General features: G+C 37.5%; 1 protein-coding gene and 1 pseudogene across 1 annotated transcript; one reads left to right on the top strand and one right to left on the bottom strand.

The window, feature by feature from the left end:
• Positions 1 to 16,926: 16,926 nt before the first annotated feature.
• LOC101541419 (S-phase kinase-associated protein 1-like) lies at positions 16,927 to 17,661 on the top strand. The gene has a single exon (XM_055142465.1). The coding sequence runs from the start codon at positions 17,016 to 17,018 to the stop codon at positions 17,505 to 17,507; it is 492 nt and encodes a 163-aa protein (XP_054998440.1). The 5' UTR covers positions 16,927 to 17,015; the 3' UTR covers positions 17,508 to 17,661.
• A 4,060-nt stretch (positions 17,662 to 21,721) lies between these two features.
• Positions 21,722 to 63,351, bottom strand: LOC129405888 (uncharacterized; annotated as a pseudogene).
• Between the last annotated feature and the right edge of the window lie 8,738 nt (positions 63,352 to 72,089).

Here is a 72,089-nt window from a genome sequence, read left to right as displayed (position 1 = left end):
TGGGCTTGTACAGCTTCTTATGTCTGTCAGAATTATGGTGCAATTGGAAAAGGTTACCGCACTATTGGCCTAATGGGTTTGAGATGACCAGTTTAGTCTCGACAGGATTAGGTGATGGAAATAAAGATGTGAGTCCAGAGTGCTAGGAAAGGGGAAAAGAACTGTGGCCAACCCCCCCAGGGGCCCCGCCCACTACTTGGAAGGCCATGCCCCCTGCCGCACTGTAGGTAGGGTGCCAAGTGGGGAGGGTACGAACCTGGACAGGGAGCACACCGGGCACAGTGCTGGAGCTGGAGGGTAGTGCAAGGGTGGACAGGATGGTGCTCGGGACCTTGGGTGGCTCAGGGTCCAAGAGGATGACTGGGGTGCAGGCACTGGGGGAATGGCACCCGGGTCTAGTTCACTGACCTGGGACAGGGAACAAACTGGGCGCAGCGCTGGAGAATGGTGCAGGGGTGGACAGGATCTTGTATTTCTTTTTTGAGGAAGCTTTTGTGCATTTCTTCTCCCCATTTTTTGATACAGCTGGAGAGATTTTTTCTTGTACAATTTCCCTAGTGTTTTGTATATCGTGGATATTAACCCCTTATCAGATGGGTATTGGGTATATTCTTTCCCATTCCGGGGGCTTCCTCTGTATTTTGGTCACTGTTTCTTTTGAAGTGCAGAAGCTTCTTAGTTTGATGTAGTCCCATTTGTTTATGTCTGAATCCACGTGCTTGGTCAGTGGTGTTTCATCCTTAAAGATGCTTTTAGCTTCACTGTCATAGAAGGTTCTGCCTACATTTTCCTCCATGTATCTTATGGATTCAGGTCTGATTATTGAGGTCTTTAATCCACTTTTATCTGACACTTGTGCCTGACCTTAGACAGAGGTCAGAGTTCATTTTCTTGCAGGTAGCTATCTAGTTTTCCCAGCACCACTTGTTGAAAAGGCTTTCCTTGCTCTTCTTCACATTTCTTGCTTCTTCGTCAAATATTAAGTGATCATATATTTGAGTCTGTGACAGAATATTCAACTCTATTCCATTGGTTGTGGGTCAGTTTCTATTCCAATACCATGCTGCTTTAATTACTATTGCTTTGTAGTTGAGTTTGAAGTTGGGTAAGATAATGCCAGCCATCTTATTTTCCCAAGGATTACTTTAGCTATTTGTAGGGATTTATTTTTCCATCTGAATTTCAGCATTGTTTTGTCTATTTCTTTGAATAATTTCATGGGTATCCTCATAGGGACCACATTAAATCTGTATAGTTGTTTGGGGAGTATTGCCATTTTGATAAAGTTAATCCTCCCTATGTATGAGCAGGGGATGTGTTTTTATTTCCTAGTGTCCTCTTCTATTTCTTGAAGTAGTGTTTTGTAATTTTCTTTGCATAGTTCCTTCACCTCTTTGCTTAAGCTGATTCCAAGATACTTGATTTTCTGAGGCACTATTATGAAGGGGAATTTTTTTTAATATCTTGTTCATCTCTTTCCTTATTTGTATATAGGAAAGCCATAGAGTTTTGGGTGTTGATTTTGTAGGATGGCAGGCTCCTATCTCTCTCTGTCTCTCTCTGCCCCCACTACTTCTCAGAATGGCAGCTCTTTGAGGCAAAATTATTCCTTAATCTTTGATCTTTTGAGACACTTTTCAACACTGATCTTGGAAATGCTCCTGTCTACCTTTTAATTGCTTAAGGGCTTACATTCTTACTGGTGAAATTGGTTCACCCCACACCCTTCCTTTCTAATTCAATTTTTACCTACCATTGGATGGTCTGTATTTTCACCATTTGATTTTTTCCCTCATCTCTTCATGACTGAAAACACATGCTAACAACAATTAATATTTATTATCTCTAACTATGTGCTTTGATTGTGTTAAGCACTTTCTCTCATTTAATCCTCACAAAAATACCCCTCTGAGGTAGGTAAATGTTTTCTGTAGAGAAACCACGGTGGGTCTGTGCCACTTCCATGGAAACAAAGGCTGTTTTCAAACAATGTTAAGAAACTGTTTCTATCTTAGGCTTTCAATGACCTGGATTGTCTATGTGAGAAGGGGGAGATAAGTGAGAGGGGAAAAAAAAGAAAGAAAAAATGCTAGGAAAAGCTTTTCTTTTAACGCACTAGTTAATTAATCAATTAATTTTGGGTTATGCGCAGGCACTTGCTTCTCAATAATTAGAAAAAAACAGGTCTTTGTGCTTCTGGAGAATGTTCTGATATTGGAAGGTGCAGCCTGAGCTGCTGGAGTTTCTCTTTTCTCCCCACACCCCTCTATAGGTATTTTTGTGTTGAATAAACAGGCCTGCATGTTGTGTGCCTGGCTCAGGACACCCTGCTGAGTGCATGTCCTTAATAACAACAATGCCACACATTTATTCTACACTGACCCCAATGACCCCCAAAAGTTTGTTCCTTCAACTGCATCTCCTTGGTCTTTCATTACCCTGAATTCGCTACACAAAGCCCTTGTCACATCTACAGTCCTCTTGAAACTAAACTACATGGGGGAGAAGCGGTGGTGGTGGAAGAAGTTGAAATAGCCAAACCTTGATCCTTCACCTAAAAGAAAATCATCAGTACATTTGCATGTTAAACCGGCTGCACACATCTCAGCTTCCTCTCATCCACCCGCCCCCCACCCCCACACACTTCGACAAATTCTTTTCTAAAATCGTGAGAATTGGGTCCAACCCCCCATTTGAAGTTGCTGATAGGTCACAGTAGATAAAAAATAACTAGTGAAGAAATTTCTTTTCTTTTTCTTTACATTCGTAACTATCAAAAGTTTTAAACACTTATATACTAAATGGAATATAAGTCCTAGCCTTCGGAGGGACTGGAAAATGATATTGCTGGTTTTAAGAGTGAATTTTATTTATTTTCTTTCTCCACTCCAGCCCCTTCCCTGATAATTTCTGATCTGCTGAAGCAGTCTTTAAAGGAAAAAATATCACTAGTGATAAAAATATTTTGTTTTATTCTTTTCCTTATATTTTTAATAAAATTCTGCTCTGCCACTCACTCAATAGAAATGGAAATTGTTTGAAATGAATTGACTTATTTCAAAAAAAGAATCTATCCTAGTCACTCTTATTTTTTTCTGTTATTAGTTTTATCTCTTCAAATGCGATATAATAATAAATTTCCCCTGAGGACAAGAAAAGCAGATAAAGAACTCTCAGGCAAAATTTATGGCTTTTCACATGTCTCCATGAGAAATAAAAAGTGGTTCAATAAATGCCTTACTTAGTTAGCATTCATATGTGACCCTTCCTGGATTCACTTATCCTGTCAAAAATCAGTCTCTTTAGGCCTTCAACTGAGGAATCACTTCTCAGAATCAGAACCACAATTGTGAGGGCTTATGATTTTGAAGAATTTGCAGGTGATATAAGCTATTGATTGAATACTGTTGGATTTGATTGACAGAGGAGTTGTGGTTAATGTTAGTTATTTGATTTAATTCTTGGAAAATTCAGACAAAAAAAACTTTGACCATTTTAAAGAGACCAATTTGGTGACAACATATTCAGAATATTGCATAATAATCACATCATTGCTGATCTAAAACATTTTCATCCTCCTAAAATAAAATCCAACCCCTCATGCAAGATCATGGCAATGACCAATCTTATTTCATACCACTGAAATAATAAATATTTTAATTTAAATAATATAGACTTAACAGTTTGTATGAAAGAGATAATATATCACGTGATCTTTTTTGTCTACCTTCTTAGCATTTTTAGATCATCCATATTATAAAATATATCATTTTATTTCTTTTTATGATCAAATGGTATTGTATAAATTTTATATATTTTCATCCATTGATGTAGTTTCTAGGATTGCTGATAAAAATAAGTTTAGTTATTTCTGTTTTTCACTATTTTTATTTTTAAATTTTATTATTATTTTAAGGACTGGAGCGATAGCACAGCGGGTAGGGCATTTGCCTTGCACGCGGCTGACCTGGGTTTGATTCCTCCATCCCTTATGGAGAGCCCAGCAAGCTACCGAGAGTATCCCACCAGCACGGCAAAGCCTGGCAAGCTACCCGTGGCGTATTCGATATGCCAAAAACAGAAACAAGAAGTTTCATAATGGAGACGTTACTGGTGCCCATTCGAGCAAATCAATGAACAATGGGACGAACAGTGCTACAGTGCTACATTATTATTTTAAATTATTTTATTAAATCATTTTGACATACATAGTTTCAAAACTTTCAGGTTTGTTTTTCATTATTTTAAATAGTGACTATGGAACTTTCTCTATGTAAGTGTTGTGCACTCGTTTTCAGTTCTTTGGGGTATATGTTTATAAGAATGATTGATACTTCATATGGTAATTTATGTTAACATTTTTTAAGAGCTGTTTTCACTCATTAGTGAACATAATTCACTGGTGCCCCTTGGAGGGGACTGGTTGCGTTTCCCTCCCCCTCTCCTCTCAGCAGAGCCTTGATAGTTGAGGACCTCCGGAACCAGCCACAGCCATACTCAGGGCCACTCTCCACATGTTTGGACGCACCTCATGCATGGGGGCGCCGGCGGAGGAACCCAGGTTGTGGGACCTGAGGCCAAGATCTCCAAGGCTGCTCGGATCAGGATTGGGCCTCTTCCACCCAGATCCCCCATTTTCCAGTAGCGAGGCAGTCACACTCAGTGACCGCTCCCGGCACCATGTAATGGCCAACATCCAGAGACTATAAAATCAAGCTCCCAGAAGTGAGCGATGCAGTCTTTTGCCCCCACACCTGCCTGTCTTTACTGGGGCCCCTCCAGAGAGGACAAGTTGTTTTTCCCTCCCACCACCCCCCAAGCAGAGCATTGCGGCCGCGAGATATCTAATAGACTAGTTCTCCTTCTTGGAGAATCTGACAAGCTACTGAGAGTCTATTACCATCTCAGAACTGGCAAGCTCCCCATGGCATATTCATATCCAAAATACAGTAACAGCTATATACATACCTTTAAGAGAGCCCAGCAAGCTACCGTGAGTATCCCACCCACATGGCAGAGCCTGGCAAGCTACCCGTGGCATATTTGATATGCCAAAAACAGTAATAATAGGTCTCATTCCCCTGACCTGAAAAAGCCTCCAATCATTGGGAAAGACAAGTAAGGAGAGACTGCTAAAATCTCAGGGCTGAGTGTAGTAGAGACATTACTGGTGGCCGCTCGAGTAAATCGACCAACAACGGGATGACATTGACAGTGACAGTGAACACAATACACATTCCCATCAGTATTAGTTGCCATTTTCCTATCTCATTGCCAACACTTGTTATTTTCATTTTAATTTCTTGTAAACATGCTAGTGAATGTCAGTGGTCTCTTGAAAGAGTTTTGGTTTGCATCTATCTTGTATGTAGTAATGTGGAGTAACTTTTCATGTGTTTGCTGTTCATTTTTATTCTTCAGAGAAAAAAACTAGGTAATTTGTTATTTTTAAATTTAGTTGTTTGTCCTTTTAGCTTTTATTTAAAAAAATTTGTTATGAATACTAAATACTGGACTCAATCAAATTTTACTCTATATGTTTTATTTTTTTTAATTTTTATTTTTCTGATAAATTTTCCAGGGGCACAAAAGCTCTCAACTTTTATAAAGTTAAATTTATTTTCTCTTTTGTTGATTTCTCTAGCACCCTTTACAAAACCAATTAACCATTGATTTGAGTTTATTTCTTGATTCTCAATTCTATTCTGTTCACCTGTAGACTCTCCTCATGATATCACATTTTCTAGTTATGGTAGTTCTATGTTGTCTTCAAATCAGCAAGTATGATTTTTCCAACTTTTTTTCAAAACGGTTTTGATTATTCAAAGACATTATGAATTTGAGAAATGCTTTTCAACTTATGCAAAATAACAATATGACTTTTAATAAAGAGTGCTATATCTAAAGATTGCTTCAGGTAATATTGGTATCTTACTACTACTAGCTCAATATGGACTTTCTTTATGTTTAGTATATAAGACTTTAACTCTTTGCATAAGTTTATTCATAGGAATTATGAGATTTTGTATATATTGAATGCAAATTTTAGTTTTTGCCCGTTGAACAATGACTATTTTATATATTCATTGATAACACATTAAAAAAGTTATGCATGCTAATGTTACATCCTTAAACTGATAAATTTGTTTATAATCTCCTATATTTTGTATATATGCATATGTAGGTATTGCTTCAGATTTTCTATGTAATAATTATCATGTCATCTGAGAACAGGGAGAGTTTCACTCCTTATTTTTAAATTTAGCTTACCATATTTCATTCTCTTGGTGAATTTCACTGTTTAAAGATCCTAGTGCTAGCTGAATAATTTGGAGGAAGTAAAAACTGTTTCCCATTTTTCTGTCTTGGACTGATTTTAGGAGGGAATTTCCAGACATTCAGTACTGAATAAACTATGTGTGAGATAGTTTAAATATATAAGCAATTTTAACTGGGTTGGAAAAGTTCCTTCTTAATGTCGGTTTTCTGAGTATTTTTTTATTACAAAAGGAATTGGATAATATTAAATGTTTTTGCAATGGCAATTATTTCTTTTCTTTTCCTCTGTTAATTTAGTTTGTATCATTGATTAATTTGTGTTTGTGAAAATCCACTAGTACACTTGTAAATCTCTCTTAGTCATTGCATGTAATTATTTTAAATATAAGCTAAAAATTTAATGGCAGTGATTTTTATATTTATCTCTGCATTTAGCTTATTTATATACCTGTAAGTTACTTTTTAAGATCCTTTTAGCTTCTGTATGAATAAAACTCTAGCATTTCTTGTAAGTGGATCTATTGCTGACTAACTTCCTCAACTTCTCTCTATTTGCTAATATCTTAGTTTTTCATTCAGTCTTACAAAAGTATCGCTGAATACAAAATTGTTGACTGACTATATCTTTTAGCACTTTGTACATGGCAGTCCACTGACTTCTGAGAGTGGAATCTGATTTGAATATTTTCCAAACCTGATATGAAATTATCATATCATCTCAGTAAGAGACACTTACTAAGTCTCCTTATGAATGACAAACCACCACTTGGTGATTTCAATATTCATTTTTTGTCTTTGTGTATCTTGACAATTTGGTTATAATATATTTTGGCATAGATATCTTTCAATTGTTTTATATTACAAGTTTATTACTATTTTGTATAATTTTATTCGCATATTTGATGGTTTGGAAATTACCTTTTCAATTTTTACTTCCATGTTTTAAACTCTGCAATTTTAGTAAGAATGGTGTCCTATGGGTTGTTTATTTTCTCTCATCTCCTATTGATGCATAAATTAAATTGTTGGTATTTTAAACTTTGCTAATATTTTTGGCATGATCATATCAGCCATAGAAACCTCTAAGTTTTAATCTTAAAATCATTGTACAAGTTGATATTTACTATTTATATTTTTTCATTTTTAACTCATTACTAATACACTCTAGCCTTTTTAACATGCTTTCTTCTGTGTTTTTGCTCAGTTTTAGTTCTGTACTCGTGATGTTCTGTAGCGATGTGACCATATCTTTTGTTGTTGATTTTGGGCCACTTCCGGCAGTACTCAGGGATTAAATCCTATCTCTGCACTCAGGGATACTACTGGCAGGAATCTAGAGTGTATATAAAATACTATGAATTGAACCTGGGTTAGCTAAGCACAAGATAAGTGCCAAACCTTCTGTACTATTTCTCTAGCTCTCTGTGTGAGCATAAATAACATAATTGATTAAAGTCTTTGTATAGAAAGGTGGTGCTTGAAGACCTTTGATTGCAGAAACAAAATCTTTTTTTTAATTTTTACCATTATGTATGTTTCTTTGCTTTTATAATTTTTTATTTGCATTTTCTTTTATTTTTTAATGAATCACCATGAGGTACAGTTACAGACTTACAAATGTTTCAGTAATACAATGATCAAGTTCCCATCCCTCGACCAATGCCCATTCTCCACCACCAATGTTCCCAGTATCCCTCCCTGTCTCCCCCCACCTCTGTGGCAGGCACATTTCCTTTTACTCTCTCTCTCCTTTTTGGTGTTATGGTTTGCGATACAGGCATTAGGTGGCCATCATGTCTGGTCTATAGTCTACTTTCAGCAAGGTATCTCCCACCCCAAGAGAGCCCTCCAAGCATCCTTTACTTTCTAGTCCCTTCTCTATCTCAATTACCTTTTCCCCCAACTTGTGGGGCCAGCTTCCTAACCGTGGAGCAATCTTCCTGGTCCTTATCTCTACTGTCCGTGGGTATTAGTCTCCTATTATATTACGTTATACTCCACAAATGAGTGCAGGCCTTCTATGTCTGTCCCTCTCTTTCTGACTCATTTCACTTAGCATGAGACTCTCCATGTTGATCCACTTATATGCAAATTTCATGACTTCGTCTTTTTTAACAGCTGCATAGTATTCCATTGTGTAGATGTACCAGAGTTTCCTTAACCAGTCATCTGTTCTCAGGCACTTGTTTTTTTTCCAGATTCTGGTTATTGTAAACAGTGCTGCAATGAACATACAAGTGCAGATGTCATTTCTACATTATTTTTTTGCATCTCTGCGATATATTCGCAGAAGTGGTATTGCTGGGTCAAATGGGACTCAATTTCTAACTTTTTGAGAAGTGTCCATACTGTTTTCCAAAAGGGCTCAATCAGTCGGTATTTCCACTATCAGTGAAGGATATTTCCCTTCTCCCCACATCCAAGCCAACACTAGCTGCTTATGTTTTTTTGGATGTGTGCCAGTTTCTGTGGTATAAGATGATATCTCATTGTTGTGATCTGCATCTCCCTGATGATTAGTGATTAGAGCATTTTTTCATGTGTCTTTTGGCTATTCGGATTTCTTCTTTGAGAAAGTTTCTGTTCATTTCATCGCCCCATTTTTTGATGGGATTGGATATTTTCTTATTGTAGAGTTCAACCAGTGCCTTTTATATCCTTGATATTAACCCCTTATTAGATAAGTATTGGGTGAATATTCTTTCCCATTCTGTAGACTGTATTTGTATTCTGTTAACTGTCAGAAACAAAATCTTAACTCAAGTAGAGGTAACAGTATGGAAAACTTACTTTAAAATGGGTCCAGTAGCTCCAAGATTATTTAATATATAACTAATCTATTAATGATGGAATCATGTTTTTTCCCTTTCTGCTTATACATTATTTGGTTTCTCTCCTTTTTCTTAGTATAGCTTTTTCATAGTTCCTAGGGTTCACATGCTGACATGGCAAGCCAAAAAAGAGAGATGTTAGTCCAAATCTTTCTCTATATCATTTTACCACTAAAACCTTCCTTTCACATCTCCAAAACTATTATTTTGAAATGGGAGAGGTACGACAGTGGCTGAGGAACTTATCTTAAATGCAGTCTAGCTGGGTTCATTTCCAAGCACAAATATGATTTTTGGGATTTAGAGAGATCACAGAGAACAGGACATTTGCTTCGTGTGAAGCCAACCTAGGTTCAACCTAGGTTGAATCCCTGGCACTCCAAATTGTCCCCTAGTACCACCAGGAGTGATCTCTGAGCAGAGCCAGGAGTAAATCCTGAGCACTACCAGGAAACATTAGTTTCAAAAGATTATATCATGTTTCAACTCTAAACTGTATCATATATTTGAATATTTTTTGTACAATAATTTGCATATCCACATTTAAAAAAATTTAAGATTTTATAAGAGAAGCCTTACATTCACAGAAAAATTGTGGTGAAAGTACAGAGATTTTGCAAGACACCTGTCTCCACACAAGCGGAGTTGCCTGTTCCAACATCCTTTGCAAGAGTGGCATGGTTGTTAAAACTAAGTCTTTACTGATATGTCATAAGTAACCAAAATCTATAGCCTACATTATTATTATTATTGTTGTTATTATTATTATTGCTGCAGTGTAGGGGTGGACAAATATATATATACAAATATATATATATATATATATATATATATATATATATATCCTACTTCTTCCTCTCAGAGAACCTGACAAACTACTGGGAGTTTCCTGCCCACATGGGAGAGCCTCCCAAGGTCCCCATGGTGTATTAATATGCCCAAACCAGTAACAAGCTGGGTCTCATTCCCCTGACCCTGAAAGAGCCTCCAGTACGGCATCGTTGGAAGGACGAGTAGGTAGAGGCTTCTAAAATCTCTGGGCTTGGACAAATGGAGATGTTACTGAGACTGCTTGAGAAATTCAACGATCAACGGAGTGATGATGATGATGATATGTGTGTGTGTGTGTGTGTGTGTGTGAATATTCCCCAACTATGACACCAAATGGCATTTTTACTATCCTCCACACCCCCAATCCTTTTTCATTACTTTTGCTGTTTTTGTTTTGGGGCCACCCAGTGGTACTCAGGGCTTATTTCTGACTCTGTGCTCAGGGATCACTCCTGATGGTGTTCAGGGGACTATATCAGATACCAGGGATCAAACCTGAATCAGCCTTGTGCAAGGCAAAGCCCTATCCACTGTACTATGGCCCAGCACCTTTCATCACTATTTTTTAAAATTCCTCCTTATTAATTCCTGGAAACCACCGATCTTTTTCTTGTCTCCCTTAGTTTGTCTTTTTTTAAAAAAACTTTTGAGGTTTTTTTTTTTCTGTTTGTCACACTCGATGATGCTCAGGACTTACTCCTGGATCTCAAAAATCACTCCCGGCAGAGCTTGGGAGAACGTTGGTGGTTGACTAGACCCACAGCAAGCATCTTAACTGTGCAATCTTTCTTGACTCCAGTTTTGTCTTTTTAAAAAGACAAAAACTATAAAAATACCTTATAGTTAGAATCATACAATATGTATCCCTTCCAGATTGGCTTCATTTATTAATATATTTTTGTGTACCATCTGATTCCTTTTTTCAGTTTATGTTTTCTTAACATCTTAGTAACTTTATTTTAAAACAGTTAATTTATTTTTAATCATAGCATGTTCTTTCTGTGAACAATATAGAATTCTTTTACCAATAATTTAATCAAAAATTTTTAAAGGCAAAGAAGAGAAACAATGTAGAAATTCATGGTTGCCTCAGCTGGGATGTGAATAGAGGATCACTGGAGTACACTTGAGGGTTCCTTGTGTTCTAAAAATTTTGTAACTGTGCTTGTATTAAAAGTCTTTGATGTTTTCGTGTATGTAAACTATACCTTGATAAAATGTGTTTTTTTCAATATAAACCTCAATTCATTTTCACCTGTTATCTATTTTAGGTATTTTATTTTGGATTTGATTTGAATTTGGATCTCTTTACCTATTCATCTCTTTTCTATTTATCCATTTGTTTTACCAATAGCATTCCTTATTTGCCAATGTATTTGGGGGACTCTGTGGGGTTTGTGCTAAGGGGCCACTCCCAGTGATGTTCATACCTTGAAGTTCTAGGATTGGACTCCGACACATAAATCATGTACTCAGTCTATTGAACTTTCTCTTTACCCTACATTATGTTTTTTATGGTCCTAGAGTGTTTAAATTTTATGTAACCTTCTTTATGTAAGACTTTTGAAAATAACTATATGTAGGAGAAATTTTAAATGTAAAACTCAAGTCCTGGGATTAATTCTGTAGTTCTGCTTCTATACATGTATTTAAATATGTATTTTATTACTAATATATATTAGTATTTTCATGTTAATTAATTTTTCTTCTTAACTAAATATATTATTTATTTTGAAATAATGGTATACCCTACTCCCTATCTTATTTTATTCATTTGATATATCTTATGCATTTTTGCATGGTACTGCCTTAGACTCATAACAATAATTTTTATGACAACTTACTATTGTTTTCTCTTTTCTACAAGATTCTAGAATGGGAAACAGTTAAATATATGTGCTAATTGTCCAGAAATATGTCCATTTTCACAGCAATCTTCCTATTTAATTATGAAAGAGATAGGTCACTTTCAGGTAGGTGATTATACAAATATATATTATACAAATCTCAGGTAGGTGATTTGTATAATGATATTTCAATTTTCTTTTCAATATGTGAAAATGTTGCTACTATGTAATACAGGGTATGTGCCTGACCCATATAAAGAAGTGTAATTGGAAGAGCTATAAGTATAAATCACAGTGAGTATTCATACATCATGTGATGCATGCATCATTTAATTTAAGAAATGCTTTTTTAAAATAGCAAGGTGCTCTTTTATTACATTACCTACTGCTTAATTTATGTTTTTAATAAAACAATTTTACATATAGTAATATAAAAATAGATACAGATTATGTAAGCAAATAAATACACCATCTATTATTGCAAATGTTTCTCACTGGTCTATATGTATAAAAATGTTGAAAACCACCAGGTTATAGTACTTGTGAGAATTATATTCTAATTAGAAGCCCTGAATCCTTCATGTTTCCTAAAATAGAATTTTTAGTAAGATTCTATTGTCACAAAAAATCCTGTTTTCCACATAGTCCTTTTCTACCACTGGTGACAGAAACCTCAGCAATCCACTCAGATAATGAACGTAGAGGACAATGCTGAAGATGTCCAGGTAACATAATTATACCCATCTCCTCAGAAAATCTCGACACATAAATTTGACCCAATCATCTTTAGAACACAGATTTATGTGATTCTTTGCTGAGCTTCAGAAACATGTAGTTCCCCACCTTGCTGAGGTTGGTTTATCTGGATGAGCTTATCCTGCTAGCTCTCTGATTTCACAAGAGAGGTCACCTCACACAAAAGGACTTCACTCATTTGTGGAATATTAAGTAACATTATGAGACCAACACCCAAGGACAGTAGAGACAAGGGCCAGCAAGATTGCTTCATGGTTGGAAGCCTGCCTCATGAGCTTGGGAGAAGGCAGCTGAATTAGAGAAGGGATCACTACGTCAATGATGGTTGGAGGGATCGCTTGGAATGAGAGATGGGTGCTGAAAGTAGAAAAGGGACCAAACATGATGGTCTCTTTATTCCAAATTACAATGCCCAAAAGTAGAGAGAAAGAAGGAAATTGTCTGCCATAGAGTCAGGGCGTGGGGTAAGGGTGATAGAAGGAATACCGGGGACATTGGTGGTAAGAAATGTACACTGATAGAGGGATGGGTGTTCAATCATTGTATGACTGAAATTCAGTCATGAAAGTTTTGTAACTGTATCCCACGGTGATTCAATTAAAAAAAAAACTTTGTGGGGAAAATCCAAATGGAACATCAAATTCTGCAACTGTTTGTTGGAGAGTCTACATTTCTTGCCCCAGTGCCTTCACTGTGTAATTTGTTTCTGGATACAAAATCTCAGATCTATGATAGCATGCACAGGTTGGCTTATACCAGCAATATCAATACATTGTCTGATTATTTTACAGAAACAGGTTGTTTTGTATAGGATTAATTTTGTAATATAACAGGATCAGTAGTGCCATATTTTATCCCCCCAAAATTAGATGCTTGTAATTGAAATATATTACTTGTTTTGAACTCTAAGTAACTGGCTTCAATAATTTAAATTTTCAAAAATAGGTTTAGAATATGAATCAAGTGTTAATTTTTAAAAAAAATGAAAGAAAAGAGAATAATGATCACCCCAGTATTTCTATCTAAAGCAAATCTTAAAGCAACAGGTATAGTGAAAATAAACACTTTTATTTAATGTCAAAGGTGAAATTCAGTTCACATTCAATTAAAGAGCTCATATAGAATAAGCATTCTGTTTGCTAAGGAACTGTTTTAGTGATTCTCATTTTACTTTCCTTTGGTTCTGTGTTTGGCAGCAATCAAAGTTTGTCTTTTAAAAAATGTGCCACTGATGAAAAACATTTGTCTTTACAAAATAACATTTGTCTTGACAAAATAAAATGTTCATATATATATATATATATAAATTTCACATAGTCCTTTAGACAGTGAATTTGGGAAACTTTCCTATGGAACCATCCTCTACTGAGCTCTGTGTCTTTATGTTACCCACATACCCTCAGCTTTCTGCTCAGTAGGAATCCACTGGGTTCCTTTTATTTAGATCATTTAGGCATCAAAATTTTTCATCATCATTCTTAACATATTTAAAAATGCTTTTCTAGAGTTTTCAAGTGAAAATTGGATTGACAAATCTGTTGACTAGCCTGTGTGTTATCATGTCCAAAGAAGAATTTTTAAAATTTAAAAAATGGTATAATTTTCACACTCTCAAAAATACATGTATTCATTTATTTCATTTTACTAAATATTTAGAGTCTGTAAATTTATAGCTATTTGGCCTCAATTGGGCTTAAATCTCATTTTCAGAAAGAAGAAAACTGTAGGTTCCATGATATTTTTCTCTCTTTAGCCAACTTAACATCGAGATTCCTTTTCCATCATTCCTGGATAGTCTTTTCTAGTTTTCTCTCTCAGCCCTTAGTTCTTTTTTTTAATAGTTTTATATTTTATTTTATTTTTTTAAATTTTTTTATTGAGTCACCATGTGGAAAGTTACAAAGTTTTCAGGTTTAAATCTCAGTTATACAATGCTCGAATACCCATTCCTTCACCAGTGCACATTTCCACCACCAAGAATCCCAGTATAGCTCCACCCTGCATCCCCACACCCCTAACCCCCCCACACCCCTAGCCCCCCCACCTTTAGCCCCCTGCCTGTGTAACTAAATTTCACTTCACTTTCACTTTGATTGCATTCAATATTTCAACAAAACTCACTATTATTGTTTGGAGAGTCTCTCCCCTAAAGTCAGACCTGGTCTCAGCCCTTAGTTCTTGAAGGAGAAGATTACAACAAAAATAGATAAGATTAATTTAAGGTCTGTTTCTCTAATATCATCTGAGTCTCCACAATAGTATATTATACTTTCAGGTTTTCTTAACTTGAATATCTTGAACATTTGTGGGTTGCTTGGTGTTCTAAAATACCATACAGATCATATAATTTATTACACTAAAATCCTTTCTCTTTCTGTTCTTTTCCCTCAATATCCAGATTTGCAAACTTCCTCCATCACTGGGAACTTCTCTTTCAAATTGGTGTTGTCTTTTCTGTTTCTTCTCCAACATACTCACATGCCCTTTCTCTCTGAATTTAGACCAGAAAATACTTTATTACTAAGAATCTTTCTTATTGGTCTAAAGAATGACCAAACAAATCTGATTTACAAAAATATTTTCTTTGTTGCCCATATTAATATCCAGGTAGCCCACATCTTTTTATATAAACGGCAGGTTAGTTTTCATTCTTTCCTGCCATTTTTGTTCTTTAATACTTCTCAGGAAGAGTTCCATGAAAGCAAATCTCATATGACATTTAAAGACAGAAAAATAATGGGAAAAAATAGAAGAATTCAGAAGAAGTACTTGAAAAGGACCCTTTCCAACTCTTGTGTGCTAGTTCAGTTTTGATTATGTATCTGGGGCATTACAGTAGATATTTTTTGCTCAGACCAAAATGTCTCTTGGTGTTTGGATTCTCTCCATAAGAAATGGTTAATAAATAGAATACTGATTCTTCATACTTCCATCAGGTAACTTCCAGTTACCCTGATTGAAATATTAAACATACCATTTTATATTATATGTGAAGCAACAAGCTAAGAAAATACAAAGACATAAAAAGTTAGGACATATCCACTCTCTCCCCTTGGCATAAATTCACTTAATATATTTATAGATAGGAGTAATTGATCTCTATTTCATGATTATGATTATACCAATATTGCTTATAATTTTATGCATGAAGAGGTAGGCCTGATTTATGATATAGCTCAAGTAGCTTGAGAAAAATCTAAATACTTAAATTTTATTGAAAAAATAAATATAGATAACTTGTGTACCCACTGGCTGAGAGGAGGGCAGAAGAAAGACTATCCTGAGCTCCAGAATGTAGCTAGTGTAAACAGATGAAATCAGTAGGTGAAGGATTAACTTTGCAAATGAAGACTCAATCTGGATACAGCAAAGAAAGTCCAGCATCAGATGCCTTCACAGTTCTTATGCATTTGCTCTTCAAGTTTCTAATAAATGGGGTGAGTGTTGCAAGATTTATTCCTGACCAGACTGTAAACAGAGCCCCCAAAATGAAGGGCCTCGAACTGAATGTGCTCAATAATGGCAATAATGACATCAGAGAAAGAAGGTTACAGAGATGAAAATGGATGGGGAGGGTACTATCAAAGCTCAGCCATATATATCTGGCTAATATTACAAAAATGCACAGCTAGCCTTAAGAAATGCTGGACTTTGAGGGAAGGTGTTAGTTAGGGGACCAGAGAATCTAAGAGCCAGACAACGCATTTGTGATACCCATAGAAAATCTCAGATGCGACAAACACAGACCAATTCTTGTTATCAATGAGCAAAAGGGACAGTTGATAGAATCAGTATAGCATGACAAATCCCAAAGAAGGCAGACAGTGAAACTGAGGTCCCTAAGTAATCACATAACAAATGCAAATTTCTCTTTAAGACAAAAGGGAAGCTCTTATTTTAGCTTTTATTTTGTTTTGTTGTGGTCTTATTTCTTTGATTTTTGCTTGGTTTTGGTTTTTTGAGCATACTTTCTCCTAGCTCTGTGCCCAGGGATTATTTCTGGTAACTCTCAGGGAGACCATATAGAGCGCCTGAGGTCAAACTTCGCTTCTCTGACTGTACTATCTCCCTAACCTTGGAAAAGTAAACTTGTAAAGTGTGTGAGAGGATAGTTTGTCAAATAAGTAAGGGAGAGTAGAGAGAAGGAAGCTTATGATAAATAACATAAAGGAGAATGAGGAGTTAGAAAAGATTCTCAACTGTGGAGAGATAGATAAAAGAGAGGAAGAGAATTGTTATGAGATTGGGAGGAGAGGGAATAATGGAAGAGGGAGAAGAGAGTTATCTGAATATTAGTTGGGAAATGTAAAATGTTTATGTCTCCTAAATTCTGTATTGAGATATCACAATTCTAAAAGATCTATAAAAGTATTTCTGAGGGTAGTGGCCTTGTTCTCTGCCTTTCTCTTCCTTGTGCTGAGGGGGCTTGGTTCTCGTCAACCTCCAGCCCACCGTCTCCTGACCGAACATCATGCCTTCTATTAAGTTGCAGAGTTCCGATGGAGAGATTTTTGAAGTTGATGTGGAAATTGCCAAACAGTCTGTAACTATCAAAACCATGTTGGAAGAGTTGGGAATGGATGATGAAGGAGTTGATGACCCAGTTCCTCTTCCAAATGTTAATGTAGCAATATTAAAAAAGGTTATTCAGTGGTGCACCCACCACAAGGATGACCCCCCTCCTCCTGAGGATGATGAGAACAAAGAAAAGCGAACAGATGATATCCCTGTTTGGGACCAAGAATTCCTGAAAGTGGACCAAGGAACACTTTTTGAACTTATCCTGCCTGCAAACTACTTAGACATCAAAGGTTTGCTTGATGTTACATGCAAGACTGTTGCCAATATGATTAAGGGCAAGACACCTGGGGAGATTCGGAAGACCTTAAACATCAAAAATGACTTTATGGAAGAAGAGGAAGCCCAGGTACGCAAAGAGAACCAGTGGTGTGAAGAGAAGTGAAATGCTCTGCCTGACACTGTAACACTGTAAGGATTGTTCCAAATACTAGTTGCACTGTTCTGTTTATAATTGTTAATATTAGACAAACTGTAGACAAACGCAGCAGCAAATCAATTGTATTAGCAGAATATTGTCCTCTGCATGTGCAGTTTGAGTACAGATTCCAGAACTAAAGTTTGAATTTCTTCTCTTATGATCAAAAGGGTTTTTTTCTTTTTTTGCCCTGAATAAAACTGAACTGTGGGTTCTCTCTAGAAAGTGGCATTTTGGGCTTTCCCTGTTTTGTAAAGCGATTTCTGCCTAGTTTATTGTCCAGTTGACTTTAGTGACCTATTAAAAGTTGGCGTTGTAAATAAAAACAACTTGCAGAAATTTTTCTGAAAAAAAAAGTAGTTCTGAGTAAGAAAACACAACCAATCATGTATTTTCTCCTAGGGACTTTTCTCATTAAAAAAAAAATCCAAAGACAATTTTTTTATCCACAAATCAATAGCATTAGATAACTGAAAAAAATAGGAAGTTGTCTTTTCCTATGTAATTTTAAGTGGGAAAAAGGTCAATCTTTCCCGCATTGTCAGTATACCTACCTTTACATCTTTACATCTGACAGTCACTTCTAATAATAGCCTGAGTTACATGCTTTACAAATTTTTGAAATATTAATTTAGTTACTAGAGTTTAATTAAAAAAGAACTTTTTTTCTCTTTGAAGACCTTTTGGATCCTATAGTCTAATGAAATCTTTTGTGTTTTTCTGTCCTTCAAACCATGATAAACTAAAAAAAATTCTCTTGTTACATTTTAGAACTAAATTTCTTTTGTGATTTGGTCATGCAAGCTTCTTGCTCCTACAATAAGGCTTTCTCTAGAGAAACAAAAAATAAAAATAACTTTTAAAGTGTTACATGGAAGACATTGAAAATGAGGTTTTTAGAAAGAGAAAGGATCTGGGAGACATGAAATGCAGTTCCTAGCAGTCCATTTGCATCATAAAATGTAATTCATCAGCCATTACATCTGCTTGGTTCTCTGACTGATGGACACTGATTGCAATAACTGGGGACTTTGCTATTCATGATGTGTAATGAGCAAATTTCTGAGACGGCACTGCTAGTCTTGGGTCAGGCAGTGATCGGGAATTCCCCAAAACTCAGACACCTCAACAACAACACCGTATTGCAAAGAAAAAAAAAACCTCGTTTTTATTCCCAGGTTTATCTGAAATTAAGAAATTGTGATAGTTCTTTAGTCCTCAGGAGAAAGACCTCCAACCTTTAAGTTCTTAAAAATTAAGGTAAAGTCTGATTGCTTGAATGAAATAAAATCCTCAGAACACTAAGTAAAGATACCTGTTTTTTTCTCAGCACTTTGTCAGAATCTACTACTTTTTTCGTCTTTCCTCACCAAATAGTTATACATATAGACTGTTTAAAGATATGCATAACAAATCATCATTGTTGGACTGAAGTTTTAGGAGAACTGAATTGTACAGGATCGTGTAGCTGCATGGATTTCATTTATGACCATTCATTGATTCTGAGGTTTGCTCGGAATTTTAATTTTAGCAATTTTTCCATAGCTGCAAACTAAAATTAAACTATACTTTTAATCATATTATGAAATGTTAACTTTATAATATAGGGCTGATGATTAAGAGGAAACAATTTTCTAATAAATGCATATAGATTTAATACTAAATCACAATATTTTATCCTGGTTCCAGTGAACTGCCAGAAAAAAAGGAGAAAACTTTTTTTAAAAATTTATTTCTTTTAGTAGAAAAATTGTCCAAATACATTTGCTAAAACAAATATCTGATGTGCATAAAGTGAAATGACTCTAAATGACTCTAATATTAAAGACATATTTACTTGAGTTTCACAGGGATTGTGTAAACCTTTCAAGGTTTTATGAACTGCCTTTATAGTAAGCCATACCAATACATGCACAGACACAAATACATACACACGTAAGTACACGCACAGTATGTATTTATTTGAATTAAAAGGTGAAGGGTAAAGGTAATTAATGAATGAGTCATTTAAAATAGTAATTTAACTGACTTTGCATGCTTACTAACAAAATGATAAAATGCATGATTTTGAAAAAATAAGACATTCATGCCTCTTGACTATATTTCCCCTCCAGAGTTTTTCTTTTGAGGGTTTACTTTTTTTACTTTTGTGGGTTTACATGCTTTTCTTTTTTGTTTTACCAGTTCAGTATCTGGTTCTTAAAATGAAAGTCATTTCCTCTTCTGGATATTTAAAACTTACCTATTTAAGACATTCATTGATAGGACCCCCCCAAAGGACTATTTCTGTGTAGACAACTGCTCCAAATGCTCCTGGTTTGTTTTTTTTCATTATGCAAAGGAAAACATCAAAGAGGTCAGTGTGTCCTGTCCTTTGGGACATTTACTGATCTCAGTAAGACTTGTGAGAGGATGAACCTTCAAATAAGAGATATCCTTGAAGGCACATACTCTGTCATGACCAGACGCTTTTGGACATGTGAATAAATCCTGCATTATTGCATGGATGATTGATGTTTTTATTCTGAAAGCACTGGGGCCTGGTGAAATACCTGAGGCCCAGTGATACTGGGACAATGATACTCTGGCACCACTGATTTCTTTGTCAGTTGGATTCATGTTGCAATATGTGCCTTGTCAAAATGGAACCTCCAGCAACATCTTGTGCAATTTTAGAAAAATCAGCGAGTCCCTATTCCCTTTAGGCAACAAATCTCAACAAGTTAAAACAGAAAATACTCCAGTGGTGAACTATATTCTTCTGTTGATACTACACATTTTCAACAAACAGAGTGCTAGATGTCCTACTGAGAGCTTATTTTATTAGTATTATCAGTATTAATTTTGGGCAGAAACCAAATTTTGTCTATGTGAATCCAGATTTTTAGGGATTGAAGAGAAAACCTAAGTCAACCTGATTTAAGCAAATTAGAAGATTTGGTAGATAAAATGGAAATGCAGAGAGGCATTAGGCGTTAGGCAGGGCTGTGACCAGTGCTCCAGTTGAGTTTGTACAATAACATCGCTGCCCTGTTCTGTGCCAGTCTTAGTCCCAGACAAACTCTCACAGTGAGATCACAGAGATGATGACAGGAAGCCTTGGCTTAGAAAATGTGCCACTTTGGCAAAATTCATGAAAGAGAAATGTACCTTCTCTATATTTTCAGCAAGAATTCCATAATTTGGGGCTGGAGTGATAGCACAGCGGGTAGGGCGTTTGCCTTGCACGCGGCCGACCTGGGTTCAAATCCCGGCATCCCATATGGTCCCCTGAGCACCGCCAGGGGTGATTCCTGAGTGCATAAGCCAGGAGTGACCCCTGTGCATTGCTGGGTGTGACTCAAAAAGCAAAAAAAAAAAAAAAAAAAGAATTCCATAATTTATCTCTTCAATCTAGGCCTCATCATTGCTAGGTGGAACTTGAAAATGGGGAGTCCCAAGGTATAAAGTGGAGTATACGTGTGAAGTATGGCCACTTTTAATCTCATGGAGAATATTTGTCCAAATGCAGACCTTACAGGAAAGAAAATAGAAGCTTATCATTCCAGTAAACTTTTTACTATATTCAGTTTACTCTTTTGCAGTCTTTAAAACCTGGGGATATATATTAATTCATAAATTTGTCAAGAATAAAACTTGTGTAGGTCGTGTTTTCTTACTGGCTAATGTAATTAAATTGACATACTTCTTTGACTTTTTCAGAAATTAAATATTTCGGAATATTTAATAATACAACTCACTACTTAGCCAGGAAAAAAATTCATTGCTTTACAGTGACTAAGTTGTCACAGCAGTTCTTGGGGAAGGAGGAGGAAATGAGGGACAGTCCTGGTGTGTCCTACTCTGAAGTATGGTTCTGACACATTTGTCTTTGGGCCAGCACTAGTGAGTTTCTATTGCTCAGAAGCAGTATTTTAGGAGACAACCAAGCCATACTTGAAGTTTCATAGACAATATATGATTCAGGTATTGAACTCAGGGATTCACACGTGCTAGGCATATATTATACCACTTGAGTCATATCTATTGACCTTTTTAATTTTATAAAATTAGGAAGAGCAAAAGAATCATAATTAAAAAATAAATCAATGAAGAAAATAAAAAATTAATGGCAATAATTATAAGACAATGTTAGAACTAATATGTTAAAGAAATATTTTGAGGAATTGCTAAAATGATGATCACTTGTCTTCCCGTTGATCTTTGATTTGCTTGAGCGGGCACCAGTAACGTCTCCATTTGTCCCTGTAGCGTGCTAATGTAGCCCAATGACATCTGCTCACTCCGGGTACAGGAAGTGCTTCAAACCATTCATTCAGGGTTTTTTTTTTTTAATTTTTATTGTATTAAATCACCATGTGGAAGATTACAATGCTTTCAGGCTTAGGTCTCAGTTATACAATGCTGAAACAACCATCCCTTCACCAGTGCCCATATACCACCACCAAAAAAAAAAAAAAAAAAACCACACACAGTACACCTCCCATCCCGCACCCCCACCCCCCGCCTTGTAACTGATAAGTTTCATTTTACTTTCTGTTTACTTTGGTTACATTCAATATTTCAACACAAACCTCACTATTGTTTTTAGGAGTACCCCACTAGAGTCAGACCTACTGTGAAGACAAATGAGGTCGTGCGGCCGCCATAGTCTGAGAGCGGCCGCGCGGTATTGAATTTCTGTACTTTAACAACTAAGTCCAGGGAGATTTCTTCCAGATATTGGATCATTGCAGGCTTCAAAACTCAATCTGTGGTCGTCTTAATATGGTGGACACCGCGCCCTTCATCCCCGGAGAGAAAGAGGCAAGAGAGAGAAATACCTTTCCCCTTCTGGGCGGGCACAGGGCCGAGGCTTAGTTCTCAGGCTGGAGACATTCTGCGAGGAGTTGCCCATGCCGAAAGAGGTTTTGCTGGGTCTGGATTCACGCTCGAGCAGCTGCAGAGAGGCCGTAAAATTCTTGAGTCTTTAAACGTGTTTTGGGGTCACTCCTATTAATAGTGGGTGTCCATGTGGTGCCAGGGGTTGAACAGAGGACTCCTCATGCAAATTGCAGGCTGCAGCCCTTAGATTCATCTCCCAGGTCAAAACTTCTTAGTCTTTTATTGAGGAAACCATGATTGGCAAAGATATTCATGCCTGAGCTTCAGGCATTATGATGGTCCAACACCACCTCACCAGTATCTGCTTCCCTCCACCAATGTCCCTGTTTGCCTTCCACCAACCAGCCTGCCTTTGTAGCAGTCGCATTTTTTTTCCAATTTTAGGCATTTTTTTAAATAATACTGTTACTAATGGGGTATCATGCTTAACACTTTATCACTGTCCAGCACCACCTCTGCTGATCAGCCATCATTTAGCAAATTGTCATCTGGAAAAATAATGAAATTTTTCCCCTGCTACACCCACAGGTGCTCAGGGGCTACTCCTGGCTCTTCACTCAGGAATCGCTCCTGGTGGGCTGGGAGGAGACGATATGGGATACCAGGGATCAACCCGGCTATATTCCAGCTTCATTCAGGGTTTTGATGAAGAAGTCTGACCATCTCGTTGGTGGGCGGCCACACCGTCTTTTGACATCCCATGGAATCCAGTCAGTAACAGCTCTAGTCCAGTGGTCGTCTCTGAATCACATTACATGTCTGGCCCATCTGATTTTTGATGTCTTGGCAAATGAGACAGCATCCCTGATTCTTGACCATCAATGGAGATTGGAACTCCGAATTCCTTCTCTCACTTGAGTGAGATGTGATACTCTTAGCATAGCTCTTTCGATTCCTCTTTGGGATACCTTAATAGTGTTCTCATCCTGTTTGCATAAGACCCAGATCTCTGAGGCATAAGTTAGTGCAGAAAAAATGGTGGAATTGAAAAGATGTGCCCAGAGCCAGAGATCCTTTGTCCTATTAACCAGTTCTTTGACACTCTTGAAGGCTTTCCATGCTGCTCTCTTCCTCCTGAGCAGTTCTGGCTCCAACTCGTTCCTCATTTTGAGTTTTCAACCCAGGTACACATAGCTGCTGCATTCGGTGATGTTCCTTCCATTGAGACCTAATGGTACATCAGAGACTAGTTCATTTTTTCATGAGCATCGCCTTGTTGAGGTTGAGCTGCTGTCCAACCTTTCTACACTCACAGTCAAAGTCAGCCAGCATTTGTGCCACTTGGTTAATGTTTGGTGTTATGAGAACAATATCATCAGCAAAGTGGAGGTGGTGTTGTTGACGACTGTCTATCTTCACTCTCGTTCCTTCCCATTCCAGTTGTTGCATGATTTTCTCGAGTGTGGTACTGAAGAGTTTCAGTGAAATGGTATCGCCTTGCCAAACACCTCTCTTTACATCAATGATCACTTCCTTGTAGAATGGTGAGATCCTGGTGGTGAATCCTCAGTACAGCTCATGGAGGATCTTGATGTATTGAGTTTGAATGCCCTGTTTGGCTTCGATGACCACTTCAGTCTCAACAACCTTCTTTAAGTCGATGAACGCTAGACAGAGCAGCATCTTGAGCTCTCATTAAACATCAATGAGTTTGTTCACTGTGTGGATATGGTTGATTGTGCTGAATCCTTTTTGGAACCCAGCTTGCTAGCATGGTTGGCCTTCATCTAGTGTTCTGCCTATTCTATTCAGGATGACACGAGTGAACAACTTGTAGATGACAGAAAGGCAGGCAGATTCGGTGATAGTTGCCGATGCCCTGGATGTCTCCCTTCTGGACTTACAACAGAATGGTCCAGCTGGTTTTCCACTGGGATGGAAACTTTCATTCAGACAGGTAGTGTGTGAAGAGTCAAGCCAGTGTATTGATGAGTACTGGTGGCAGATTCTTCAGATTTTCATGTCTGACCTTGTCCGCACTGGGTGCTGTACATGTCTTTACCAACAAAATGGTGTATCAGATTTCGGAAGGGAGGAGGTTTGGAATGACATATCTATTCTGCAGAATTTGGTAAGTGGGCAGGCTGACATGGCTGTCAAAGAGATCTGAATAAAAGTCGTGAATAATCCTCTCCATTGCCTTTCTGGAAGATGTGATAGATCCATCAGGACGTCGGAGGACAGTCATCTTGGTCCTGTAGTTGGCGAAGGACAGGCTAGCATTGCAAATACTTTTCCCAGCTTCTGCCGCATCAGCCAACACTGCTGCTCTTCTCTCTTTGAGGTCTTCCTTTACCTCTTCTCTGAACAGCTTTGTGAGCTCGGACGTTAGCTTCTGGTTGCCTGAGGCTCGTGCCAAACCATTTTGACGAATGAGCTCAAGAATTTCCAAAGACAGGCATCTGTTTGTGACTTTCTCACTCTCGGCATTCTTTGCAGCCATGTAGGTAATGAATCAGTTGATCGTATTCCTTGTCGATGCTGTCAAGGACTGCATCTTCCCACGTTGCCGCAATAGCACCAAAGAGCTCCCAGTTGGTGGTCATTCTGGGAGTTCCCTTCTTAAACTTAAACTTTGCAGACCTTCATCCCCCCTCTGTGAAGTAGAATTTTGGACGAAGGAGATGGTGGTCCAATCACATTTGGAATTTTGGGACAACAGCGACATCGGTCAGTCAAAACCTTCGATTAAATATGATGTGGTCAATTTCATTGTGGAACTGTCCACCAGGAGACTCCCATGTCCAGTGTTTAGATTCTGCCTTCTGGAACCTGAGTTACCATGGATGGTCTTGGTCGACATGATGAATTTAGACAGTCTCTCACTCTGATCGTTCCATTCTAGGCCACCCCCCTGCACCATGTGGACACGCCTCTCCACTCCTCTGTAACACAAGAACTGTCCATCAGGTACTCTCTGATGATCTTGACCCCGCCCACCCCATCTACCCAGCTCTGTGCCCCAAGAGATTACTGGGGGCGTGGCCTGTATTTCAGGGGGTACGGCCACAAAGGGGCGTGGCCACTCGCTGGAGCTGTTGTAATTTTCCTTTCATTATACAGTCTATAACCTATTTCTTCGAAAATCACCCTGGCCATCTCAATCATTCTTTGCAAAATAGTCCTTTAGCTGACTTGAACTTCACAAAAGCTGTCAGTGAACAATAGAATCTGCACAAATTCCTCGTCCAAACAGCATAGTCTTAAGTCATCACTAGAGGCCCCACACAAACCAAGAGGAGTGCCTGAGAGTAAGGAAGTATTCTAGAATTGGAACAAGGCTACCATCATCAACTTAGCACAAACAGAATCCCCCTCACAGAAAGAGGGAACAGGGAGAGACAACTAGAAGGTTCCAACTCTAGACTTCCATAACAATATGAAGAAACAGCGAAAATCCCCTCCACGAAGAGAAGATGAAGAAAAGATTCCAGAAATCTCCACAGGGTCTACCCATATACAGGACCTCTCAGAAAAAGAATTCAGAGAGGAAAACTTGAAGAGGGTCGATGTACACAAAGCAACCATGGAACAGACATACAATAAATTAAGGGAAGAGATGATGCTTTAGAATGGTCAACCAAGAAAATGCAGGAAGAAATGAGATCAGAAATTTCAAAGCTACAAACAGATGTCCCAAAGCTACGAACAGAATTCACACAAATAAAGGAAATGGTAGATGTATTAAAAATCACAGTAGGTGCCCTCAACAGTAGAATGACTACAGCCAAAGACAGAATCAGCGACATTGAAGATGAGCTGAAGAAAGCTTACAGACAACAATAGATAATGGCGAAATACCTCAAAATGGCTATACAGTGAATCAGAGTCCTCGGGGATGACTCCAAGAGAAGCAACATAATAATCATTGGAGTACTAGAAGCACAGGGCAGTAACCCCAATGAGAAAAACACAGTCAAAGACATCATTACTAAGAAATTCCCAGAGCTGGAGCAGGCAGGCATCCAGATCCAAGGAGTCTGAAGAATACCAGCAAAAAGAGACCTGAATAAAAAGACTCCAAGGCATATCATTGTCAGAATGAAGGATGCTGTGGATAGACTCACAATTCTGCAAGCAGCAAGGTCAAAGAAGGAAATCACATACAAAAGATCACCCCTCAGATTTACAGCAGACCTATCAGAAGAAGCCCTCCAAGCCCGAAGACAATGGTGGAACATAGTGAAAAAAACTCAGTGAAATAAACGCCTCACCAAGAACACTTTACCCAGATAAACTGTCACTCAAACTCAAAGGAACCATACACTATTTCTCGATAAACAACAGTTCAGGAACTTCATAGACTCAAAACCAAACTTAAAAGAAGGACGAAAGGGGCTATTTTAAGCCAAAGAAGAACCCCACAAGAACAACCAACCCCACAGAAAGATGACACAACCCCATGACAATAATCTCTCTCACTGTCAATGGCCTAAATGCACCAACTAAGAGACACAGAGTGGCAAAATGGATCGGAAAATAAACCCAACTTTCTGCTGTCTGCAAGAAACACACTTGAACAGTCAGAGCAAACATAGACTCAAAGTCAAAGGGTGGAAAACAATCCTGCAAGCAAAAAAATCCCTCAAAAAAGCTGAGGTGGCAATACTAGTATCTGACAACATAGATTTCAGGTTGAAAAAGATTAGAAGGAACAGAAAAGGTCACTTCCTATTTATGAAGGGATTTGTAAAACAGGAAGAAATCACACTCCTAAACGTATATGCACCTAATGAGGAACAAGTTAAATACTTAAAACAACTCCTAACAGACTTTAAGGAGGACATCACTAACAGCACAATAGTAGTCGGAGACTTCAACACTGCCTTATCATCTCTGGATAGATCGACAAGAACAAAACTCAGCAAGGAAACACAGACTCTGAAGGAAGAAATCGAAGACAGAGACCTAATAAACCTATACAGGGCTTTACACCCCAAAAAGAAAGAATACACATTCTTTTCTAGTGCACACGGAACATTTTCCAAAATAGACCATGTACTGGGCCACAAAACATACCTCAATAAAATCAGAAAAATAGAAATTGTATCAACTATCTTCTCAGACCACAATGCGCTAAAGATAGAAGCTAATCACAGAAAGACACAAAGAATCAAAACAAACTCCTGGAAATTAAACAGCACAGTGTTGAACAGCGAGTGGTTCAGAAAGGAAATCATGGAAGAAATCAAGAGATACCTCGAAACAAATGAGAATGAAGACACAAGCTAGCATAATCCTATAGGACGCAGCTAAGGCTATGTTAAGGGGAAAATTTATAGCTCCGAAAGCATTCCTTAGGAAGGAAGAAAGGGCCTACATAGATAGCTTGACTTCACAGCTCAAGGCCTTAGAAAAGGACCAGAAAAAGAAACCCAAACCAAACCAAAGGAAAGAAATAATAAAAATTACAGCAGAAATTAATGATATGGAAACCCAGAAAATAATCCAAAAGGTCAATGAAACCAAGAGCTGGTTCTTTGAGAAAATAAACAAGATTGATAAACCACTAGCAAGACTCACAAAGAAAGAGAGAGAGAAAATCCTAATAAACCAATCAGGAATGAAAAGGGGGACATCACAACAGAAACCATCGAAATTCAAAAGATAGTCAGAGACTACTTCGAAAGTTTGTATGCCACAAAACATAAGAACCTAAAAGAAATGGATGAATTCCTTAATTCCTACAATATCCCAAGACTGAACAAAGAAGACTTGGAATACCTGAATAAACCCATTAATATCAAGGAAATTGAAACTGTAATCAAAAATCTCCCCAAAAACAAAAGCCCATGCCCAGATGGTTTCACCGGCAAATTCTTCCAAACATTTAAAGAAGACCTGTTGCCAGTTCTCCTGAAGCTTTTCAAGGAAATTGAGAAAACAGAAACGCTCCCAAACAGTTTTTATGAAGCACACATCTCCCTAATACCAAAACCAAACAAAGACACCACTAAGAAAGAAAATTATAGACCAATATCCCTGATGAACACCGATGTAAAAATCCTCAACAAAATATTAGCAAATAGAATCAAACAACTCATCAAAAAGATCATACACCATGACCAAGGGGAATTCATCCCAGGGATGCAAGGATGGTTTACCATTCGGAAATCAATCGACATAACCCATCATATCAACAATAGTAAAGATAAAAAACCATATGATAATATCAAAAGATTCAGAGAAAGCATTTGACAAGATCCAATATCTGTTCATGATGAAAACCCTCACCAAAATGGGTTTTGGAGGAACCTTCCTCAAGATAGTCGAAGCCATCTACCACAAGCCTATGACAAGCATTATCCTCAATGGGGAAAAACTAAAGGACTTCCCTCTAAGATCAGGAATGAGACAAGGATGCCCACTCTCACCACTGCTCTTCAATATAGTACTGGATGTACTTATGATAGCTGTTAAGCAAGAAAAAGAGATTAAGGACATCCAGATAGGAAAGGAAGAAATCAAACTCTCACTATTCACAGATGATATGATACTATATATAGAGAAGCCTAAAGCCTCTACTAATAAACTTTTGGAAACAATATACTTATACAGTAAATGTGCAGGCTATAAAATCAATACCAAAAAATCCATGGCCGTCCGATATGCAAACAATGAGACAGAGGAAAGGAACATGAAAACTGCAATCCCATTCACAATCATGCCCCAGAAAATCAAGTATCTAGGAATCAGCCTAACCAAGGAAGTTAAAGACCTCTACAAAGAAAAATTATAAAATACTACTCCATGAAATAAAAGAGGACATGAGGAAATGGAAACATATCCCCTGCTCATGGATAGGGAGAATCAACATTGTCAAAATGGCAATACTCCCCAAAGCATTATACAGATTCAACGCAATGCCTATAAGGATACCCATGACATTCTTCAAAGAAATGGATCAAGCAATCCTAAAAATCATATGGAACAATAAACGCCCATGGATAGCTAAAACAATTCTTGGGTAAAGTCGACGGGAGCCATCACCCTGCCAAACCTCAAACTTTACTACAAAGTGGTAAAAATTAAAACAGCATGGTACTGGAACAAAGGCAGAGCAGCAGACCAATGGAACAGGGTGGAATTTCCCTACACACAACCCCAAATGTATGATCATCTAATATTTGATAAGGGAGCAAGAATTGTGAAGTAGAGCAAGAAAAGCCTCTTTAACAAATGGTGCTGGCACAACTAGACAACCACATGCAAAAGAATGGACTTAGACCTCGACTTGACACCATGTACAAAAGTCAGATCACAATGGATTAAAGACCTCAACATAAGACCACAAACCACAAGGTACATTGAGGATAAGGTCTGCAAAATCCTCCATGATATTGAAGATAAAGGTATCTTCAAAAATGACATGCAACTGGCCAACCAAGTGGAAACAGAGATAAACAAATGGAACTACATTAAACTAAAAAGCTTCTGCACCGCAAAATATACAGTGTCCAGAATACAAAGACAATCTACAGAATGGGAAAGGATATTCACCCTGTAACCATCAGGTTAGGGGTTGATATCAAGGGTATATAAGGCACTGGTTGAACTCTACAAGAAGGAAACATCCAACCCCATCAGAAAATGGGGCGAGGAAATGAACAGAAACTTTCCCAAGGAAGTGATACAAATGGCAAAAGGCACATGAAAAAGTGCTCTACATCACTAATCATCAGGGATATGCAGATCAATACAACCTTGAGATACCACCTCACACCACAGAGACTGGTACACATCCAAAAGAACAAAAGCAACCACTGTTGGAGAGGATGTGGGGAGAAAGGGACCCTTCTACACTGCTGGTGGGAATGCCGACCGGTTCAGCCCTTTTGGAAAACAATATTGACGCTTCTCAAAAAATTAGAAATTGAGATCCCATTTGATCCAGCAATACCACTGGTGGAATATATCCCGGAGAGGCAAAAAAGTATAGTCGAAATGATATCTGCACTTATATGTTCGTCTCAGTACTGTTTACAATAGCCACAATCTGGAAAAAACCTGAGTGCCCTAGAACAGATGACTGGTTAAAGAAACTTTAGTACATCTATACAATGGAATACTATGTAGCTGTTAGGAAAAATGAAGTCATGATCTTTGCATATAAGTGGATCAACATGGAAAGTATCATGCTAAGTGAAATGAGTCAGAAAGAGAGAGACAGACATAGAAAGATTGCACTCATCTGTGGAATATAAAATAACAGACTAGGAGAGTAACACCCAAGAATAGTAGAAATAATCACCAGATGGTTGACTCCATGGCTTGGAAGCTGCAATGTCACATTCTGGGGAAAAGGCAGCTCAGATAGAGAAGGGAACACCAAGTAAAATGTGGTTGGAGGCCACGAGAGGGATGGGTGATGTTTGCTGAAATTAGACTCGAGACTTAACAGGATGGCCACTCAACACCCCTATTGCAAACCACAACACTCAATTTAAGAGAGAGAACAAAAGGAATACCCTGCCACAGAGGCAGGGTGGGGTGGAGGTAGATGGGATTGGGAGGTGGGAGGAATGCTGGGTTTATTTTTGGTGAAGAATGGGCATTGTTGAAGGGATAGGTTCTCGAACATTGTATGAGGGAAACACGAGCACGAAAATGTATAAATCTGTAACTGTACCCTTAAGGTGATTTACTAATTAAAATATGAATAAATTTAAATTTAAAAAATAAAGAAAGAAAAAATATAAAGATAATATATTGAGCTCCCATTTGATCCAGCAATACCACTGCTGTAAAATAGTTCTTATTTTACATTACATCATTCCTACAAAGGCTCAGTAGATATTCTAATTTTTATTTCTATTTGACAAATAGGTTTTTAAAGAATTCTTAAGGAAAAAATTCCTGATATTTACTCAAATACTTACTATTCTTGTTCTTTCACTGAGTTACAAGTTTTTTCTTTCTTTTTTTTAACTTCTGTTTTACTTAGGTTGCTGGGGTTTTTGTTTGCTTAAATTGTCAATCTTGTCTGAGCTTTGGCACATCATTTCTGAATAATTCCATTTCTGATTTAATCAGTTTATTAATGGTTTTATATACCTAATGACTTTTATCTTGTTCTGAAATACCAGTTATAGTTTTGATTTGTTTTAAGGCATGTTTTTAGCCTGTCTTTATTGTATATGGGGATACTATTTAGATTTTATTACCTTTCATCTTGCAAACAAAGGTGTATGTGGTAGTTTCTGCTTCCAGACCCACAGTTTAGGAAATATTACTAGACTAGCTCTTCAATAATGTGAAATATTGAATTTTAAGGGAAACTGAATGCTTTATCTGAGCCTAAGAGCATTAGAGCTCAGAGCATTACAAGTGTTTGAAATCTAGGACCCCATAGGGCATACCGAGTCCGGCAAGAAGTCACCTCTGAGCACGGAAGTAAGCCTTAAGACCACGAGATATAGCTCCCAAGCCATAATAATAATAATAATAATAATAATAATAATAATAATAATAAAGATCAATACAAGTACTCTGTAAATACATAGTGAGACTCTTATTTCATTTCTGCCCCATGCATAGTACTGTTATTTTTTTCTAACAGTTATTTTACCAGATAATCAGTTTATTTTTTGATTTTTGATTTTTCAACAACCTGTCACTTGGCCATTTTATTTTTGGAAATTTGTCACACAACACCAATATACAGATTCAAGAAATTCAATAAAATTGAACCACAATAAACATGAAGTAATGGTATTTAGTGCATTATCTTAGTCAAACTGTTTAAAATCAGAATAGGAAAATAAAGTGGCAGGGTAATAAAGAAGGTGCAGAAAATTACATATGCCAGGGGCAAGGATAAAAATACTATATACCTCTTACTAGAAGCAATGAAGACAAGATCATGAAACTATAGCTTATATACCACATTAAAATAATAATTAGGATACTATGCTGAGTAAAGCCAATTAGAATGAAATGAATAGTAACAAAATGATCTCTCCCTTACATGGAACTTAAAGATACACAGTAAGTTAGCAATAAAGGTCAAAAAGGCAACATAATAGAAGAAGTGATCCACACAATTGAGTTGGGAAACTAGGGGTCGGGGTCTTTAGGAGATAGAGGGATAGATAGATAGAGAGATTGGTAATAGACATCGTGTTGGAATTTTATGCATGATAAATTATTAGTAGCTTTGCAGACTAAAGAAGATTAATCTAAAAATGAAAAGGAAACAGAAAAAAATAATTATCACCTAAAAATTATACATGCAAAAATACTCTTTAAAAATTTAGACATTTTTAGATAAATTAAACAGAAAATTATTGTAAGTAGAATTGTTTTATAAGGGTGTTGAACTATCTTTCAGGCTAAGGAAAACGTTATATTGAAAACTAAATCTATATATGGAAGTATAAATAAAATAATTATATACATATAAATGAAAATTTTTAAAACTGCACAGAGAGCAGGAATACTAAATGAATACTATTATAAATATGTCACGGTGTGAAAATTGAAAGTTAGACATTAAAACAATCTAATGTGGATTCAAAAAAAGAAAACTACAGGCCAATATCCTTGATGAACACAGATGCAAAGATTCTCAACAAAATATTAGCAAATAGAATTCAACAACTGATAAAAAAGATCATACACCACGACCAAGTGGGATTCATCCTGGGGATGCAAGGATGGTTTAACATCCAGAAATCAATTAACATAATCCATCATATCAACAAAAGAAAAGATAACAATCATATAATCATATCAATAGATGCAGAGAAAGCATTTGACAAGATCCAGCACCCGTTTATGATGAAAGCGCTCGCCAAAATGGGTATAGAAGGGACCTTCCTCAATATAGTTATAGCCGTGTATCACAAGCCTACAGCAAGTATCGTCCTCAATGGGGAAAAACTAAGAGTCTTCCTCTGAGAACAGGGACGAGACAAGGATGCCCACTCTCTCCACTTCTGTTCAATATAGTACTGGAAGTAATTGTAATAGCGATTAGGCAAGAAAAAGAAATTAAGGGCATTCAGATAGTAAAGGAAGAAATCAAGCTCCCACTATTCGCAGATAATATGATACTATACCTAGAGAACCCTAAAACCTCTACCAAGAAACTCCTAGAAACAATAGACTCATATAGTAAAGTTGCAGGCTATAGAATCAATACCCAAAAGTCCATGGCTTTCCTATATGTAAATAATGAGAGAGAAGAAAATGACATGAGAAAAGCAATTTTGTTCACAATTGGGCCTCAAAAAATCAAGTACCTTGGAATCATCTTAACAAAGGAGGTAAAGGACTTATATAATGAAAACTACAAAACGCTACATCAGGAAATAAAAAAAGACACGAAAAATGGAAAGACATCCCCTGCTCATGGATTGGAAGAATTAACATTGTCAAAATAGCAATTCTCCCCAAAGTATTGTACAAATTCAATGCGATCCCTATAAGGATACCCTTCACATTCTTCAAAGAAATGGAGCAAGCGCTCCTGAAATTCATATGGAACAATAAGTCCCCACGGATAGCTAAAGCAATTCTTGGGAAAAAGGAAATGGGAGAAATCAACCTCCCCAACTTCCAACTCTACTACAAAGCGGTAGTCATTAAAACAGCATGTTACTGGAACAAAGGCAGACCTGCAGACCAATGGAAGAGGGTTGAATACTCTGACACACACACCCAAATAAATGATCATCTAATCTTTGATAAGGGAGCAAGAAATGTGAAGTGGAGTAAGGAAAGCATGTTTAACAAATTGTGCTGGCAAATCTGGACAACTACATGCAAAAAAATGGGCATAGACCTCCACCTATCACCATGTAAAAATGTCAGATCAAAATGGATTAAAGACCTCAACATCAGACCAGAATCCCTAAGGTACATTGAAGACAATGTCGGTAAAACCCTCCACGACATTGAAGCCAAAGGTATCTTCAAAGCTGACATGACACTGCCCAAGCAAGTGAAAACAGAGATAAATAAATGGGACTATCTCAAACTAAGAAGCTTCTGCACCTCAAAAGAAACAGTGACCAAAATACAAAGACAATCTACAGAATGGGAAAGGATATTTACGCAGTACCCATCCAATAAAGGATTGATAACAAGGATATACAATTCACTGGTTGAACTTCACAAGAAGAAAACTGCCAACCTGATCAAAAAATGGGGTGATGAAATGAACAGAAACTTTCCCAAAATGTTTCTTTCTCAGTTTCTGTTCCCAGAAATCCGAATGGCTGAGAGGCACATGAGAAAATGTTCAACATCACTAATCATCAGGGAGATGCAGATCAAAACAACCATGAGATATCATCTCACACCACAGAGACTGGTCCACATCCCAAAACACAAAAGCAACCAGTGTTGGTATGGATGTGGGGAGAAAGGGACTCTTCTTCACTGCTGGTGGGAATGCCGACTGGTTCAGCCCTTTTGGAAAACAATATGGACGATTCTCAAAATATTAGAAATTGTGCTTCCATTTGACCCAGCAATGCCACTCTTGGGAATATATCCCAGAGAGGCAAAAAGGTATAGTAGAGATGGCATCTGCATCTCCATGTTCATTGCTGCTCTGTTCACAATAGCCAGAATCTGGAAAAAAACAGAGTGCCCCAAAACAGATGACTGGTTAAAGAAATTCTGGTACATATACACAATGGAATACTATGTAGCTGTCAGAATACATGAAGTCATGAAATTTGCATATCAGTGGATCAACATGGAAAGTATCATGTTGAGTCAAATTAGTCAGAAAGAAAGAGACAGACATAGAAAGATTGCACTCATATGTGGAATATAATATGACTGAGAAGTACAATTTGGCAGTGATGCAATTTCTGGCAGATATTTCTCTGGATTTAGTTACTAAAATACTAAAATACAGAAATCCAAACTCGTGCGGCTGCTAGTGCGGCCTCTTGACCTCATATCTCTTCATTCTCGGCAATGGAAAACAAATTATCAAATGCTTTCTTTTCAGATTGACATAGGGGGGAGAAACTCCAAATCAATAATAGTGAGTTTTTTGTTGAAATATTGAATGCCATCAAAGAAAAGTGAAAGTAAAGTGAAATTTACCAGTTAAACATGTGGGGTGGGAGGCTGGGGAAGTGGGGGGAAGGAGGAAGGTATACTGTGATTCTTGGTGGTGGAATATGTGCACTGGTGAAGGGATGGATGTTCGAGCATTGTATAACTGAGACTTAAACCTGAAAGCTTTGTAACTTTCCACATGGTGATTCAATAAAAGAATAAATTAAAAATATTTAAAAAACCAATCTAATGTGGATTGAGCAAGTAAAAGAACAAAGGGAGTGGGCTAGTGGAACAGTTTAAAGAGTTAGATTATGTGGATGGCAGACACAAGGCTCTGAATTTTCTTCTCAGAACCACAGTATCAATGAGCACCTCAGAGTGCAAACCTGGTGTCCATTCAGCACTGATGGGTGTGACCTTGCTGATCCCCAGGACTGTTAGATCAAGAAATACTTATTTGCTGAGTCTGAGGTCCTAGTTGCCATACCTGCAATTTTCTGTCAAACTTTACTGGGTCTGGCAGTCAGCCTTCTCAAGCACAACTTCGAGGTTTTACACACACACACACACACACACACACACACACACACACACACACACACAGGAGCAAAAGAAAGAATTAAGGAATACTGAAGAAAAGTGTAAATAAGTGAAATATTTTAGATTTCATGTAATAATGCATATTATTTGCATAACAATGCACATAGATTTAATGTAATAATGCATATAGTTAATACAACAGAAGTAAATGAAATATAATATATACATAAGAAGACAGTAGAAGAAACAAAGTTTAGCACTAAATTGTATCCAGCATACCCAAGTAATGAAACTGAGGGAGGGAGAAAACCCAGCTAGTCTTTCTTTCCAGTGCTTAATTTTATGTAGTCACATTTTTTCTCTTTGCTTCTGTTTACTTGACATTAAGTAATTAAAGATGCCTCTAGATTCAAAATCATGAAGGGTTCTACTCATGTTTTTCTCAAAATAATTTATGAATTCAAGTTTGATTGATATTGAAATCATTAATTTATTTATTTGAATTTTGTGAAAGATGTGATACAAGGACCTGAATTCATTTTTTTAACATGTGGCTGACCAGTTTTCCCAAAATTATTTTTTGAAGATATTGCTCCACTCACATGTCTAGCAACTTTGCCAAAGATTGGCTGACCATGTACCTAAAGTTACATGGTCTGGACTCTCAATTGTAATACATTGGTCTGAAGGTCTCTAGTTAGTTCTGTAACACTTTTTCTTGATTCTACAACTTTATAGCATGCATAACCTGAAGTTGGAGAAATAAAACTCTGCCATCATTTTTTTCTATATTTATTTTAGTTTGGGGGGACTTATATTACTCCATTTAAGTGTTGATGACACTTGATGTCTCAAATGTCTCAAATAATGGTGTTGAGAAAGCTGATTAATCACATGTAAAAATGAAACTGGATCATATATTTCACACTTTACGTAAAATTCACTCAAATATTAGAAAATATTAGAAGAAAACTCCAAGACTTAGCCTCAAAGGTTTTCTCTATGATTCCATTGGCAAAGGCAACAAAATAAAACTAAACAAATGAAACTAAATTATGGAGCTTCTACACTGTGAACAAAACACAGGCTAAAACTAAGACAATTGAATGAAAGAGAATACTCACACATCTCATCAGGAAAAGATTTAGTATCAATGATGACTAAAGCACTCACAAAGGTCAACAACAGAAAATCCAAAAATCCTATTTAAAAAGGGGAGAAAAGGCTAGATATATAGTAGAGGTGGTAGGACATTTGACTTGGATGCAGCCAACTAGAGCTCAATTTCCAGCAACATATATCATCCTGAATCCTACCATGACTAATCATTGAGAATAGATCCAGGAGTAAGCCCTAAGCACAGCCAGGAGTGACCCCCAAACAAATTTTACTTAAATGTTGAGGCCAGAGTGATAATGCAGCTGGGAGGATGCTTGTCTTGCACATGGCCTACTTGAGTTCAATGCCTGCCACCCCATATAGTCCTCTGAGGCCTGACAGGAGTGGTCCCTGATCACAAACCCAGGAGTAAGTCCTGAGTATTGCTTCTGGCCTCCTCTTCCCCACAAAAAAAAAGAAACAAAAAGTAGAAAATGGGTAGGGAAATGAAAAGACACTTCTCTCAGAAGTTAGATGAGTAAAGTGCTCATCATCATTTATTTTCAGGGAAATAAAAATCTAGACAACAATGAGGTATCATTTCACATCAGTGAGAATGGCATATATTAACAAGCCCAAAAGCAGTTTCTGTTTACATGACTGTGATGGAAAGGAACTTTTATTCACTGCTGGTGGGAGCATAGTCTGGTTCCATATAGAAATTTCTCAGAAATGCAAGAATACTGTTGCCATAGTACTCAGAAAATATCAGAACACTCCAAGATGACCTAAATGGTGTTTTAATGATATAAAACCATTGGTAAAGGCAACAAACAAAAATAACCACCTCTTGGCATCTATCTTGAAAAAGTTATTCAGACAAAAGGGTATATACACACCATATTTTGGTGTTCAACAACAGACAGTGGACAATGAAGGTATGGTATACACAATGGAAAGATTTACTGCAGCTGCAAGGAATGATGTAATTATGTAATTCTCTGTAACTTGGATAGAACTGGAGGATTCTATGTTAAGTAAGTCAGAAGATGAAAGACAAATACAGGATGATCTCAGGATGATTTCTATATATTTCAAACACATAGAATAACAGGACAAGGAATGAGAGGGGATATTTACCTCAAGTTATAGAAGTGATAAGGACAAGGTAGAAAAAGTCAAAGGGGGGAAGTAAGAAGAGGTAAGACAGGACATAATAGAGATGGGGTCAAGGGCTCCTAACACAATAGTGGTGTAGAGGTATATATGCATATGCATATGTCTGAAGCACACCGACAACACTGCAAGTAGAAGATCCAAAGCACAACACATAATCAAAAGTGTGCCTATGGAGGAGGCAGAGTGGAAGGCTAAGAGGGAACCTGGGGACATTGGAATAGAAGTCATTCTGGTGATGAGACTGGTATTGGAACATCGTATGCCTGAAACTCTGTTATGATAACTTTGTAAATTACAGTGCATTATTTTTTAATTCTATTAAAGTGAAAATACTAATTTAAAAATTAATAAAAAATTCAAAGCAGAGAATGCAAATAGAAAAAAATAGAAAGATAAGACTTAAATCCAAACACACCAGTAATTGCATTTAGTGCAAATTTACCAATGCCCAAATGAAAAGGTGGATATTGACAGATTAGATTAAAAAGGGAAAACAATGCAATTTGAAACTATGTGGATAGTATTACAGGGCATCATATAGCTTGAAGTCAGTCCAAGAAGAGTCAGCTGTAGTATTCTCTCTCTTCTAAATTACATATAAAGATACATAATAAGGGACTGATTTTTCCTAGAATAAAGAAAAAAGATACATAGTAAGGGAGCAGCAAATGGTCAAATACAACAGAACCGAGGAATTGGTCTGCAGAACTGAGATTGTCTACAGTTTGGGAAGATGGTGCATGGGAAGGGTCCTTTGGACACAGGAAGAGGGAAGCAGGAACTATATTAAAACAATGTATACAAAAAGATTTGGTATTAAAACAATGTATATAAAATCTATCATTATCAGCATTATAAAACTGGGTACCTCAATAAAAACAGTGAAAGAAAAAAAAGTAGAATGTCTCCAAGAGGAAAATGGTGATTAAAAAAACATGAACAAGAGGAGAGGTCATGCTACAAAACTAGAAAACTAGTAACTAGTAAAGAATATTAATGTTTGGCAGATAAAAGAAGTAAATCACATAATCATAAAACATTAATTCTCCACATAAGCCTACTAATTGGATATGCATACGCATTTAAGAACAGAGAAACAAAATTCATGAATCAAAACTGCAGGAAAAATAACTTATAATAATATTTAAATTTCCATATTAACTAGAAAAAATAATCAATAAAAGTATAGAATATTGAATTGGCACTATTAGTCTTACACATAATGCCTGCAAAAAATAATGTTTTAAGTATTTATGGATTTCTTTTCAAATGTACTACATATTTGTCATGAAATAAGTCTCAGTAAAATGTACAGAAATTGAAACATTTTAGATTACATAATTTTATTCTAATGAAATTGTGAATCTGTGATAATATATTTCAAAATTCCTGTTATCAGTAAATAAAGGAACTCCCCTACATTATGGATTAAACAATGAATTTATTAGAACAAAAAGAATTTAGAAAATATATTGAACTGAATGAAAATGAATATATGGCAAACAAAAATTTTGGAAAGGAGTTAAGCTATGCTAATACATAAATATATAATTTGAAATATCTTAGAAAATATGAAAAATGCAAAACCAGTGACCCAAGTCTCACTCTTATAGAAGTAGAAAAACTATACTAAAAATAGAATGAATGAAGGAGAAGAACAAGTATCAATGAAGTGAAAAATAAAACAACTAAGTCAAAGTCTCAGGTCACTCCCAGAAGAGAAACTCTGACAATTGGGTTGGTGTTTCAGTGCTAGGGTTCAAATATGCAAGGCCCTGTGATTTCAAGTATTACCAGAGCCACCCCAGAGATACTCAGGTGCTTCCGAGGCTACACCCATTGCAGCATGGGGGGTGGTCATAGGATGTTCGGAATCAAACCAGGGTTGGCTGAATGCAAGGCATGTTTCTTACCTCCTATACTATCTATCTGCCTTTCAAAGGTTATTTTCTTCCTCAGTACTTTAAAATTTATAAATTTAACAATAACATTCTATAGACAGCCATAGAGTAACAGAAATATAAATCACTGGAACAAAATAGTCATTTTCAAACAAAGTGAATAAACAGATGAGTTATTTGAAGTTCAGCCTGCTGGGAGAATTTCACTGCCACTGGCCTTCAAGGATATCCCATGGACCGAACATGATGGCCACTTAATACCTGTATTTCAAACTATAACACCCAAAAGGAGAGAGAGAGAGTAAGAGGGAATGTGCCTGCCACAGAGGTGGGGGGGTGGATGGTGGGGGTGGTGGGAGGGATACTGGGAACATTGGTGGTGAGAATGGGTACTGGTGGAGGGATGGGTACTCGATCATTGTGTAACTGAAACATAAACATGAAAGTTTGTAAGTCTGTAACGGTACCTCACGGTGATTTATTAATTTTTTTAAAAGTAAGATTCAACCATAAAAAAATTATATCCCAGATATGGGTAAATAGGTGTAGTGCTTTAGCTATATACCTTCTGGTCACTGTCACTGTAACTGTCATCCCATTGCTCATCGATTTGCTCGACCGGACACTAGTAATGTCTCCATTGTGAGAATTGTTACTGTTTTTGGCATATCAAATAAGCCATGGGTAGCTTGCCAGGTTCTGCCATGCAGGTGGGATACTCTTGGTAGTTTGCCGGGCTTTCTGAGAGGGGCAGAGGAATTGAACCCGGGTCAGCTGCGTGCAAGGTGAACGCCCTACCCGCTGTGCTATGTCACAAATCTATTTTCTGCCTGCAGATTACAGAGAACTCTCCCATGAGTTCTTGGGTATAAGATAGGTGAAGAGAAGTCTAGCAAAAGGTACCATTGCCATTTGGATGACCTTTTCATCTTCACTCATGTATTTGGTCATGGCCTGTTCACATCCAATCCTGCATATACTGGATAATATACTGGATAATCCTGCATATACTGGATAATGGTATGCTGCTGTATATGACTTGGTGATACATAAGCCAGTTCATTATAGGAAAATCAGTCACATAGTGAATCTGTAGAAAACAGCAAAGCTTTGCTCTAAAATTCAAAGTATCTACACTAGGATTCACCTGTCAACGTTTCCACATAGTAGTAGTGCCTGTATTTCTGCCACACATAGCACAATTGAATCTGCTTGCTCTTGCGTATCAAGTGCATCAGCCTGCAGCTGATATGGACCCTCCTTTTAATTTAGATCCACTCAAAACAAACAGCTTTTAGGTGACTTGACAAGTAGACTCAGTGGCACGCCCAAGTAGCAATATGTTTTCAAAAGGTCCATTAGACATTTTTGTTTGTAAGAGAGACCAGGTGCAATAACTTAGTAATTTAAAAAGGATAGTTTCACATTACTCACACAACTTCAATCCTAGATGTTTTACTGGAATAGCAATTCACATTAATTGTCCACCCTTTGGCACCCAAATATCTTACAAATAAGTCAAGAGGTATTTCTGCTTCTGACTCCATAGGTCTAATCAGAATAAAGTTATTAACATACTAGACAATGAGATATATTGCAAAAGGCAAAAACCAATCAGATTCTTTTGAACTTAATAACAGAAAAAGGTCTGGATATTTTATATATCTCTGAGAAAGAACAATGAGCATTTATTTCTGGCCTTGACACTTGAATACAAACTGCCTCTACTAATGTTTACTAACAGGTATCAAAATAAAAACATTTTTCAGGGGCCAAATAGATAATACCATGGGTAGGGTGCTTGTTTTGCACTGGGCTGACATAAGTTAAATCCCCATCACCCCATAGAGTTCCCTGAGACCCACCAGGACTGATGGCTGAGCTTAGAGCCAGGAGTAAGCCCTGAGCAATACTGGGTTTCAAAAACAAACAAACAAAAAACCCACAAAACACAAAAAATAATTTTCCAGATCTAGAGTTCCATATACCTGGTAGAGAAGTTATAATTGAAGATACCACTTATATAAATTAATGATAATCCATATTCTCAAAACTTCTGTGTCTTTTGCACAGACCACAAAGATGAGTCAAGTGGGAATATGTTTGGATCATCATTCCCTTATCTTTTAAGTCCTTGATGATAATACAAATCTTGTCAATTTTTCCAGAATATGATATTGACTTTGATTTACTCTGTTCCTTAATATAGACACAGTGGCTTCCATTTGGCTTTTCCAACCATAATTACATTCACACCACAGATCATGTGACTACTGTTGTATCCTGCCAGTTACTGAGTACATTTATTTCAATTGTACATTCTAAATCTGGTAAAATGGTAAAGTCAAGTTTAGTAACCCACTGGGATCACTGTGAGAATGATGAGCTAACAATCTCTCTTGACATCCGATTGCCCTCTACAGGAGACTATTCTGGTACATCACAGTAAGAGGTTTAAAGCCTATAGGTACTTTAAGGTACAATTGATTCCTTTTCTCCAGTGCAGTTTCCTTTCTTCAAAAGGAAAGGAAAACTCTTTTTGGGAAGACAGAAAGCAACTGACAGCATATACTTGGGGTAGTTTACTGGAAGACAGAAAGCAACTGACAGCATATACTTGGGGTAGTTTACTGGATTCTTTCTTTAATACCTTTTCACAAGGAATTAGGAATTTGATCTGTAAATGAACTCAAGTCTAGAAATTGATTTAGGCACCGTGACTCTTAGTTCTTATTGTTCAGATTAGAGTTTTGTATACTTAACCTGAAACTTTAATCCTTATATAATGTAAGTAAGAATTTAGTAGACTTCCTCTTGATTTTACTCCTATGAATGTCATGATCAACTTAAAGCAATGGGTCTTCATAAGGCCAACTCTTCTGCTATCACTTTAATATTTTTATGACAGTAACTATGTCTACCTTGCCTTTGGCAATTAATTATTGCTATTTTTTCTCTGTCACTGTAGATATAGCTACACTATGAAATTAGGTCTCCCAATTCAGTGACTAAGACCAAAATCTTCAAGGCTGCCCAGATCAGAACTGGGCATCTTCGACCCAGATTCCCCATTTTCCAGTAGCTAGGCAGTCACACCCAGAAACTGCCCCGGGAGCATCAACGCCCAACATCCCATCAATGGCCAACATCCAGAAACTATAAAACCAAGCTCCAGGAATGTGTTCTTGAGACATCTGATAGCCTAGTTCTCTCTCTTGGAGAACCTGACAAGCTACGGAGAGTTTATTGCCTGTGCGGGAGAGCCTGGAAAGCTACCCATCATGTATTCATATCCAAAATACAGTAACAGATATATACATATCTCTCGGAGAGCCTGGAAAGCTACCAAGAGTAACTTGCCTGCATAGGCAAAGCTTGGAAAGCTATCCATGGCATATTCAATATCCCCACAACGGTAACAATAGGTCTCATTCCCCTGACCCTGAAAGAGCCTCCGATTGTTGGGAAAGATGAGTAATGAGAGGCTGCTAAAATCCCAGGGCTGAGAACAATAGAGAACAATTACTGGTGCCCGCTTGAGTAAATCGACTAACAATGGGATAACAGTGATACAGTGATACCCTAAGTTCAGGAATGAGACAGATATTTACTTTCTACCACTTCTGTTCAACATCATTCTGAATATATGCACCAGGAAAGTTAGGCACGAAACATTGGCACTGTTGATTATAAAGGAAAAGTAAAATCTGTGTCTATTTACAAATATATTATATTTTGTGTTAAAAATACAAAAGATATAATAAAATTTTCTTAATTTTCTTAAATTTTTATTATTTTAGCTAAAATTTCTTAATAAATGATACAATCAAAAGCACAATGTGATGCCACTTCACACCCATCAAGATAGTTTTAATCAAAATAAAGACAGCAATAACAACTACTTTTGAGGATGTGGAGAAATTTCATATCTTATTAGACAGAATATAAAGTGATATAATTCTTAAAAAAACAGTTTGAATCCCACAAATTGAATAAGCAGTTGAAATATGACCCAAAAATTCTACTCCTACATAGATATCCTTGAGAGTATAAAACAAGTATTAAATAAAAAATTTGCATTTGATGCTCAAATTTTTTTAAATAGTAATTTAAAAAACTAATTTTTTAATTTTAAATAGTAACATTATCTCTGAAAATAATGTAAAATAATGTTGTTTGTTTAATTTTAGATGCAATTAATCCAGAACTTAAACAATAATCTTTTACTATATAATTTATTTGCATAATTCGGGGTGTTCAGGACTGGAGCAATAACACAGTGGGTAGGGCTTTTGCCTTGCATGCGACCGACCCAGGTTCAATTCCTCTGTCCCTCCTGGAGAGCCCAGCAAACTACCAAGAGTATCCCCCCTCACAGCAGAGCCTGGAAAGCTAACTGTGGCATATAAGATATGCTAAAAACAGTAACAAGTCTCACAATGGAGATGTTACTGGTGCCTGCTGGAGCAAATCAATGGACAATGGAACAACAGTGCTACAGTACTGCAGCTGGGGCAGCTGCGGCAGCTGCAGCAGAAATTTGGGATGTTCAGGGCTTTTTACTGGTTTTGCACTAAGGAATCTCTACTGGTGGTATTTTGGGGACCCTATCAAACTCAGTTTGACCCTATCAAACATCAGTGCCCTGCCCACTGTACTATCACTCTGATCCCTTCAGAATGTACTTCAGTATGAATGTACTAAAGCAAGAGAGAATGAAAATAGAATACAATGAAAAAACTTGTAGAATGCTAGGGCACTAATGAAGACAAATTATATTCTTAACTTTTACTTTATTTTTGTAAAGTTGTATAACATTCATTCACTATTACAACACCAATCCCATAACCATTACACCTTGCCACCAACTTTACTTCAAATGTTCCCACCACACCCCAAGCCTGCCCCTAAATAATTTATTTTGTATTACTTGTTATGAATAATCTGTTAAAAATGATCCAACTAAAATAAGTTTCCCTAGAGAAAAGTGTGTGAAGATTGTTGTATCTCCCCCTGGAGCCATTAAGACATGTACAAGAGATTACTAATATGTCATTACAGGTTAAGCCAGTGTGCAAATATAATTACATTATTGTAATTATTACTATTAATATTTTGAGAATGGTTGGCTTCTACTTTACACCCCACCAAATATGGTGTGCTACTCTTGGTACCTCAGTGGTGTAGAATATGAGATGTCACTCCAGGAATCTTAAAATTTTAAATAAGGTGATACATTTGGAATTAAAGTTTTTGGGGTCCAGAGGCATCACTGCAGCTTGTGACTCTCTTCTGATATTTATTTATGAGTCTCTGAATCATGGACAATATTGATCATTGACAGTATCATGGACAAAATGGTGCAGAAGCAGTTCGTGGGGACAACTACCAGGCTCCTGAAAGAATAGGGGGATCGGGAGAGGTTGCCAATTCCCAATTTCATGAGATCTGCAGATTCTGGTCACCAAACCCACATACCTGAGTTTTTCAGCAGATTCACTCATGGATGATGCTTATCTGAGCCTGTAGAGATTGGCTGTCAGAATGGCAGCTATTGAGTTCTGAATTTTGGGCTGCCAGGGTTCTATTTGGGGTGGATGGAGTTGCTCACCTGCCCCCCTCCCAATTGCCTGCCCCAAATGAGAGTCAGCCTGGCTCAAGGTCTAGAGGCATCTCTAAACAACTTATTCTTAAGGGACAATTATCACATCTTTATAACATCCAGAATTTACATGAAAGGTAACAATAATTCTTGTTATAGGTTATAGATATCTCTACAATTTTTCCTGTGGATATTTTCATTCTAACGACTATGCTTGCTATTCTTTGAGGACGATATAGCCAAAACAGTCCTGACTTCTCTCTTCTCTGTTGTCCAAAAGGTTTTAATAGAGGTCAGAGAAGAAAAATCAGCCAATTTTTACATGGAACTATGAGAATAGCAGATTTGCACCTCACAGGTTTATTCTGCTCACTAACAATAACTTAAAGCTTTTGTCTTAAATTTGTCATTGAAACTTACTCTTTAGCAGTTACTAGAACTTAGGACTAACTTTTTCCTCTCTTGGAGAATGAGCAGCAATTCCTAATCATGTGTAATTTTCCTCACCATTTATTTAAAATACACCAGATTAGAGTAGAAGATTGTTCAGAGAAAAAAAATCTAGGATTCCTTCAATAGGTATCTTGAACCAGAATCATTGTCTCTCTCTTACGCTCATGACTAGATACAACTGAAAATGTCTTACTTTCTGCCTTTAAATTCCCAAGACCTTTAAAAAATTCAGACAACTATTTAATTGCCTTGTTGTCAAATCTTATTAACTAGCACCAAACTAGCGTTTTATTAAACTAGCACCAAAAAGTTTGAGTTACACAAGTTTTTATACAAGCATTTTTTTCACCAGACATACATTTTACTGTCTTTTCTTATAAAAGAGTCTGATTTCAGATCCTTTCTGTCATTTTGAGAGAACAACCAGAGACTCGGGGCAAGGTGCATACCCAGAGTGATAATTTATAGTTGTTGTTGTTGTCTTAATCTGGTAGATTTGGCTGTCAAAGAGAAAGAAACTTCTTTACTTGTGTTTTCCTAAACTCTTAGATGACTACACTAATACAAGTGTCCACACAATGCTTAACAAAAATAAAAATTGAAATGTTGCATGTAATTATATGTGGTACATTTAATCAGATTTTTCCTGTGAATAGATTATAAGGATATTTAGCCCCAATTTAGAATTACTACCACTACACCTTAATGTTACTGGAATAGCTCCTTTCTTTTTAAATTTCCCTTTGGGTTCGAAAGATAGTTTTATTTCTGAAGAGTTACTTTTTGATACATAAATATAAATTTGTAATAATGTAAAATAAAAATAGGGCTAGAAATATTGAGGATCTAAGAAACAAAATGAAAAATTGCAAAGCTTTTAATTTCTTCTGAAAGCTTTTAAATTCTTCTGAAATTAAAATACAAATATTAAAAAATAATTCTGGTTAGACATCACAATAAATCATTTTATTAATTATCTATCACATTGACTGGCTAATTAATTCACATGCAAAACACCCAGGATGATATTTCTAACTCCAAGACACTATTTCTAATGCCAGATATTTATCCTAAAGCACATGAGGAGCAATAAGAAGAGAATAAAATCTTGGGAAGCTGAGTTATTTACTGAGAACAACCAAATTTACTATTCTAGATACTCCAATTATTTATTTCATTTAACTTTATTACATTTTATTGTTTTTTTTAGGATAATCTCGATTGTACTCAGGACTGACTCCCAACTCTGCTCAGGGGTCACTCCAGGCAGTGCCAAAGTTCAAATCAAAGTCAGCCATTGAAAGGCAAGAGCCTTAGCCCAATAGTTTAGAGACTAAGAAGCCCATGATGTTTTGTTGACAGATTAAGTATCTGGTATGTACTTGCTTCCTAGTGCTTGTTGGCTCTCACATCGTGTTAGAGAACAGGAAGTTCTCTAGGGTCTCTTTATAAAAACATGAATCCATTCATGAGGGCTCTATCCTTGTGTCCTCCCCCCACCGCACCCCCACTCCCACCAAGCCTCACCTTCTGATGAGGCGGTCTCTTGTTTCTGACACCAAAATTTTATTTTTTTTTAATTTTATTGAATCACCATGAGATAGTTACAAACTTTCATGTTTGGGTTAAAATCACACAATGATCAAACACCCATCCCTCCACCAGTGCACATTCCCCACCACCAATAACCCTGGTGCACCCCCCCACTTTTCTCATCCTCCTCCTACCTCCATGGCAGACAATATTCCCCATACTCTCTCTCTACTTTTGGGCATTATAGTTTGCAACACAGACACTGAGAGGTCATCATGTTTGGTCCATTATCTACTTTCAGCATGCATCTCCCATCCTGACTGATTGCTCCAGCCATCATTTTCTTCGTGATCCCTTCTCTATTCCGTCTGCCTTCTCTCCGCTCATGAAGCAGGCTTTCAGCTATGGGGCAATCCCCCTGGCCCTTGTATCTACCGTCCTTGGGTGTCAGTCTAATGTGATGTTATTCTATACTCCACGGATGAGGGCAGTTCTTCTATGTCTGTCCCTCTCTTTCTGACTCATTTCACTTAGCATGATACTCTCCCCTGACACCAAAATTTTAAAAGTCAGTTTGTTTCTCCAAATCAAGAGAAAATATGTTACAGCAGGAGAAACAAAGACCATTATTTTCATGATAGCTTCACAGGAACGACTTCTCCAAAGGCCTTCTTCCAATGGCCTATATAACTGACTGACTTACGGTCCATCAAAGTGCTGATGTAGGTCCCTTGTTTGGCACCTGACCCTATGGCATGAGCTTTCAGTCTGACTTCCTGCCTTACTGAAGCAGGTAAGTGTTTAAGCTGCAAAAATGGTATAGGAATTCCTGGTACTAACCCTGGACAAATGACAAGGAATAAACTTCTCTCTGCTCTCTGCTCTTGCTCCCTTCTCCCTGGACTGGGCACCCCTCCTGCCTGGCTTATTGGCCCTCAACTCTTCCCTCTGGGAGTGGTGAATCCCATCTACTCATTTACTCATCCTTCACTAGTCAGGTAACCAGTGCCCCCCTCTGAAATCTCCCTTTTTGTTACTATAATTAACACTTTGAATTAAATACAAAATTTGTGAAAATTCTTCTTGTAAGAAATGAATGTCAGGGTCGGAGAGGTAGGTTGAGGTACTTGCCTTGCACACAGTGACCTGGTTCGGTCCCCAGCATTTCATATGGTCCCCCTAGTCAGTGTCAGGAGATATTTCTGAGTGCCAACAGGTGTGCCCATTCCCTCCCAAGAAAAAAAGAAGGAAAAGAAAAAATTCAGACCAGATAGATACTACAGGAATTAAGGATCTTTGCATGTGGCTAACCTAGGTTTGGTTCCTGGCACTGCATGTTGCCCTTGAGCACAGCCCGAGGTAGCCCCAGAGTACAGCTGGGTTCGGCCCAATACCTCTAAGCACCTCAAAGCAAAATGGAAAACGCCCCTCCAGATTTAGCACTATTACTTGGTTGATTTATTTTGTTTTACCTGGTGGGGGCCTGGCAAGCTCCCCGTGGTATACTCTATGCCAAAAACAGTAACAACAAGTCTCACAATGGAGACATTACTGGTGCCCATTTGAGCAAATCAATGAACAATGGGACAACAGTGCTACAGTGCTAACAATTTTTACATAAATAGCATAAAAATCTCATCCCTCTCAGAGAGCCTGGCAAGCTACCGAGAGTATACTGCCCCACAGCAGAGTCTGGCAAGGTACCCATGGCGTATTCTATATGCCAAAAACAGTAACAAGTCTCACAATGGAGGTGTTACTGGTGCCCGCTCGAGCACATCGATGAACAACAGGACAACAGTGCTACAGTGCTACAGCATAAAAATTACTAACAATAGTAACAATGCCATCACATTGGGAGTTAGGATTTAAGGTTAATTTTGTTGAAACACAGCATGCCTAAAGTAATGCATCACTTAAATTTCTCAAGGAAGAGGGGTTACTTGGATAAGGGTTGGTTTAAGAGAGGCGGTAGGAGAGGTTAAGGCAGAGGGATAGCATGAATACACCCTTAGGGGAAAAATCATTTATGTAAGAAGACACTGTGGTTGGATTGCAGAGATAGGCAGAAAGCACAAGTAAAGAAAAGCAAATTCAAATCTATTTGTGGGCTGCATTTAGATTTTTTGCTTTCATCTAAAGCCAAGAGATACTTGAATATGTTTAGAAAGTATTAATGGTAGGAAAATCCTCCAATTGTAAAATTAATTTTAGTTTCTCTAATTTTCAGCAGCCCTTGGCTAAACCCTAGACAATTTATTCTACTCTAAATTTTATTACTTCTATTTGGTAAGGTAAAGAAAAGGAAAATTGTTTAAAGATACATCATACAAACTATGAGTCATTTGTTCCCAAATCACTGACAATTTCTATTTCATATATTTCTTATTTGGAGTTAGTCTTTTGTAAAAAACTAAAGCACGCCGACGGGGCGTACACTCGCGGGCTCTCCGGGCAGCTCTGTCTCACCACCCACATTCGGTGCCCTGGAACCGCTGTGTGTGGCTGTCAGTTGAGGGTAGGCAACGGAAGGAGAAGGCCAAACTGGTTGCTCGATCAGTTTATTTCATTCTCTCTCTCTGCTTCTCTCCCGGCTCTCGATCTCTCTCTGGATCTCTGGATCTGGCCCCCCAACCCACTCTTACAGCCTAGTTAAATCTCCCCAGCATGAGGGGGTTGGGGTGTACACATAGATGTGGTCACCATCACTAGGGTTGAGGTTCCTTTCCCTTAGGGGATGCTTCTCCTAGGACTTAATTCTCTTTCAGCAGAAGGATCCACCCAAGGGCGAAGTCCCATGAGTGTTTCTCTTCTCAGCCAGCAAACATAAGAATTCATAACATTAATCATTTTGTATGGACACAATAAGAGATGCATTAAAGCTTATGGAATTGCTCTCCTGGGGCCATCTCAGTCTCAGACTACAGTGCTCAGGCCAGATCAGTCTTTCCTACCCCTAGCAGGGTCCTAGTCTCATCATTACTTTCGGATCATGACAGCATTTGTCTATGATCAAGCTCTTAACTTATAGTTAAGAATTAGGCACTTTGGCCAGGCCCATCTCGATGCCAGGGTAGCACACAACTCACCGCTTGCCCTGGATCTGTCCTGTCCTTCGTCAGAACTCTGCTTTTAGGGTGCTAGGAACTGAGGGCAACTGAGGCTTAAGTGGAGAAAGCAGATGCCTGGGAGGGAATAATATTCAAAGCCAGTTAATTCCCAAGTTACAAAAACATAATATTGTCTTCTTGTGTCTATACAAAAAAGACATAGTTTTAAAGTAAATTATTCAAAAGGCATAAAGAGGGAAGAAAGGCAATGTTATAATATTCAGTGTCCTAGGAAGGTCTGACCTTACAAATTAGTTTAAGGTTAGTCAGATTAAGGGAAAGCCTTGGATTAACTGTTTTGGGGAAGAGAGCATAGAGAAGTGATTATAGCTAAACAAAGGGATGGGAGAGATTCGGGAACACCTTGATGGGTGAGACTGGGGTAAGCCTAAACTCCGGAAAAAACCTGGACACGCTACTCATGGCAAGGGGGGAGAGGACAAAGTAATGTCATCCTACAGTCTTTCTTTAATATATTCATTCTTGCTTTTCAACAAAAGTCTATAAACCTTTATAGAATTTTGCATATTGTGGGGAATTATTAGATATGTTACTTAGATTGTCAAGAACATGGGACAAAATAAATTCAATGAAGTTAGCTAGAAAGAATTTTAAAAAATGGGGTACAGGTAGAAGGAGAAAGAGGATAAGAGGAAAAATAGAAGTGCAGTGCATAAAACTTAAGATGGTGGTGTCTGAAAACATATCTGGTAATCCAGGCAAATCTTTTCTTTGTCAATGAGTCTTTAAAATAAATAATAGTGAATAGCTTTTTCATTAAAGCTTTCTGGATTAAAAGCTCCTAAAGTGTATAGGAATATAAAAAATTAAACATAACAAATGAGTTATATTTAGAAAGTTATTGAACACTGATCTCAATATGAGTCCAATGAAATTATTTCTAACTTAGAAGACAGTGTGCTGCTAATGAAGTATAATTTCCATATATCTAAGTTTTTATCATCAGGTATTCAGTTTTAGCCAATTTTTGTCTTACAGCAGAAAAATGAAATACCTATCTCCCATTTTATACAAAAGTCAATCAAAATGTATCAAGACCTTGACAATAAATCATATTCCATTAGATATATTGAGGAAAATATAAGCAGAATTCCCCCAGGAAGTGAATTACAAAAGTATCTTCACTGACATGACTATATTGGTAAACATAAGACAAACAAACACAGATAAGAGGGGCTATATCAAATGAAGAAGTTTCTATATCAAAAGAAAAGCTAAATCAAAAGACATGCTAATAATTGGAAGAAATATTTGCACACAATACATCAGATTAGTATATACCAAGGATTAGTATGCAAGACATAGTAACACAAGTATCAACGTCAATAAATACAACAACCATACTTTAAACTGTGGGGCAAAAAATGAACAAACATTTTTCAGAAGACATATGGCTGGTAGGTATGTAATAAAATATTAATTGTCACTTATTGTCAAGGAAACCCAAATTAAAATAACAATGACATATCACCTCACATAAATAGGAATGTCATATATGAGAAAGGTAACAAAGGTGGGCAAAACACAGGCTCTATATTACATAAACAACATACTAAACAAAGAGAAAAATGGACAGTGAAAGCAAAAAGATGGGGAATGATACAGAGGCCAAGGTCATGGGCCCTTGGCTCCTCTATGGTCAGAGAGAAGTATCTGTATACATTTACACCCCTAGATCCAACGCTAGATTCAACACTGCCATAAGCATGGTATCCAAATCACAACTTCTAAACTTTAAAAAGTAATAATCAAGGAATCAGGTTTGAGAGTGACAGAAAATTTTGGATGATGGTGGAAGGATGGGAATATGGATTACAGTTGTGGAAATATTGTATGTCTGAAAGCCCATTGTAAACAACCAGACATATCAATGGTTTCTAAATAAATGTAATAAGAAATTTTAAAAGGACTGACTTCAACAAACATTGGGTCAGTAACGGCCAGTTGCAGAAACATATCCTCATGAATGGCATATGTTCTGAGGTGTATGTTTAGAAGTGACCAAAATCGATATACTAAAAGACCTTACTGAAGAAGTGGCCCACATTAAAGATACCTGGACTAAAGCCATAAATGTTATGTCACCCTGGAGAGTGATCTCTGGAATGTCTTCACAAGGAATTTATAAACTTCACATTTCTATCCCATTCTTTTTTATTTTATATTGAACTTATTTTATGCTGAATGTTCAATATTTAATATTGAATTTTGTCTTTTTTGTTCTGAAAGGCTCCAGTGAAGATACAAAGCACAGTACACTATGACTAGCAATACTATGATAATTGACTCTAAGAATATTTACTACTCTCATACATTAGAGAAGCAAAGTTTGACTATGTTTAGTCATCTCTTAATGATAAACAACATTTGGGAAAGCAATATTTATAATAATTAAATACATTTTATTTATTAAAACATCACTGACTCTTTCCAACTAATGCTGGCAATACCCTCACATTTATACATAAAAGGGTAAAACATCAGTAAGTCCTACTAAAATTTCTCACTGTTTTCATGAATATAGCCATTTAAAAATTTGTTATCAGACTCTCAACAAATGTAAATACATATAGAAAAAAAGTTGTGTGAATGTGGAAAAAGGAAAGAAAAGCATTTATCACATTACTGAATTTTCTATCCAAGTAATTAATGGCAAGTTCAACTGGGAAGCTGCTAGAATTAGATTTCTTTTAAAACACAAAAATGACAATATTTTTAAATAATACTCTGGAAAAAGGAGATATGATAAAAGTTGCTGATAACTGTCAGAATGAGCTAAATTTTAAAAAGTCTTTGTTGGTTTTAAAGTTAGGAAGGCTGTCAAATGTGGAATTTCCCATAAAACAGTGCAGAGTCAAGATTTAATGAGTTCACAAAAGCTAGGTGATAACTCTTCTTTGTAGGAAGGAAGTGAACTGTCTCAGTAAATAAGTAGAGGAAGAAGGTCACTTACACCTTGTAATTTGGAGGCACTAGTCCTGACAACAAGTGGGAGAATAGGGTCAGTCTGTCCAGAGTAACCCTTTCTATGTGCAAATTGATTCATTCAGAGACAGAGAAACCTTAAACTTTAGTGCAAAAGTGAAGAAGCCACTTATCACCTGTGGAAAACTCCCCACTTCCTTGCACATTTGACACTTTTTCTAAGACAGAGATTTTGCCCATCAATAGACAGGACTCATAATAAAATAGGAAATAAATTTGAAAAGATAAAAATAATAACCTAGTTAGAAGAAACACATGCACATGCCCTTATATAAAAAGATGCTGATTAAAATTCATGATTACCTTCATATTGATTAAAAATTTAATACCAAAGTAATGAAATGTTTTATCAAAGATATTAAGTTTAAGCATCAAGTATTCATTCTATCATTTCATAAGTTATTTAAATATCACAATGCTATAAAGAATACACAAACTGGTGGGATGGAAACTGAAGCAACTAACTGGGAGGGGAGGACATTTGAAAAAATATTATAAAATTCTTCTGAACATTCTTACCCTAATCTTGGAATCTCACTTTAGGGAATATAACTATCCTTGTATAACACGTTATAAGAATAGTCACTCACTGTAGTATGGTTTGCATAATGAAATCTGGAAACCCTTTACATTTCCAATACTAGAAATTGGGCTGAGGACTGGTCTACAAAATCGAACTTATCAAGGTGGGAGGATCTTTAGGCAATGATGGAGAGAAGCAGATTCTGAGAAAGTGGTGCTGGGTGGGAGTTTACATGCATGAGATGATACCATTATCAATACTGCAAATAATGGTGAACAAAATAAATTAAAACACTTTTAAAGGTTGAAGAAATCTCTATAAATACCAAGTAACCTTTAAAAGATGTGACTAATATTGAAAGAAAAACTAATACATTCAAAATCCATCTTCAGCGATTTATTATTTTTTAAATTTTTTATTAGTGAATCACTGTGAGGTATAGTTAGAAAATTATGAACTTTCATGTTTTCATTTCATTCATACAGTAGTGATCGTTTACATCCCTCCACCAGTGCCCATTCTCTACCACCAATGTTCCCAGTATTCCTCCCATGAACCCCACCCCATTCCTCACCACCACACCCTGCCTCTGCGGCAGGGCATTCCCATTTGTTCTCTCTCCTTTTGGGTGTTGTAATTTGCATTAAAGGTATTGAGTGGCCATCATTTTCAGTCTATAGTCTACTTTTGGCATGCATCTTTCAACCCTAGTGGGTCCTCCCAACATCCTGTACTAGGCGTTCCCCTCTCTATCTCAGCTGACCTTTCCCCCAGCATGTGAGGCCAGTTTCCAAGCTGTGGGGCAGACCTCCTGGTTCTTATCTCTACTGCTCTTGGGTGTTAGTCTCCCATTCTGTTACTTTATATCCCACAAATGATTGCAATCTTTATATGTCTGTCTGTCTCTTCCGACTCATTTCACTCAACATGATGCTTTCCATGTTGATCCACTTATATGCAAATTTCATGACTTCATCTTTTCTAACAGCTGCATAGCATTCCATTGTGTAGATGTACCAAAGTTTCTTTAACCAGTCATCTATTTTTGGGCACTCCAATATTTTCCAGATTTTGGCTACTATAAACATTGAAGACAAGTCCAACAAGACCCTCCATGACGTTGAAGCTAACGGTATCTTCAAAGGTGACACACTACTGGTCAGGCAAGTGAAAACAGAGATAAACAAATGGAACTATCCTAAACTAAGAAGCTTCTGCACCTCAAAAGAAACAATGATCAAAATACAAAGACAGTCTACAGAATGGGAAAGGATATTCACCCAATACCCATCCGATAAGCGGTTGATATCAAGGATATACAAGGCACTGGTTGAACTCCACAAAGAGAAAACATCCAACCCCATAAAAAAATGGAGTGATGAAATGAACAGAAACTTTCTCAAAGAAGAAACCAAATGGCTAAGAGGCACATGAGAAAATGCTCTACATCATGAATCATGAGGGAGATGCAGATCAAAACAACAATGAGATATTACTGGCACACATCCAAAAGAACAAAAGCAACCAGTGTTGTCTCGGATGTGGGGAGAAAGGGACTCTCCTTCACTGCTGTGGGAAATGCCATGCCAACTGGTTCAGCCCTTTTGGAAAACAATGTACCTTAGGGACTCTGGTCTGATGTTGAGGTCTTTAATCCATTTTGATCTGACTTTTGTACATGGTGATACATAGAGATCTGAGCCAATGTTTTTTGCATGTAGCTGTCCAGTTTTGCCAGCACAATTTGTTAAAAAGGCTTTCCTTGCTCCACTTCACATTTTTTGCTCCCTTATCAAAGATTAGATGATCATATATCTGGGAGTGTGTGTCATAGTATTCAACCCTGTTCCATTGGTCTGCGGTCCTGCCTTTGTTCCAGTACCATGCTGTTTTAATTACTACTGCTTTGTAGTAGAGTTTGAAGTTGGGGAGGTTGATTTCTCCCATTTTCTTTTTCCCAAGAATTGCTTTAGCTACTCGTGGGGGCTTATTGTTCCATATGAATTTCAGGAGTGTTTGCTCCATTTCTTTGAAGAATGTTATGGGTATTCTTATAGGGATCACATTGACTTTGTACAATGCTTTGGGGAGTATTGCCATTTTGACAATGTTAAATTCTTCCAATCCATGAGCAGGGTATATCTTTCCCTTTCCTGGTGTCCTCTTTTATTTCCTGAAATAGCATTTTGTAGTTTTCTTTATACAAGTCCTTTACCTCCTTAGTTAAGCTGATTCCAATGTACTTGATATTTTGAGGCACAATTGTGAACGGCATTGCTTTTTTCATGTTGCTTTCTTCTCTCTCATTATTTGTTATTGTAAACAGTGCTGCAATGAACATACAAATGCAGATGTCATTTCTACTGTACCTTTTTGCCTCTCCAGGATATATTCCCAGGAGTGGTATTGCTGGGTCAAATGGGAGCTCAATTTCTAATTTTTTAAATTTTTTTTATAGAATCACCATGTGAAAAGTTAAAAAGCTTTCAGGCTTAAGTCTCGGTCATGCAATGATCATACATGCATCCCTTCACCAGTTCACAAGTTCCACCACCAAGAACCTCAGTATATCTCCCATCCCACCCACACCCCCGCACCTGTGTGGCTGATGATTTTTACTTTACTTTCTCTTTACCTTGATCACATTCAATATTTTAATAGAGAACTCACTATTATTATTTTGGAATTTTCCCCAACAATCAGACCTGCTGAAAAGGCATCATTTGATAATTTGTTTTCCATTGCCGAGAATGAAAAGCAGGTTTTGTATTTCTGGTATTTTAGTAATTAAGTCCAGAGAAATTTCTGCCAGAAATCGCAGCATTGCAAGCTTGTACCTATGTTTAGTGGGCCTTATAAGATGGCAGTCACCATGCCGCCAGGGAAAGGAAAGGCCAAGAGAGAGAAAAACCTTCCCCCTCTTGGGATGGCATGGGGCTGTAGCTTAGTTCACAGTCTAGAGGCATTTCTGCTAGAAGCCACTGGGTTCCGAAAGTAGTTAGTTGGCCTTCCCGGGATCATGGGCGTTAAGGAATGGAAGAGCTGTTTGTGTTCGGCCACTCAGGGTCACATCCTCAATTTCTAATTTTTGGAGAATCTTCCATATTGTTTTACAAAAGGGCTGAACCAGTCGGCATTCTCACCAGCAGTGAAGGAGAGTCCCTTTCTCCCCACGTCTGCGCCAACACTGGTTGCTTTTGTTCTTTTGGATGTGTGCCAGTCTCTGTGGTGTAAAATGATATCTCATTGTTTCAACCTGCATCTCCCTGATGATTAGTGATGTAGAGCATTTTCTCATGTGTCTTTTAGCTATTTGGATTTCTTTTTTGAGAAAATTTCTGTTCATTTCCACCCCCATTTACTGCATCTTCAGCATTTTATACATAGTACACTTATGTATGCATATCCAGCAATGCCAACCAGAGTTTTCCATTACTAATGCATTTTTCTTTCTTTTTTAAAGAGCAATAGAAGTTAAAGTTTCAAGTTTGTATATTAGGGTAGAAAAGTCTCAGTACCATTTAGTAAGAGATGAATATGGTAAAGAAAACCAATTATTTTTGCAAGGTCAAAATTTCATCACAATCTGTTCTAGTCAAAGAAAGTGTCAGTCGCAGACCTCACCCAGGGAGGAATTTGTTTGCATTGCACTTCATTCACTCTGTCAAGAGAACTATTCATTCTCCTCCTAAGTGGTCCTTGAAGTTGGAACTAAGACTAGGAAAGGCAGTCTATTGGATAATACCCTGCTGCTCAAATGCTCAGTGACTTGAGTCTTGCTTTATACTGTGGTGTTTGGGCTGCAATTTAATCAACCCTGAACAATGCATCTAAACAAACAGAATGAGGAGCCAGCCTAGATAGGGAAAGACATCCTGAGTGATGGAGATCTCATTATCTGCCTTTATGGAGAAGCTTAGAGAGCCAAGAGGGAGGAAAGAGAAGTAAGAAGATGAGTGTAAGGAAATCTGTGGGGGTAGAGCCAGGGACAAGGATGGAACAAGCTTCCTTCTGTTAAAGTGAGTGTGGTTCCGATCATGATTAGCAGGAGTCAGGATCGTGAAAGTTATAATCATGACCATCATGACTCCTGCTCCTCTCGTAATAGGAGCTTTATAGCTAGAGGTGCTGGCATGTTTGTTGACAGAACTCAAGGGGTGAAAAAGAAGAGTAAATGTGGACAAAGTAAATAAAACTATCCCTGTTTGGGTGTGTTTTGCTTTCCTTCACAACCCTTAGGAGTGACAATGTGGTCACACTTTTATTACAAGTTATCATTGTTTTAACTCAAATACTAATTATTTTTTATCTTATATATTCACAATAACAGAATGAGGGGAAAAGGGCAAAATTATCTTTCCTCTTCATAAGTGCAAATAGGAGCTGGAAACAGTGCAGTGGGCGGGAATTTACCTGCATATTGCTGAGCTGGGCTTGACCCTGCTACCTCATATGGTTCCTGAGCACTGCTAGGGGTAATTGTTGAGCACAGAGACAGGAGTAACCCCTGAGTACTACTGGGTATGACTCCAAAACAAAAAAATCAAACAAAACCCCTCAAAGTATAAATAAGGCCTCTTCTAAAAATCCACAATAGAGATCTTTCGACCTATTAATTTGTTTTATTTTGTTTTAATTTTTAGTTTTTTAAAGAACCATGATTTTCAGTAATTGATATTTGAATTTTAGAAATCGATGGTTCTAGCACCAATTTCATAAGTTTCAACTTTCATCCATAAGTGTTCCTAAATTCCTTCTGATCTCCTACGTCCAGGCTGTCGCCTTCACAGGCACAGCTTGTGACTTTGTGGTTTAGATACATAGTTACGCCATTCCATGACTTTACTAATGCACTCTAGGCCCCTTGCCCCTATTCTGTTGCTTTTCTTTCTCATCTTCTTACTTCTCCCCTCAATATCATTCCTTTTCTGTCCTCCATCCTATCTTCTGAAATCAGGAGAGATATAGGCACTTATATATTGCATTCCATCATCCAGTTATTCTATGTACCACAGATAAGTTAGCTCATCCTTTTGTTTGTCCTTCTAGCTTACTTCACTCAATGTACCTTTCAGTTCTAGATAGATTGCAGCAAATTGCCTAATTTTTCATTACTTGCTGATACACAGTGTTCCATTATGTTATGTTCTGTTATATATTCCACATCTTCACAATCCATTTATGTCATTAGACACCTAAGTTGATTCCATATCATAGTTATTGTACTAAGTTCTTCAAAGCATAATGGTGTTTATTATGTCATTTTGAATGATTTTTGTGTCCTGGGGATAGATACCCAAAGAAAAGGAATTGCTAGGTGCTTTCACAGCTCAATTCTTAGTTTATTGAGTACTTTCCATCTGTTTTCCACAGGGATTGAACCAGACAACGTTCTCACCAGCAGTGGAGATGAGAGTTCCTTTGTCACCAAATCCGAGCCAACACAGATTGTTCCCACTATTTTGATATATGCCATTCTCAGCTGTATGAAATATTTTATTTTCATTTGTTTTGTTTGTTTGATTTGGTTTTCAAATTTAGTGAAAGTTATCATGATAACTGATTATTTCTGCTTCCTGTATTTTCTTGCTGCAGTACAAAACAGCATAGTTAGCATACTAAATCAGTGTACCCCAAGAAACGAAGTGTGAAGCAGTCTCTCTGTTGGTCTTCTGACTTGACAAGACACATTGCCTAATTATAGGGACCATTTGGTTTTCCATAATGTTCCTTACATGAGAGGAAAATGCCTTTGATGATTTTCAACACTGGCAGAATCAGAGTCAAATAATACCTAAGAATGTTACCCTTTTGTTAGTCAATCAGATTTATAGCAACAAGTTGTCACTCAAGGGGGTTGAATTTGGTTATCTTAATTGTTTCAAGACATAAGAGGGTACTCCCTCCTTTTTCTTTCAAGTAGCTACTGATCCCACTCCAACAGTGTGTGGATTTGAATTTACTAACAATGAAGAAGAGGCTGCATGAGGAGCTTTTAAGATGGAAGGGAAAGGGGAGAAGAGGAATAAGAGGAGACTTTGTCATTTATTGGGGATGTGAAGGTAAGGTGGGAGAAGTAAATGTACATGCCAGCATGATGCTGATAACTCCATCACCTTCATTTCCTAAGTTAGCAACTAGTAAGTATTAAATGCCTCTTATGAGCCAAAACTTGGGTGGAAACTTTTAACTGGTTATACATTTTCTAGCCCTTTTTAAAAGTTTTATTGAATCACCATGAGATAGTTGCAAACTTTAAATTTTATTGAATCACTGTGAGATAGTTACAATCACACAATGATCAAACACCCATCCCTCCACCAGTGCACATTCCCCACCACCAATATCCCCAGTATAACCCCCCATTTCCCACCCTCCCCCTGCCTCCATGGCAGACAATATTCCCCATACTCTCTCTCTACTTTTGGGCATTATGGCTTGCAACACAGACACTGAGAGGTCATCCTGTTTGGTCTATTATCTTCTAGCCCTTTTAATGATATCAGGAAAACTGATTGGCTTTCAAAATTACCTAAAAATGTTACATTTAAATAATATAAAATGACAACCCTTTAGTGAAACTATTGACTAAAGAATAATTCCTAATCCAGCAGGACACATTAAATGACAAAAATTTTATTTATAAATAAAATTTTAAAAACCACAACAGCAGAAAGTTTTGTTGAAAGACATTTTCATTTTGTATTTTAAATTACAAATAATTTAGATGTACAGAATGACAAAATAATATATCAATAATAATATATTTTAGTGGTTGATAGGTTTAAAAAATGACAGTTTAATAATATTAGACTTTATGAAAGGTCAAGCAGATATTCCTAGCAATTTTTTATAGGTGAAACTTCCATACTATAAAAGCCCTCACATTGTATAGCGACTTTGGTAACAATTGTCATAATCATATCTTCAAACCTTAAATTATTTAAAGTTGTGATGACACCATTTTTTACTTGTTATGTTAATAGTAATAAAATTAGTTTTTCCTAATGGATGTTTAACAAGAATAGTAATAACTGTAGACAATAGGAAATGAGTGTTAAATATTTTCATTTTTGGAGAGAATCTCCAAAAGGCACTCAGGAGGCCCAGGGAACCCTCCTGACTAACTAGTTTAAGACTCAATATGAGGACCTGAGAACTCGAAGATGCAGACCCTGTGATGCCAGAGGTAACCCAGGCACCCCAGAGACTCTCAGGAATTTCTAGGCTCACACCTGATGGTGTTCAGGTGCCTCTATCTCTGTACCCTGTGATGCTTGAGAGACCATGAAGAGATCGTGAAGGGTACAAGAGGTGTAGGCTGCATGTAGCACATGCAACAGCCCTGTACTATTTTCCCAGTACTTGAATATTTTCATTACAAAAGAATTAAGAAAAAGTTAAAATAGTTGAAATAAACTAAAATTACTTGTATTTCAATTATGTAGAATTATAACTGATAGCATTTTAATATATACTTTTCTGCATTATATTCTATGTTGTCTAAAATTATTTTAGTTTAACATGTAAGTTAAAATATATACACTTATCTACTCTTCCTTATCTGTCAGAAGTATTGTATCACAATCTCAATAGCAAAATATGAATTATTTTACCCAAGCCCAAACTTAACTAGAATTCACAATTCTTTTTCAGTCTAATAGGTTAAAATACTTTCATCCATATTCACATTTTCATTCTTCTTTATATTCTTTAATCATTACTATGGCCTGTTAATATTAGTGTGTTTGCTTTAGGATGAGAAGTTTGATCTGTTTCCTGTCATGTGCAACAGATGTTTTTGCAAGCCTGAACTTACGTGTTAATATCTTGATATCTTCCTTTTCGACCTTTTCTTTCCTCAATTCATAATTGAGACAGGCCTTAAATATATTTATTTTGTAGGTATAATGATGCCTTAAAATTCTCAGATGACATTTTATTTCATGGTACTCTCTTTAATTTTTCTCATTATTGTACAAACTATCATCCAGAAGCTTTTGGCCAGGGAGCAAATGATCACTGTTTAGTCCAGTAACATTCTGCGCTGCCATTTATCCAATGATTGAATCTGCTTTGTAACCCAAATCCAGTTCCAACATCTAACAGGATGGAGTACACCTGTGCATTTTGATGAGGGGGACATAATTTTCCCCATTATTATTTTGTTGTTGTTCTCTGATTATTAGGTGGGCTGGAGCGATAGCACAGTGGGTAGAGCTTTTGCCTTGCATGTGGCCGACCCAGGTTCGATTCCTCCATCCCTCTCAGAGAGCCCAGCAAGCTATGAGAGTATCCCACCCACACGGAAGAGCCTGGAAAGCTACCCATGGCGCAATCGATATGCCAAAAACAGTAACAACAAGTCTCACAATGGAGATGCTACTGGTGCCCACTAGAGCAAATCAATGAACAATGGGATGGGATGACAGTGACAGTGACAGTGATTATTAGGTATAGACCACACAATCTGACAGCTAACAAGTATCACCACTTAAATCATTCCAATTTCTACCCTCCTCTGATTTGTAAATCTTCTCTTTTGAGAAATGGTGGTTTTACCACTGCTTTTCTTCCCAATTCCTCCGGGGATTCTCAGTCTCTGTCTGGTTGTAGAAATACATAATGTCCATAGAGTCAGAAAAGAGAGAATAGAGGTCAGAGAAGATACAGAAATAATAATATTTATATAATCCTGGGAGAAGTACCATAAGGGTAGAGGATAATAGTGTCCTTGGGTTATCACCACTGTTACCACTTACGTCCTGATCCGAGGCACCATTCTCATTTTCATGACCTGTCATTTCAGGATGCAAACTTTAACCACGGACAGTGGGATTTTTCTTAAACTATATGTTCCCAATTCATAATGCCAATTGTTTTCATTAGTAGAAAATTTAATGAGGGTCCCCCCGGTTTCCACGCAGCCGCCCGGCCCCGTGTCCCGCGACCCCGCCATCCCGCCTGGCTCCCTAATACCGGCCCTCTCCCCAGGTAATAAAACCACTCCCGGCCACGCCTCCCTGGGTCCCCCCCGGTTCCCACGTGGCCCGGATATCAGATGTACAGCAGCTGCCCTGCCCCGAAGCCAGCGAACCCCACCATAAAGATACTGGGGGCGTGGCCTGTATCTCAGGGGGCGTGGTCTCAAAGGGGGCGTGGCCTCCTGCCTGAGTGGCAGCTGCTATCACGGCCGAAGTTATAATTTTTTACCTTACCACAATAGGTATAGTCTTTCTTTGAAAATCACTTTAGCCATCTCAATCACTTATGCAAAATAGCACATCAGCTTACTTTAACTTTAGAAAAACTATCAGTGAATAAGAGAAGCTTAGAAAAACCTTCCTAAAGAGAACTTAGCCTTAAGCCTTCATTAGAACCCCCACATCAATCAGGAAGAACGCCTGAGGAAAAGGAAGAACTCTAGAATAGGAACAAGGCTGCCATCAGCAATAGCACAACCAGAGCCCCTCCTTCCCACAGCAAGAGGGAATAGGAATAAACAACTACAAAGTTCCAACTCTATACTTCCATAACAATATGAAGAAGCAGCGAAAATACCCTCCACGAAGAGAAGATGAAAAAAAGATTCCAGGAACCGCAACAGGGGCTACTCACATCTACAACATATCAGATAAAGAATTCAGAAGGAAATCTTGAGGAGAGTCGACGTACTCCAAGCAAGCATGGAACAGACATCCAATAAATTAAGGGAGGATATGAATGAAGCACTGGAACCGTCTACCAAAAAAATGCAGGAAGAAATGAGAGCAGAACTTTCAAAGCTAAAAACGGAAGTCACACAAATAAAGGAAATGGTAGATGAATTAAAAATCTCAGTAGATGCCCTCAACAGTAGAATGACTACAGCTGAAGACAGAATCAGCGACATTGAAGATGAGCTGCAGAAAACTTACAGACAACAACAAATAATGGCGAAATACCTCAAAATGGCTATACAGCAAATCAGAGTCCTCGGGGATGACTTCAAGAGAAACAACATAAGAATCATTGGAGTACCAGAAACACAGGGCAGTAACCCCAATGAAAAAAAACACAGTCAAAGACATCATTGCTAAGAAATTCCCAGAGCTGGAGAAGGCAGGCATCCAGATCCAAGGATTCCAAAGAGTGCCAGCAGAAAGAAACCCAAATAAAAAAAGCTCCAAGGCATATCATAGTCAGAATGAAGGATGCTGTGGATAGACTCACAATTCTGCAAGCAGCAAGGTCAAAGAAGGAAATCACATACAAAAGAGCACCCCTCAGATTTACAGCAGACCTATCAGAGGAAACCCTCCAAGCCCGAAGACAATGGTGGAATATAGTGAAAAAACTCAATGAAATGAACGCCTCACCAAGAACACTTTACCCAGATAAACTCTCACTCAAACTTGAAGGAACCATACACTATTTCTTGGAAAAACAAAGCTCAGGAACTTCATAGACTCAAATCCAAACTTAAAAGAAGGTCTAAAGTGGCTACTGTAAGACAAGGAGGAACCCCATAAGAACAACAAACCCCACAGAAAGATGACACAAACCCCATCACAATAATTTCTCTCAATGTCAATGGCTAAATGCACCTATCAAGAGACACAGAGTGGCGAAATGGATCCGGAAATTAAACCCAACATTCTATTGACTGCAAGAAACACACCTGAACAGAGTAAACACAGACTCAAAGTGAAAGGATGGAAAAAAAAACCTGCAAGCAAACAACTTCCTTAAAAAAGCTAGACTGGCCATCCTAGTATCCAACAACATAGATTTTAGGTTGAAAAAGAATAGAAGGGACAGGGAAGGTCATTTTCTATTTATCAAGGGATATGTACAACAGGAGGAAATCACATTCTTAAATGTATACGCACCTAATGAACGACCAGCTAAATATTTAAAACAACTCCTAACAAACTTTAAAGAGGAAACCACTAACAGCACAATAGTAGTCGGAGATTTCAATACCGCCTTATCACCTCTGATAGATCAAAAAGAACAAAACTCAGCAAGGAAACACTGACTCTGAAAGAAAAAATTGAAGAGAGAGGCCTGATACACCTATACAGGGCTTTACACTCCCAAAAGAAGAATACACACTCTTTTCCAGTGCTCACGGAATATTTTCCAAAATAGAACATGTACTGGGCCCCAGAAAATACCACAATAGAATCGGAAAAATAGAAATTGTATCAACCATCTTTTCAGACCATGATGTGATGAAGAGAGAAGCTAACCACACACAGACATGAAGAACCAAATCAAATACCTGGAAATTAAACAACTCAACGTTGAACAATGAGTGGGTCAGGAAGGAAATCAAAGAAGAAATCAAAAGATACTTGGAAACAAATGAGAATGAAGACACGAGCTACCAAAACATGTGGGACGCATCTAAAGCCGTGTTAAGGGGAAATTTTATAGCTCTGCAAGCTTTCCTCAGAAAGGAACAAAGGGCCCACTAGATAGCCTGACGTCACGGCTCAAGACCTTAGAAAAGGACCAGAAAAAGGAACACAAACCAGACCTAAGGAAAGAAATAATTAAAAATTACAGCAGAAATTAATGACATGGAAACCAAAAAAACAATACGAAGGATCAATGAAACAAAGAGCTGGTTCTTTGAGAAAATAAATAAGATTGATAAACCACTAGCAAGACTCACGAAGAAAGAGAGGGAGAGAACCCTAATAAATTGAATCAGAAATGAAAAGGGGGACATCATAACAGAAACCAGTGAGATTCAAAAGATCATTAGAGACTACTTTGAAGGTCTATATGCCACAAAACAAGAGACCCTAAAAGAAATGAATACATTCCTTGATTCCTACAGTCTTCCAAGACTGAACAAAGAAGACTTGGGATACCTGAATAGACCCATTAATATTAAGGAAATTGAAACTGTAATCAAAAATCTCCCCCAAAACAAAAGCCCAGGCCCAGATGGATTCACTGGCGAATTCTTCCAAACATTTAAAGAAGACCTGTTGACAGTTCTCCTCAAGCTTTTCCAGGAAATTGAAAAACAGGAACTCTCCTAAACAGTTTCTATGTAGCACACATCTCCCTAATACCAAAAGCAAACAAAGACACCACTAAGAAAGAAAATTGTAGAGCAATATCCCTGATGAACACCGATGCTAATATCCTCAACAAAATATTACCAAATAGGATCCAACAACTCATCAAGAAGATCATACATCATGACCAAGTGGGATTCATCCTGGGGATGCAAGGATGGTTTACCAATTGGAAATCAATCAATATAATCCATCATATCAACAAAAGTGAAGATAAAAACCATATGATCATATCAATAGATGCAGAGAAAGCATTTGACAAGATCCAACATCCGTTCATCATGGAAACCCTCACCAAAATTGGTTTTGGAGGAACTTTCCTCAAGATAGTCAAAGCCATCTAACACAAGCCTTATCCTCAATGGGGAAAAACTAAGGGCTTTTCCTCTAACATCAGGCACAAGACAAGGATGCCCACTCTCACAACTTCTCTTCAACATAGTACTGGAAGGACTTGTGATAACTGTTAGACAAGAAAAAGAGATTAAGGACATCCAGATAGGAAAGGAAGAAATCAAACTCTCACTATTTGCAGACGATAGGACACTATATCTAGAGCAGCCTAAAGCCTCTACTAAGAAACTCTTAGAAACAATAGACTTATACAGTAAAGTTGCAGGCTATAAAATCAATACCCAAAAATCCATGGCCTTACTATACACAAACAATGAGGCAGAGGAAAGGGACATGAAAAAAGCAATCCCATTCACAACCGTGCCCCAGAAAATCAAGTATCTCGGAATCAGCTTAACCAAGGAAGTTAAAGACCTCTACAAAGAAAACTATAAAACACTACTACATGAAATAAAAATGGACATGAAGAAATGGAAACATATCCCCTGCTCGTGGACAGGGAGAATCAATATTGTCAAAATGGCAATACTCCCCAAAGCATTATACAGATTCAACGCAATCCCTCTAAGGATACCCATGACATTCTTCAAAAAAAAACGGATCAAGCAATCATAAAATTCATATGGAAAAACAAACGCCCACAGATAGCTAAAATAATTCTTGGGAAAAAGACGATGTTAGCCATCACCCTGCCCAACCTCAAACTTTACTACAAAGCGGTAAAAATTAAAACAGCATGGTACTGGAACAAAGGCAGACCCACAGACCAATGGAACAGGGTGGAATATCCCTACACACAACCCCAAATGTATGATCATCTAATCTTTGATAAGGGAGCAAGAGATGTGAAGTGGAGCAAGGAAAGTCTCTTCAACAAATGGTGCTGGCACAACTGGACAACCACATGCAAAAGAATGACCTGAGACCTCGACCTGACACCATGCACAAGAATCAGATCAAAATGGATTAAACACCTCAATATCAGACCACAAACCATAAGGTACATTGAAGAGAAGGTCGGCAAAACCCTCCACGATATTGAAGAAAATGTATCTTCAAAGATGACATGCAATTGGCCAACCAAGTGGAAACAGAGATCAACAAATGGGACTACATTAAACTAAAAAGCTTCTGCACTGCAAAAGATACAGTGACCAGAATACAGAGACAATCTACAGAATGGGAAAGGATATTCACCCAGTACCCATCAGATAAGGGGTTGATGTCAAGGATATATAAGGCACTGGTTGAACTCTACAAGAAGAAAACACCCAACCCCATCAGAAAATGGGGCGAAGAAATGAACAGAAACTTTCCCAAGGAAGAGATACGAATGGCCAAAAGGCACATAAGTGCTCTACATCACTAATTATCAGGGAGATGCTTATCAAAACAACATGAGATACCACCTCACACCGCAGAGACTGACACACATCCAAAATAACAAAAGCAACCACTGCTGGAGAGGATGTGGGGAGAAAGGGACCCTTCTACACTGCTGGTGGGAATGCCGACTGGTTAATCCCTTCTGGAAATCAATATGGATGCTTCTCAAAAAATTAGAAATTGAGCTCCCATTTGACCCAGCAATACCACTACTGGGAATATACCCCTAAGACGCAAAAAAGTATAGTCAAAATGACATCTGCATTTTTATGTTCATTGCAGCACTGTTTACAATAGCCTGAATCTGGAAAAAAACACAAGTGCCCTAGAACAGATGGCTGGTTGAAGAACTTTTGTACATCTATACAATGGAATACTATGCAGCTGTTACAAAAAATGAGGTCGTGAACTTTGCATATAAGTGGATCAACATGTAAAGTATCATGCTAAGTGTAATGAGTCAGAAAGAGAGAGACAGACATAGAAAGATTGCACTCATCTGTGGAATATAAAATAACAGACTAGGAGAGTAACACCCAAGAATAGTAGAAATAATTACCAGATGGTTGACTCCATGGCTTGGGAGCTGGCCTCACGTTCTGGGTAGAGGGCAACTCAGATAGAGAAGGGAATACCAAATAAAATGTGGTTGGAAGCCATGCGGGGGAAGGGTGATGCGTGCTGAATGTAGACTAGAGACGGAACACAATGGCCACTCAACATCTTTATTGCAAACCACAACACCCAATTAGAGAGAGAGAAAAAAAGGGAATACCCTTCCACAGTGACAGGGTGGGGTGGGGTGAGATGGGATTGGGGAGGGTGGGAGGGATGCTGGGTTTATTTGTGGTGGAGAATGGGCATTGGTGAAAGATGGGTTCTCAAACTTTGTATGAGGGAAACATGAGCACAAAAATGTATAAATCTGTAACTGTATCCTCACGGTGATTCACTTATTAAAAAACAACAATTGTTTTAAAAATATTTAATGATAATTATAATATCTTTAAAAAATGTGAACAGTCAGAATGTAAAACTAACACACACCTTAGTTCTATGAAGGGACGCTGGGATTTTTCTTCCATTACTTGTGGAAAAATTTATTTAGCATTTTTGTTATAGTTTAGGTAAGATTAAACTTAAATAGTGTTTAAATTTATGGTATTGATCTACAAAGTTTCTGTCTCCTACCACCACCAAGTCCCCACAGACCTCCACCAGGTCCTTATCTCATCTCTGATCAAGTCATTCACTCCCTACCAGTCCTCTCCCCGAGTGCTTTGTAATCAGTTTTGTAATATTAGTTCTAGGGTTTGGGACTGGAGTGATAGCACAATGGGTAGGGCCTTGCATGTGGTCGACTCGGGTTTGATTCCTTCCTCCCTCTCGTAGAGCCCGGCAAGCTACTGAAAGTATCTCGTCCGCATGGCAGAGCCTGGCAAGATACCCGTGGCGTATTAAATATACAAAAAATAGTAACAACAAATCTCACAATGAGACGTTACTGGTGCCCACTCGAGCAAATCAATGAACAATGGGAGGACAGTGCTATAGTTTAGTTGTAGGGTTTGGTGTCATCTGGTATCACCTAGTCCCTTGTTTTATCTCTACTTTCCACAGATGAGTGAATTCCTCTGATATGTCTTCATCTGACACATTTCAATTACCCAATATTATCCAGTTTCATTTACTTCATCTTCTCTTAAGCTGAATATTTGATTATGTATATACTACAACTTTTAGGTGTACTCATCTATAACTGGACATTTAGCTTCTTTCCATGTCATTGTTATCATACTAAGCACTATGATGAAAACAAGGATTCACATTAATAAGATTCTCATTATAAAAACGCAGATTTTATATCATGTCCCTAGTGAACTATATAGGGCATAGGGAAAATCAAAGAAAAGGAGCGTTGTATGCACCATGCTTTTTGAAAGTATTCAAGGGATATAGTGTGACAGTCCTGAGTAATCTCTTTGCCATCGAGTTGAGGGAAATCAGCCTTTTGGGAAAGGAGGGGGCAGATTCCAACCTCAGTGAAAAAAGAATGAAACACAAAATTCTGAGTTTCTACCACTTCTGAATTTTATTTTTTAATTTTTTTAATTTATTATTTTTATTAGTAAATTAACATGAGGGTACAGTTACAGATATACATATCTTCACGCTTGTGTTTCAGTCATACAATGCCTGAGAATCCATCAATCCACCAGTGCCCATTCTCCACCACCGATGATCCCAGTATCCCTCCCACACCCCAATCCCATTCTACCTCCATCCCACCCCACCTCTGTTGAAGGACATTCCCTTTTGCTCTCTCTCTGCTTTTGGTCGCTGTGGTTTGCAATAAAGGTATTGGGTGGCCATCCTGTTCTATCTCTAGTCTACTTTCAGCACGCATCTCCCATCCCAAGCGGGTCCTCCAACCACACTTTAGTTGGTGTTCCCTTCTCTATATGAGCTGCCTTTTCCTCCAGCATGTGAAGTCAGCTTTCAAGTCATGAAACAAACATCCTGGTACTTATTTCTACTATTCTTGATTGTTAGTCTCCTATTCTGTTATTTTTATATTCCACAGATGAGTGCAATCTTTCTATGTCTGTCTCTCTCTTTCTGACTCATTTCACTTAGCATGATACTTTCCATGTTGATCCACTTATATGCAAAGATCATGACTTCATTTTTCCTAACAGCTACATAGTATTCCATTGTATAGATGTACCAATGTTTTTTAAACCAGTCATCTGTTCTCAGGCGCTCTGTTTTTTCCAGATTCTGGCAATTGTAAACAGAGCTGCAATGAACATACAAGTGCAGATGTCATTTTGACTACACTTTTTTGCTTCTCCGGGATATATTCCCAGAAGTGGTATTGCTGGATCAAATGGGAGCTCTATTTCTAGTTTTTTGAGAAGTGCCCATACTGTTTTCCAAAGGAGCTTAACCAGTCAGCATTCCCACAAGCAGTGAAGGAGGGTCCGTTTCTCCCCGCATCCACGCCAATACCAGTTGATTTTATTCTTTTGGATGTGTGCCAGTCTCTGTGGTGTGAGGTGGTATCTCATAGCTGTTTTGATCTACATCTTCCTGATGATTAGTGATGAGGAGCATTTTTTCATGTGCCTTTTGGCCATTTGTATTTCTTCCTTGAGAAAGTTTCTATTAATTTCTTCACCCATTTTCTGATGGGGTTGGATGTTTTCTTCTTGTAAAGTTCAGCCAGTGCCTAATATACCCTTGATATCAACCCCATATCAGATAGATATTGGGTGAATATCCTTTCGCATTCTGTAGGCTGCCTTTGCATTCCGGTCACTGTATCTTTTGCAGTGCAGAAGCTTCTTAGTTTAATATAGTCCCATTTGTTTATCTCTGTTTTCACTGATCAGTTGTGTATCATCTTTGAAGATACCTTTAGCTTCAATATCGTGGAGGGTTTTGCCGACCTTGTCTTCAATGTGCCTTTTAGATTGTGGTCTGATATTGAGGTCTTTAATCCATTTTGAACTAACTTTTGTGCATGGTGTTAGGTCAAGTTCTAAGCCCATTCTTTTGCATGTGGTTGTCCAGTTGTGCCAGCACTATTTGTTAAAGATGCTTTCCTTGCTCAACTTCACATTTATTGCTCCCTTATCAAAGATTAGATGATCATACATTTGGGGTTGTGTGTAGGGATATTCCACCCTATTCCATTGGTCTGCGACTCTTCCTTTGTTCCAGTACCATGCTATTTGAATTGTTACTGCTTTGTAGTAAAGTTTCAGAGGTTGGGGAAGGTGATGCCTCCCATCATCTTTTTCCAAGAATTGCTTTAGCTATCTGTGGGCATTTGTTGTCCCATATGAATTTCAGGATTGAGAGAACATGAGGAAAT

Source organism: Sorex araneus, chromosome 6 (genome assembly GCF_027595985.1).
Source record: "Sorex araneus isolate mSorAra2 chromosome 6, mSorAra2.pri, whole genome shotgun sequence".
In the NCBI taxonomy this organism is placed as follows: Eukaryota; Metazoa; Chordata; class Mammalia; order Eulipotyphla; family Soricidae; genus Sorex; species Sorex araneus.
Note: the sequence above shows the minus strand (reverse complement) of the source record. Positions and strands in the feature narration are given on the sequence as shown.

Excerpts from the sequence above, each read along its gene's own strand:
- LOC101541419 (XM_055142465.1), top strand. The coding sequence starts at position 17,016 with ATGCCTTCTATTAAGTTGCAGAGTTCCGATGGAGAGATTTTTGAAGTT.